This window comes from Cygnus olor, unplaced genomic scaffold (genome assembly GCF_009769625.2).
Source record: "Cygnus olor isolate bCygOlo1 unplaced genomic scaffold, bCygOlo1.pri.v2 scaffold_78_ctg1, whole genome shotgun sequence".
NCBI classification, from domain to species: Eukaryota; Metazoa; Chordata; class Aves; order Anseriformes; family Anatidae; genus Cygnus; species Cygnus olor.
This window is the reverse complement of record NW_024429178.1, coordinates 121,274-189,927: the sequence shown is the minus strand read 5'-3', so window position 1 is coordinate 189,927 and position 68,654 is coordinate 121,274. Positions and strand designations below refer to the sequence as shown.

At 52.3% G+C, this 68,654-nt stretch overlaps 7 protein-coding genes across 7 annotated transcripts; 4 read left to right on the top strand and 3 right to left on the bottom strand.

Moving 5' to 3' along the window:
- Window positions 1-2,145: 2,145 nt before the first annotated feature.
- On the top strand, window positions 2,146-3,110 carry LOC121063401 (olfactory receptor 14C36-like). The gene has a single exon (XM_040543823.1). The coding sequence runs from the start codon at window positions 2,146-2,148 to the stop codon at window positions 3,106-3,108; it is 963 nt and encodes a 320-aa protein (XP_040399757.1). The 3' UTR covers window positions 3,109-3,110.
- A 7,531-nt stretch (window positions 3,111-10,641) lies between these two features.
- Window positions 10,642-12,227, bottom strand: LOC121063393 (olfactory receptor 14C36-like). The gene is made up of 2 exons (XM_040543816.1): window positions 11,314-12,227; window positions 10,642-10,807 (listed from the first exon to the last, which is right to left on the bottom strand). Exons 1-2 carry the CDS (start codon window positions 12,225-12,227, stop codon window positions 10,642-10,644), a joined length of 1,080 nt encoding a protein of 359 aa, XP_040399750.1.
- Window positions 12,228-24,763: 12,536 nt separating this feature from the next.
- Window positions 24,764-28,157, top strand: LOC121063392 (olfactory receptor 14C36-like). Its single transcript, XM_040543815.1, has 2 exons — window positions 24,764-25,264; window positions 28,128-28,157. The coding sequence occupies exons 1-2, from the start codon at window positions 24,764-24,766 to the stop codon at window positions 28,155-28,157; spliced, it is 531 nt and encodes a 176-aa protein (XP_040399749.1).
- A 3,260-nt stretch (window positions 28,158-31,417) lies between these two features.
- On the top strand, window positions 31,418-32,380 carry LOC121063390 (olfactory receptor 14A16-like). Its single transcript, XM_040543814.1, has one exon. It carries the CDS (start codon window positions 31,418-31,420, stop codon window positions 32,378-32,380), a length of 963 nt encoding a protein of 320 aa, XP_040399748.1.
- Window positions 32,381-41,405: 9,025 nt separating this feature from the next.
- Window positions 41,406-42,346, bottom strand: LOC121063389 (olfactory receptor 14C36-like). The gene has a single exon (XM_040543812.1). The coding sequence runs from the start codon at window positions 42,344-42,346 to the stop codon at window positions 41,414-41,416; it is 933 nt and encodes a 310-aa protein (XP_040399746.1). The 3' UTR covers window positions 41,406-41,413.
- Window positions 42,347-50,860: 8,514 nt separating this feature from the next.
- On the top strand, window positions 50,861-51,796 carry LOC121063407 (olfactory receptor 14C36-like). Its single transcript, XM_040543829.1, has one exon. It carries the CDS (start codon window positions 50,861-50,863, stop codon window positions 51,794-51,796), a length of 936 nt encoding a protein of 311 aa, XP_040399763.1.
- A 5,003-nt stretch (window positions 51,797-56,799) lies between these two features.
- LOC121063388 (olfactory receptor 14C36-like) lies at window positions 56,800-57,732 on the bottom strand. Its single transcript, XM_040543811.1, has one exon. The coding sequence runs from the start codon at window positions 57,730-57,732 to the stop codon at window positions 56,800-56,802; it is 933 nt and encodes a 310-aa protein (XP_040399745.1).
- Between the last annotated feature and the right edge of the window lie 10,922 nt (window positions 57,733-68,654).

Here is a 68,654-nt window from a genome sequence, read left to right as displayed (position 1 = left end):
CACACGAAGGTTGAACTGTCTGTCTGCAGACATTAACACCTGACAGAATGCAGCGTCATTCCAGGGGAACCTTGAGAAACTGCAGGATTTGCAAAAAGGAACATCTTGACCTTTACGAGGAGAAGAGCCCAGTCCTGCACCACAGGAAGAGGAACCCCACCCATCAGGACAGACTGGGACCCTGCTGAGGGAGCAGTGCCCAGGAGGAGGAGGGCCTGGGCACCACGAGGGATGCCATACGAGCAGTGGTGCTGCTCACCAGGAACCAGGCCAGCCTCCTACAGAGCTGCCTTACAAGGAGCATGGCCACCAAGAAGATCTGAGTTATCAGACTCAGCTCAGATCTGGTGTGACACAACAGAGATAAGGATCTACGGCCAACAGGGGAAGAGGTACAGGTCTGGGAGTCCCTAGGACAGCCTGGTGTAGAGAGGATCAAGGGTTCTACCAAGGCTGAAAGTCCCAACAGGACCCAGGACTTTGTGTCTATGGCCATGGCTGTTGTCTCTGCCACTGAGGCCTAGGAGGAGACAGCTTATCGGTAAAGCACCAGGGCCTCATTGCCTCCTCGCCACCACCCATGAACCAGGCAGGGCTCGGACCATTCTCCTGCACTTGGCCATGCACATCCCCATCTCCTCCTGCCCCAGGAAGAGCCCTGAGCAGAGTGTGAAGGGAAAGGATCTCCCTTCCCAGGGGCTGGGGTCAAGGCCTGACCGTTGTGCTTGGTGAAACACACGCAGTTTTCCTACACATCAGGGTCACCTTCACACTGCCCTTGTCTCCTTGTCCTCAGTGCCTCCAATGCTCTGCTCTAACGAGCTCCAAGGGAGGCTGTGTCAGTGCTGGCCCTCAGGGGGACACTGCAGGAAACTCGCCTCTGACTTGGACTTCTGGAGAGATTTCCTCAATTGTCTCTCAGTGTCTGAGGTTCGTGGGCTCCTCCCCAAAGCCCCCCGAGGGGGGATTCCAATGCCTTGGGCTGGGCGTCTGGTGCTGAGCTGGGCCGGGCTCCTGGGACAGAGAGAGCTCCTGGCAAGAGGGCCGTGGTGCAGAGAGAGTGCTCTGCCCACGAGCAGCTCCTCTGCACAGCGCAGCAGGGCTGGGGGCTCTGACCGCAGGTGGCACGGGGAGAGGAGACAAGGAGAGAGGGCTTGGAGGCACTTGGCAGTGGGAGGATGCTGAGAGCTGCCTGCAGGAGAAATCTGCACAGCCCTTGACAAGGGAAGTCTCTGGCTGCAGGGCCATGCAGCTGCATGTCCTGGAAGGGTCTCCTGCTGGGTCTTGTTTCTGGGAGGGCAGTGGGCAATGCAGTAGGCTTTGAGAGTCCTGCTGGGATGCACTGCGAGGTGAGGAAGTCGGGAAGAAGCCCCTCAGAGTGTCATAACCCAGCTGCCCCCGGTCAGACAAGAGCGGGGTGGCCAAGCCTCCTGCAGACACTGCAGGGGATGCAGCTGGGATGCTGGCACACTGCAGCTTTAACATAACTCTCTCTGTGGGGCATTCTCCTGGTTTTCAGGCTGCTCTCCAGCAGGATGCAGCTCTCTCGTGCCATCCTTGTGTTATCCAGGTGCCCCAAGGAGGTGACGCCCCCGTGCTAAGGCCATGCCTGTGCTGCTGGATGGCTGTCTGTGGGCAGCTGGAGTGAGGCCTCTGCAGCCCTGGATAGGAGGGAGGAGCTGAGATCCTGCTGAGACTCCTGAAAACAAGGTGAGGATTCTGTCCTGTTGCACTGGGACAGGGGCTTCCCTGCTTTAAGCTGTTGCCACTTATTTGGAAAAACAAGAGTGTGATCATTGTCCTAAGCATAAGAATATTTGCCTTGCTCTACACTGTGGTTGGATGTGTTCTCTGGAAAACAACTGCAAAGTTTATGGATCTCATAAGTGGTCTGAACTTGAGTTCCCCCATCTTCTCAGCAGGAAGGACTCCTCTGGAGCCCACAGCAGCCCCTGCTCCCAGTGCCACTCTCAGGCAGCGCCAGCCGCAGCTCAAGCAGGAGAGCTGCAGAAAGGTTCTCCTGCAAAGAGAGAGGCTTGGGCTGAGGGTGCTCTAAGACTTGCAACAGGTTTTCCTCTGAGAAGTCTGTTCTAACCTTTTTCTGCCTTATCCTCTCCAACAGACAGCTGTGTCCAAAGTCAGGAAATGGCTAACAGCAGCTCCATCAGTGCGTTCCTCCTGCTGGCATTCGCAGACACGCGCGAGCTGCAGCTCCTGCACTTCACGCTCTTCCTGGGCATCTACCTGGCTGCCCTCCTGGGCAACGGCCTCATCCTCACCGCCGTAGCCTGCCACCACCGCCTCCACACCCCCATGTACTTCTTCCTCCTCAACCTCGCCCTCCTCGACCTGGGCTGCATCTCCACCACTCTCCCCAAAGCCATGGCCAATGCCCTCTGGGACACCAGGGCCATCTCCTATCAAGGGTGTGCTGCTCAGGTCTTTCTGTTTGTATTTTTGATGTCAGCAGAATATTCCCTTCTCACTGTCATGGCCTACGACCGCTACGTTGCCATCTGCAAGCCCCTGCACTACGGGAGCCTCGTGGGCAGCAGAGCTTGTGCCCAGATGGCAGCAGCTGCCTGGGGCAGTGGCTTTCTCAATGCTGTCCTGCACACGGCCACGACATTTTCCCTGCCCCTCTGCCAAGGCAATGCTGTGGACCAGTTCTTCTGTGAGATCCCCCAGATCCTCAAGCTCTCCTGCTCAGATGCCTATCTCAGGGAAGTTGGAGCACTTGTCTTTACTCTTTCCTTAGTATTTGGTTGTTTTATTTACATTGTGCTGTCCTATGTGCAGATCTTCAGGGCAGTGCTGAGGATGCCCTCTTCTCAGGGCCAGCACAAAGCCTTTTCCACGTGCCTCCCTCACCTGGCCGTGGTCTCCCTGTTTGTCAGCACTGCCATGGTTGCCTACCTGAAGCCCCCCTCCATCTCTTCACCATCCCTGGACCTGGTGGTGGCAGTTCTGTACTCGGTTTTGCCTCCAGCAGTGAACCCCCTCATCTACAGCATGAGGAACCTGGAGCTGAAGGATGCCCTGTGGAAATTGATGACTAGATGTGTTTCGGAAGCAGTAAATTTCCATTCTACCTCTGCAGATGACTAATAATGTCAATAACTACAAGAACAGCTAATATTATATATATAATTATTTTGGGGTGTTTTTGTGTATTTATGAGTGTTTTTATTACAGGACTTTCTTTGGTTTCATACAGCTAAAGTTTCCCATTGGAATGATATGATTCATCTCATTTCTTTTAGAATATGTACCTGTGGAGTATAGCTCAGAGACTCTGTACACGAGGAGCCCGTCTCTCTGTGAACATAAACAAAGTGAAGGAGCCTGCACTGCCTTCCTTGTGTGACGTCCTTCCTCTGAGAGCTGCTCTGGCTCTGCAGGGGCAGTGCCATGTGCAGGGCTGCAGAGGAAAAGAGTGCCATGCCAGCAGCACGGCCAGGGAGCACCAGCGCTTGGGGCATGCAGGGCTGCTCTCTTGCCACTGCCACCCTCTCGTGCTGAGCCCTGCTGGTGGGGTCAGGCCCGGCTGCTCCTGTAGCTTGGTGCCAGTGCTGCTGTGGGGCTGTGCTGGGACTGCAGGCAGGGACAGGCAGTGGGCACGGCAGCGGCACAGCTGGCCTGCGCTGCAGCACTTCCCTCCTAAGGGGGGATCTCCTCCAAGGTGGACTGACCAGAGCTCAAGTGCTCAGTCTGCTGTGAGCAGGCAGAGGAGAGCTCTGCAGCCCCAGGGCACGCAGCAGCTCCAGCAAAAGAGTCTGGCGAGTGATTTGACTGCAAGGGCCCTCCTGCCCTAGCATCTCCCAGAACTGGCACGGCACTGGCTCCTGTGTGTCAGAGAGGCTGGGAGCCCAGCAGCAGTGCCATGGGCTGGAAGGATCACAACCAGATCACTTCTACCTGGGCAGATTCTGGGCAAAAGGGGGTGTTTTGTAGGTGTGGTATTATGAGCTCCGTGGTGCCTCAGAAGCTCCAAGTCCAGTAGGAAGCTAATGGCTGTTAAGTGGCCTGTGAGGTGACTTTTTTCTGAAGCAGCTGACAGGTCATCCCTTGACTCCTGGTTGGGATCTGTGCCTTCAGGCTCACATCTGCTGATCTCCATGACAGGCCAGCAGATGCATCTGCTGTGCACACAGTTTGTGAGATCCTCTCTTCCTAAGTACTGGGTTGGCCCCATAGAGGAAGAGGTCTTGGATTGGGGTTGTCATGTCGATGTTTTCAGCTTCTGCCTGAACTCATCCTTCAGGGCTGCTTTTGTGGTGGTGCAGAGCTGCTGGGCACATTGTGAGTGATGCTTCTACAGCCTTTGTGTCCTTCTCCATGCAGGCTTAAGGAGCTGCTTCTTTCTCAGGAGCAGAGTAACCAAGAGAGGTGAGACAGATATTCTGAGTTCATGAAAGCCATCAGAAAGCTGCCTCTAAGAAGATGACTGATATGGGGAAGTCAGGAGAAGCCTGGTCAGGAGAGATGTGAGATTTGGGGGAGGGAAGAAGAGCTTGGCCAGCAGAAGCTAATGATTTTGGAGAGGTAAGAATGCTCAGGTAATGTCGATCCCACCATAACGCAGACTTAAAGCAGACATGTGAGGCCCTTACCCTGTTTTAACCTGTAACATTCATACCTAAATCTAAACGCCACTCCACACCCTGACAGGAATCCACTGCTCTAAGTTTTGACCACAATATCCCTTGAGCCAAAATTAGTCCATAACACCTTTTCCATTACCTTTACTCTGTTCCTCACCCTGATCCCTGCCCTTAACACTAGCATTTAAATGCTCTAATAAACTCTAGTATTCTTGCAGACCTAAACAAAACGCTAAGCCAAAGAGCTTGCCCATACCGTAACCACAGACCTGACACCCCAAGCACAACACCAAACCCTCTCACTCAATATTTGCTTAAGCTCTCACCCAGAAAGGTTTGCCGTAGTCCCTAATGCCATACATGAACAACTAACATCCAAACCCTGTCACCCGAAATCTGATCCCAATAAGATATGGGGAGGTCAGGAGCAGCCTGGACAAGAGAGATGTGAGATTTTGGGGTGGGAAGAAGAGCTTGGCCAGCACAAATTAATGATTTCGTAGAGGTAAGTGGATTCATGTAATGTTGATGCTGTGGTAACACTGACTTAAAACAGTCAGGTATGGCCCTTACCTTACTTGAACCAATAATTTTAATCCCTAAGCCTAAATGCTACTCCAACACTCTGACAGGAATCCATTTCTCTAATGCTTGAACTCAAAGTATCACCTAAAGGAAAACTCAGGCCATTCCCCTTTCCCTTACCTTTACTCTCTTGCTCACACTGATCCCTTCCCTTAATACTACTATAAAAATGCTCTGTTTAACCCTAGACTTCGTGGCAGACCAGAAAAACAACAACAACAACAACAACAACAACAAACATAACAGAGCTTACCTAACCACAGAACAGATACCCACAGAACACCAAACCTTCCCAGTAAAGTTTTGTCCACTCTCTAACCCAGAAAGGTGAGCCTTAGTTGCTTGGGAACCCTGCCACTATAACTTTGCTTAAACTCTAACCCAGAAATTGAAAACCAAGTCCCTAGGGGACTAGAGAGAGGTCAGCCCTGCCTCAGGATGTCCTGCCCCAGCAGGAGGAATGTGACTGGGGCAGTGACTGTGAGGTCACTTCTGTCTCTGCAGCTCATAGGGCAGCAGCAGGAACGTGTCACGGAAAGGGACTGTGAGGTCCCTTCTGTCTGTAGGTGGCACGTCACCCTTGGCTTCTCCCTGGGATCTGCACTTTGGGGCTGACATCTGCCGGTGGCCCTGCTAGGCCAGCAGAAGGCCCCTGCTTGGCATGCTGACTGTGGGATCCCCTCTGCCTCCATCCCCACGAGGACCCAGACAGAAAGAAGGCCCGCATAGGGCTTGTCCTGTCCCTTCTGCTTGAGTCCAGCACTGGACAGCACGAGGCACAAGGCTTGGCTGTGTCTAGCCAAGAAGCTGCAAGGCCAGCAGCAGGCCCAGGGCTTGGGAGATGCTGGTGAGGTGACTTGTGTCTGCTTGGCTGACAGGCCGCAAGGAGCCTGATGGGTTGGGATGCCTACTTCAGGAGTGGTTTCCACCCTGATGGAGCTTCCTTTGGTAGTAGGAAAGAGCAGGAGAGAAAAAACTGTCACAAAGTGCACGTTTGTGACAAGGTTGGCACTGGCCACGAGGAGGAAGAAATGTCCCTCAAAGGGTCGCGCAGTGGTGACAGAGGTCACTGAAAGAGAGCTTATGATCAGACCCAGGCTTTCTGTTCATCAAGGAACAGCTGATGAGGGTTGATGAGACATGGGTGAGATGATGGAAAGTCCTGGATGAGAGCAGGGTGGTGGACAGAGATGGGTGTCTGCAGACTTCAAGGAAATAGGGCAAAGAGTGGAACAGCATAGGAAAGCCTGCAGAGGAGAAGGCAGAGGGTGCTGGCAAGAAGGGAAGGCCCCAACAGCCCTGACCTTTTTGTCCCTTTGGCTAGAGCTTCTGAGGAGACGAGATATAGTCATTGCAACGGGGCCTCACTGCTTCCTTGATACCCTGTGCAGGGGTGGGGAGGTGTCATAATGAAGTTCTTCTCGTGGCATCACACTGCCCACCACATCCTACAGACCCCAAGAAGAGCCCTGAGCCACACGTGGGGGTGCAGGATCTCCCCTCCCAGTGGCTGGGGTCAGGCCTTGGCCCTTCTGCTTCACCAAAACCAACCAAGACTTTTCTCAGCACAGCGCTTTGCCTGTCTGCAATCATGGCCTCCAGTTATCTGCCCTAACAAGTCCCTGGGGAGGCTTTGTTAGTAACAGCCCTCAGTGGGGCCCATTAATACTCCAAGTCACTTCAACTTTTCCTTCTGACTTTACTTTCTCAAGCGGTTGCATCATTCTCCTCTCACTACCCAAGTTTCATTAACTCAGCACCAAAATACACCATGGAACTCATTAAAACAGAGAAAGTCCTAAACAGCCATATCTCTCCCACAGTTTTCTTCAAGTCTTCAAGACTTGTGCAGCTAATTGACGAGCTTTCACAGTGTAGTTAAGGAGGAAGATTTCAAAGAGCATCTAATAGAAATCTTTCCTCATTTTAAAGGCTGAATTTTGTTGCATTTCAGTTTGGAGCATCCTTTTCCTATAGATATTGGTCTTGGGTTCCTCCTTTGAAGCCCTGCCTATGTAGGAAGAGCAGGGTTTTTCCTATTTAAAACCAAACAACAGGAAATCATGCTGCAATTTTCAAAAAAATAAAAAATAAACAAAGTTCAAGTTCCTCATTTTGTTGCCTCCAGTGAAGTTTACCTTCCCAAAAGGATGACAGTACATGATCTATTTTACACTGATTAATAGGAAATTTAAAATAATTGTGTTAATATTAATCCATATCATACAAATTCAATGAGAAACGATGAGTTTCTTGCTAAGGAAACCATTAGACAGACGGCTGAGAGATGGGCGAGCTGGAACTCACTGAAACTCAAAGCAGCAACTGGGTTGGTGAGAGCGGTCTGAATGATCAAAGAGTAAGGGGAGGGCAAAGCAGGAGAACCATGGGAAGTGCATGGGTCCAGACAGGCAGCTGGAAAGGGGACATTCAGCTTGTTCTGTGTAATCAAGTCAGGTTTTGTGCCTGGAAGATGAGGGAGCACACCATGATAGACAAAGCGATGACAATGCAAGTACAGGTGAACACCAGTATTTCTTCTTCTGCCATGAATATAGATCATGGAAATTCACATTTCTTCATGATAGAAATTACACTTCACGTGAGACTTTTTACGGAAGGGATTGAATCATTTGAGCTGATGAGTGGTTGCTTTATTAGTTAAGTACTAAAAGAAATACTGGGTATTCAGGCAGAACTTTGCTGTCTAACCATAAGCATAACCAGGGAAACCTCCTGTGGCCCCGCTGTGTTTGAGGCAGTTCCCTGAACCGGCAGATGTCAGAAAAGTCCTGCAGGAGACCGGAGCCGTTTGGGAAAATCAGGTGGAGCCAGGTGGAGTTCTCAGGGCACCTCCACTGCCAGCAGTGGTCTTTGTCCCTGTAACTGCAGCCCAGCCCAGCACAGGAAACCCCTTCAAAGACAACACCCTAGTTCACTGGGTTCCTGGGATTGACTTAGATTTGAAACAGCCATTGGGAACCTGAGATACTTTCCCTTATTCCTGCTAGACACTTGAACATCCATTTACCTTCCTGGGCCACCTTTAGCAAATTCAGGCTGAGAAAAACTCAAGTATAGCACGCTTCAAATGGCTGAGCCAGAACCCATCAGCTTGCCCCACTTTGGAAATGGTCTCTGTCCAACTGAGGTTTTGAAAGTGAAAATGTGAAATGAGCCGTCAGGTCAATGCGCAGAGTAAGGGAAAGTCACACATATTGTGCTGGAGTGTCAGAAGGCAAAAAGCACTGCATTGTGCCTCAGAGTAATCAAGGAGACCTAATCCAGTTCATCTGTGAGATAAAGCAGAGTGAAGGACGTTGAGTTGTTGTCCTAACATGAAGAAGGATGTACAACCCTGGTGAAAGAGCTGTCTTTTTGTGCCATCACCAATGCCAATTACACAAGAACTGTATCAAATAAAGGTAACAAGCCCCACCCTGGCTCTGTCACCCCACAGGGCAGGGGAGGGGGAGCTGACAGCCAAGGGATGCAATTCGGTACAGGAGGTGGGGCCCAGCAGAGACAAGGAGCCAAGGCAGTAGCTGCGGGAGGCCAGGAGAAGCAGCCCAAGGGGTGGTGCTGCTTGTGAGGACACGTTTGTGCCAGCAGCCTGAGTGGGCAGCAGCTGTGCGCAGGCGAGGGGAGGCCAGGAAGCGCATGCCAAGAGCCCTCCTGCCAGCAGAGACAAGGCCGGGGCCGAGGGCAAGGGGAGGGGCAGGCCCAGGGCAGGGGGCTGCAAGGGCCATGCTGAGCTCCCTGCCCCTGCAGCAGCCGCACTGGCCCTCAGCAGACGTGCTGGCCGGAATGCACGGGGAGGTGCTGGCGTGCATCAGAGAGCAGCAAGGAGGGCGCTGGAGAGGGCCGGGGCGAGGCGTGTGGCAGAGCCCCATGCAGGGGCTGGCTGGGGGTCCCCTCTGCTGCAGCCACTGCATGCAGCGTGGCAGGAGGAGGGCAGGCAGGGCTTGTGGCCACGGGACATAGCCTGGCCCTGGACGCTCCGTGAGTGCCGTGCAGGTCCTGGCAGGCTGCAGTGAGGGGACGAATGCCCTGGCCCCCTTCCTGCTCTGCCCAGGCCAGCAAGGGCCCACAGCGGCCTCCTGTCCCCTGCCCCTGCAGCTCTGGGCTCCCTTCCCCAGCCCTGGCTCTGCAGCACCAAGCCCTGCTGGGAGCCCTCCCCTGCATGCTGCCACCGCTCCCTGACGCTGCTGGTGCCCTCTGCCGGGCACTGCCCAGCCCAGCGCAGCCCCTGCCCACCTCTCCCCACCTCCCGGACCTCTCCCCAGCCCAGCAGCCCAGGCTGGGCTGGCCCCAGGGCAGTGCCCACCGCAGGCTGCTGCAGGGCTCTGGGCACGGCCACCACAGCCCCAGCCCCTCGCAAGGCACCGCAGCTGCTTGGACAAAGGCGGCTCTGGGCGTCCCCAGCAGCCCCCGGGCTGGGGCCAGCCACGGCTCAGGAGATGGAGGGCCGTGAAGCTGCAGGAGCCCTGGTCTCCTGCCTGGGAGATCCCCAGCCCAGAGTGCCTGTGCCCCGCAGGGCCAGCCCCGCTCCCCAGGCCAGCACAAGAGGCCTGGCTCAGGCACAAAGCAGCCTGCCCCGTTCAGGTGTCTGCACAAAGAGCTTTCCCTTTCTCCTTTACCCATCTGTGCAGGCCCAGAAATGCTGCCCTGCTCTTCCCCAGGGCCACCCCTGCTCCCAGAGAGCCTTGCCCAGGGCGGTGTGTCCGTGCTGGCCAGGCTGGCCATTGCTGCTTCCCTCCCCGTGCTCCCCACAGAGCCCCGAGCTGGCAGTGCTGGTCTTCAGAGCCAGGGGTCTGTGTCGCCCTGGCACCCCCAGGGGATTCCCCAATGCCCGTGCTGCTCAGGGTGGGCAGCAGACCCAAGTCAGTGGGGCTCTCTGCTGCTGAGCCCCTTTCCATCTGCCCTGGCGTTTCAGTAGCAGAGGGCAGCGCTTGGCAGGGCCCTGGGGTGTCTCAGAGCTGAAAGGGCAGGCAAGTGGTGTCCTAGATCCAGCTCGTGAGCTTTCAAAGGAGCTGTCCTGAGCCACAGTTGACTCTTGGGTAACTTTGCCTGCTGGCTCCTCACAACCCCTGCGGGCATGGCAGAGCCCTCCTTAACCCTTCGACTCCTGATGTTCAGCTTTTCCTTGTAACGAAACGCTCTAACTTGTATCATCAACCATTACATGAGGAACTCACTGCCAACCCATGCTTGCACACTGTCCCTGGAGATCAACTGACATCTCCTGGCACAACCAGATTCCTCTCCAAGATGCCATTTGCCATCAGACCCAGTAGCAGTGGGACAGTCCCAAGCAGATAATTCAAGGGCCAGTTATTGTTTGTTGGGCCATAGGCAAGCAAGAAGGCAGCTCCCAGTGCAGCCCTTGGTCCTTCACTGACCACTCGGGGGTTCTGATCCATTGTGAGGCCCAGAAAAGCAAGAGGTCTGTTCAGGAAGCAGCTCCTTGGGTGTATTCCTGAAACCAGGTTTGCAAGAGGCGTGCAGAGATATTGAAGAGATGACGATGTAGAGATAACAGGACTGTCACCAACATACAGGAGATCTCAGGGCTTATCCAAATAGAAGAAGCACAATGTGGAAGCCAGAAGAGAGCAGCAGTGAAAAGGCCACGTCCTGCTGCTGGCCATGGCCATGGCTCCAGGGAAGCAGCAGCCCCGACCCGAAGGCAGCAGAGAGGCAGAGCCCAGCGGGCAGTGAGGGGCAGCCCCGAGGGCCACTAGGGCCGCTCCTCCCTGTGGCAGCTGGGCTCTGGGCCCTGAGCCCCTCCTGCGTGCTGGGGCTGCTCCCCCAGCTCCAGAAAAGATGGGAAGGGATGGAAGCTGAGACCAATGAATTTCTGCTCGACTCTTCTTTGTCTTTATCTAAACGGGAAGCCCACTTCCATAAGTACATGAGATACTTGGATCAAAAATAAAATAGAATGATAAACACATAGGATACTAAGTAGATCATTTCTGAATGAAAATCACAAGGTTCAGAAAAGAGTATAAAAGTAAAGTAAGACTGTTCTAACACTTGTTAAGAAAAAAGAAAAAAAAAATCAACAACAAATAAAGTGTCCTGTTAGGACTTTGCGCCCATTATTAATGATGAAGAAATGTATCTAAAGAGTTTCCTCAATGCATCCTTGAGCTTCTTATTTCTCATGCTGTAGATGAGGGGGTTCATGGCAGCAGGAACCACAGAGTACAGAACTGCCACAACCAGGTCCAGGGATGGGGAAGAGATGGAGGGGGGCTTCAGGTAGGCAAACATGCCAGTACTGACAAACAGGGAGACCACGGCCAGGTGAGGGAGGCACGTGGAAAAGGCTTTGTGCCGGCCCTGCTCAGAGGGCATCCTCAGCACTGCCCTGAAGATCTGCACATAGGACAGCACAACGAAAACAAAACAACCAAAGACTAAACAGGCACTAACTACAATAAGCCCAATCTCCCTGAGGAATGACTCTGAGCAGGAGAGCTTGAGGATCTGAGGAAGCTCACAGAAGAACTGATCAAGCTCATTACCTTGGCAGAGGGGCAGGGAAAATGTATTAGCTGTGTGCAGGAGAGCATTGAGAAAGCCACTGCCCCAGGCAGCTCCTGCCATCTGGGCACAAGCTCTGCTGCCCACGAGGCTCCCGTAGTGCAGGGGCTTGCAGATGGCAACGTAGCGGTCATAGGACATGACGGTGAGAAGTGAATACTCCGCTCCAACAAAGAAGACAAAAAAGAAGACCTGTGCAGCACATCCTTGATAGGAGATGGCCCTGGTGTCCCAGAGGGCATTGGCCATGGCTTTGGGGAGAGTGGTGGAGATGCAGCCCAGGTCGAGGAGGGCCAGGTTGAGGAGGAAGAAGTACATGGGGGTGTGGAGGCGGTGGTGGCAGGCTACGGCGGTGAGGATGAGGCCGTTGCCCAGGAGGGCAGCCAGGTAGATGCTCAGGAAGAGCGCGAAGTGCAGGAGCTGCAGCTCCCTCGTGTCTGCGAATGCCAGCAGGAGAAACTCACTCACAGAGCTGCTGTTGGGCATTTGCTGACATTGGGCACAGTTGTCTGTTGAAGAGGAGAAGGCAGAAAAAGGTTAGAACAGACTTCTCTGAGGAAAACCTATTGCAAGCCTTCGAGCACCCCCAGTCCAAACCTCTCTCCCTGCAGGAGAACTTTTCTGCAGCTCTCCTGCTTGAGTTGCGGCTGGTGCTGACTGAGAGTGGCACTGGGAGCAGGGGCTGCTGTGGGCTCCAGAGGAGTCCTTCCTGCTGTGCAGGAGGAGGGAGGCAGGAACATGGGGGAAACTCTGCTCCATTCTACTTGTCGTTTATTGCAAACAAGCCATCTGAACACAGAGCTGAGCTGTAGGGATTTTGTTTGCTTTATTTTATCCCAGTAGCCCCTGTAATGGTTAGGATAGGTATTGAATTGGTTGAATGCCCTCACATTTCCTGTACGCTCCTGCTGATATTTGATGGGAGTGTCCATTAGTGAAGACTGAGAAGAGCACTTCTGTCCACCAGTCCTGTTGTCAGCTGCCTTGTGTCGCCCCTCTCGGAGCTGCACTATCATCCCATTCAGGTGTTTCCCTGAGAAGAAACAGGAGAATTGTGCTGAGGGAGAAGGGCCACAGCAAGCCAGATGGAGCTTGGGAGCTTCTGTTCTTTCCATGGCTGCAGGAGCTGCGGGGCAGCTGGCAGAGAGCCCGGCATGGCCAGGCAGGGCAGGGTGTTCTGGGCTGTCCGGGGGCCCCTGGCTTAGGGCACTCCGAGGGGCTTCTGCCAGACTGCCTCACCTCGCAGTGCCATCGAGCAGGACTCTCAAAGCCTACTGCATTGCCCACTGCCCTCCCAGAAACAAGACCCAGCAGGAGACCATTCCAGGACGTGCAGCTGCATGGCCCTGCAGCCAGAGACTTCCCTTGTCAAGGGCTGCGCAGATTTCTCCTGCAGGCAGCTCTCAGCATCCTCCCACTGCCAAGTGCCTCCAAGCCCTCTCTCCTTCTCTCCTCTCCCCGTGCCAGCTGCGGTCAGAGCCCCCAGCCCTGCTGCGCTGTGCAGAGGAGCTGCTCCTGGCCAGAGCTGTCTCTCTGCACCACGGCCCTCTTGCCAGGAGCTCTCTCTGTCCCAGGAACCTGGCCCAGCTCAGCACCAGACGCCCAGACCAAGGCATTGCAATCCCCTCTCGGGGGGCTTTGGGGAGGAGCTCACGAACCTCAGGCACTGAGAGACAATTGAGGAAATCTCTCCAGAAGTCCAAGTCAGAGGCAAGTTTCCTGCAGTGTCCCCCTGAGGGCCAGCACTGACACAGCCTCCCTTGGAGCTCGTTAGAGCAGAGCATTGGAGGCAGTGAGGACAAGGAGACAAAGGCAGTGTGAAGGTGCCCCTGATGTGTAGGAAATCTGGATGTGTTTCACCAAGCACAAGGGCCAGGCCTTGACCCCAGGCCCTTGGAAGGGAGATCCTTTCCCTTCACACAGTGCTCAGGGCTCTTCCAGGGGCAGGAGGAGATGGGGATGTGCATGGGCAAGTGCAGGAGAATGGTCCGAGCCCTGCCTGGTTCATGGGTGGGGGCGAGGAGGCAATGAGGCCCTGGTGCTTGAACGATAAGCTGTCTCCTCCTAGGCCTCCGTGGCAGTCCTGGGTCCTGTTGGGACTTTCAGCCTTGCTACAGACCTTGCTTCTCTCCACACAAGCCTGTCCTAGGGACTCCCAGACCTGCACATGTTTTCCTGCTGGCTCTAGACCCTTGTCCATGTGGTATCTCACAGGATCTGAGCTGAGTCTGATAACTCAGATTTTCTTGGTGGCCATGCTCTTGTAAGGCAGCTCTGTAGGAAGCTGGCCTGGTTCCTGGTGAGCAGCACCACTGCTCGTATGACATCCCTCGTGGTGCTCAGGCCCTCCTCCTCCTGGGCAGCAGAGCTTGTGCCCAGATGGCAGCAGCTGCCTGGGGCAGTGGCTTTCTCAATGCTGTCCTGCACACGGCCACTACATTTTCCCTGCCCCTCTGCCAAGGCAATGCTGTGGACCAGTTCTTCTGTGAAATCCCCCACATCCTCTAGCTCTCCTGCTCAGACACCTACCTCAGGGAAGTTGGGGCACTTGTCTTTACTCTTTCCTTTGTATTTATTTGTTTTCTTTATATTGTGCTGTCCTATGTGCAGATCCTCAGAGCCATGCTGAGGATGCCCTCTTCTCAGGGCCGGCACAAAGCCTTTTCCACGTGCCTTCCTCACCTGGCCGTGGTCTCCCTGTTTGTCAGCACTGACTTGTTTGCCTACCTGAAGCCTCCCTCCATCCATTCCCCATCCCTGGACCTGGTGGTGGCAGTTCTGTACTCGGTGCTGCCTCCAGCAGTGAATCCCCTCATCTGCAGCATGAGGAACCAGGAGATCAAAGATGCAGTGAGGAAAATATTTCTATGCATGCTTCTTCATCATCAATAATGACTTCATTATTGTCATTATTATCCTGTCCTTTTTGTCATTATACTTATTATCAAAACGTAATATTAGAAATAATCCTAACAGGACTACCTGGTTATTTGGGAAACTGAGAGAATGATTTCCTTAAGTATATTTTTATTAATTCACAGTGCTGTGAATACAAAATGTGTAGTTAGCGTGGTGCAAAGTCGCTCCCCCCGATCCCAAGCCGCCCCAGGCGAATAGGGGCCGGTTGCCGGGCAACGGGGAGGCGGGCTTTCGAGAAGGCGAGGTCGCGGCCGCGGCCCCTGGTCGCCTCGGGCCGCCGGTCGCTCTGACGTCAGAGGCTCACGCTCGGCCGAGAACGGCGTCCGGGTCTACCCGGAAGCCGAAGGACGCATGCGCGCGCATGTGCAAAGGCATCCGTCTGTCGGTCGGTCAAGCGATTGCCGAGTGGGTCCGTCCACACGAAAAGCATCGAAACAGAAGTGGCTCCCAGCAGGGACACGGGCAGGCAGCAGGGACATAGGCAGGCGGTGAGAGGGAGCTGCTGCCAGAAATGCTGTGCGAGGGAGGGCTCAGGCACCTCCCTGCCAGCCCCTGCAGGGCAGGCGCCTTCCCTGGGACACCCCCTGCTCTCCTCTCCCACCAGCACAGCCTCTGCCCTCAAGCCCCCGCTGTCCCCAGCAGGAGCTGCCTCCTCTGCAGGCAGAGCTGCAGCCCAGGAGGGTCTGCTGAGTGTCCGTCTGTCCCTCCCTGGCCTTGCCTCCCCTGGCAGCAGCACGCTGCCATTCCTCCTGGCTTCTTCATACTGCCAGGTTTGTTTAACCAATTCATCCACTGCGGGTTCCTCATGGTCTTTCCAGTGGAGGTGCCTCCTGCTCTAGAGGCCTGCTCATATCCTCCCACTCTCCCTGCCACTCCTAGCTATCCTGCCTCAGGACACATCTCTGGATGACACTCTTCAGTGTTTGTTTAACCTTCGACAAAAGCTGAAGTGTATTCAGGAGACATAACGAGAAGAACATGCTGGTCTGAACATCGCAAGGATAGTCGAAGTTTTGGAAAGCTACCATAACACTCCCGGAGGAGAAGAAAGGGAGAGCGAACAAGGGGGGAAAAAACACCTTCCCCTGACCCTACCTCAGAAACTATTAACAATTACACCTTTCACACTTTCTCTTCAGGGAGCCAATCTACAGAGGGGTCAGGGGAAAATGTCCAACAAGAGTTTCTTTCTTTGAAGTTATCTCCTTGAAGCTATAACTTCTGGGAATCTAAAGGCTTTTGACTTGCGTATTGTGAAAACAGCATTTCTTCTATGGACAGCACATTCTCACAATTTCCACTTAGTGAAAGTAACACTAATGCCACCAGTATCTATCCAGATCTGTTTCTACTTACCACAAGACATCATTTGAGTTCACATTAAGGCACCTTTTAACACAGTCTGTTGTTCCATCTTAACAAATACTTAAGAACATCCTTCAAAGTCAGGCTTACCTGTAAGCACTTGAGCTTCTGAGGTTTTTTTGTTTTTAATTATTATTATTTTATTTTATTTTTAAGGGCTGGAAAGGGAGCTTAGAATCCACGTAGGTAGTTTCACTGAAAACAGACAAGGTGAAGGAAGTACTCAAACTCCTCAACATTAAACAACTGTAGAACCCAGGAACACTTACCTGCCAGCTTCTGAGCTTGAGTCACTTCCCAACTACTTCACAGTGAGGTCGTACCACCAGGGTTTTACTGCACTAAGACACCACCAACATAGCTAGCTCCTAGAGTCACTAAAACTATTTCACAGAGATGGTAGAAAACATGAAGAAAAAGCAGCCTGCTGGGGAACACTGAGTCCATTTCACCACAGTAGAAACACACCCTAGAGAACACAAGCCTCCAACTCCCCTGGGAAGGCAACTCCCCACAGCTCCTCATGCTTCCTATAGAGCAAAGGTCAAATGATCCACACCTGGCAGATTTCACTTAACAAGGGTGGAGCCAAGAGACCTTGTGGAAGAGGCTCATCTACCTGGCTTCAGTCTTTGAAGGTCAGTCACTCCTTATCGCTAATAGAAATAGCCTGAGATGGGGCTCAGTGGTTAGAGTTGACCTAATGAATTACCTACAAAAGGTGCACAAGGGTCACATTTCTGTTAGTCATTCTGTGAGGAAAATTAGTACAGAGCCTCTTAAAATCAATCAATCAATCATCCATTCAATCAACCAATCAATCAATTTATAAATAAATAGGAGAAATAAAAGGAAAAAGAAAATGACCTTAAAGGCAAAATTGCTATCATAGATTTTCTTCTGTCTAGTCACGGCAGATAAAGAATATAGCAATCAGAATTACTTTTCTTGACATTAATGGTATTTAAATTTGCTTTTCTGAGATCTCTTCTTTCTGTAGGACTTTTCAAAATCTAGCCCCGTGACCTCTGACTACACTATTTACTTTGGCTGCCTATAAACTCTCACGTATAAATGCCAGGATCCGGATCCTCACTCACTATTCACGTCAAGGGCTGGGCTGAAGGTTTGGGCTTTAATTTGGTTTCATGCCTACATTGCTGTTTCCTGGCAGGTCATGGGAAGAAGTTTGGCTGGCTTGGGGGAGCTTATGTACACGTGGCTTTTAGGCTGCAGCCAAAGTGTTCCTCTAGATGTGGAAGTTTGAAGAGGGTTGCAGTCTCCAAGCTCAGATACAACCACATTTTAGTCTGGCGCAACTGATCTTTGTGTTTCTTGCCCTAGCTGTTCCTTCACCTCCTCTTCAGAGACAAGGACACGCGTCTCTTTCGTGCTTCTTCGTTAGGAAACAAAGCGGGAGAGATTAAAGCCTCTTTCTTCAAGTCAGTAAGATACTGGGCTCCAAAGATGGTGAAGGGCCTAGAGGGGAAGATGTATGAGAAGCGGCTGAGGTCACTTGGCCTGTTCAGCCTGGAGAAGAGGAGGCTGAGGGGAGACCTCATCGCAGGCTACAGCTTCCTCAAGAGGGGGAGTGGAGGGGCAGGCGCCGATCTATTCTCTTTAGTCACCAGTGATAGGACCCACGGGAATGGTGTCAAGCTGAGGCAGGGGAAGTTTAGGCTACACATCAGGAAGAGGTTCTTCACTGAGGGGGTGGTCGCCCACTGGAACAGGCTCCCCAGGGAAGGAGTCACTGCACCAAGCCTGTCGGAGTTTAAGAAGAGTTTGGACTGTGCTCTCAGTCACATGGTCTGATTTTTGGCTAGACCTATGTGGTGCCAGGAGCTGGCCTTGATGATCCTTATGCATCCCTTCCAACTCGGGATATTCTATGATTATTTTTTTTGTGACTTATTCCCATTGTAACAGCACAGATGCAGCTAACTGCTTCTGGAAGACAACTGAAACAGCTTCTTCAGTGCATGCTTGAGCTCCTGGTTCTTTATGCTGTAGATGAGTGGGTTCACTGCTGGAGGTACCACCGAGTACAGAACTGACACCACCAGCTCCAGGTGTGCTGAGTAGATGAAGGGGGGCTTCAGGTGGGCAAATGTGGCAGTGCTGATAGACAGGGAGACCACAGCCAGGTGGGGGAGGCACGTGGAAAAGGCTTTGTGCGGGCCCTGCTCAGAGGGCATCCTCAGCACGACCCTGAGGATCTGAATATAGGACAGCACAATGAAAACAAAGCAAACAACACCTAAACAGAAGCTAAATGCAATGAACCCAACTTCCCTGAAGTAGTCTGAGTCTGAGCAGGAGAGCTTGAGGATCTGGGGGATCTCACAGAAGAACTGGTCCACAGCATTGCCTTGGCAGAGGGGCAGGGAAAATGTCGTGGCCGTGTGCAGCACAGCATTGAGAAAGCCACTGCCCCAGGCAGCTGCTGCCATCTGGGCACAAGCTCTGCTGCCCACAATGGCAGCGTAGCGGTCGTAGGACATGACTGTGAGAACATAAAATTCTGCTCCAACGAAGCAGACAAACAGAAAGACCTGTACAGCACACCCTTGATAGGAGATGGCCCTGATGTCCCAGAGGGCATTGGCCATGGCTTTGGGGAGAGTGGTGGAGATGCAGCCCAGGTCGAGGAGGGCGAGGTTGAGGAGGAAGAAGTACATGGGGGTGTGGAGGCGGTGGTGGCAGGCTACGGCGGTGAGGATGAGGCCGTTGCCCAGGAGGGCAGCCAGGTAGATGCCCAGGAAGAGCGCGAAGTGCACGAGCTGCAGCTCCCGCGTGTCTGCGAATGGCAGCAGGAGGAACTCGCTCACAGAGCTGCTGTTGGGCATTTCCTGGCTTTGGTCATGGACACTGCCAAATGACAAAAAAAAAAAAAAAAAGAGAGCAATATGAGTAAAGTCTGTGAGCAAAATTCAATTAATTCCCAAGTAAAGCAATACATTCCCTTTTTCCAAGAGGACCTCTGTCTATTTCCCTGTCTGGAGCCCTGCTCTGTGCTGGCTGAGTGTCCTGTACACAGCAGATGCCTCTGCCCAGCAGCTCCCAATGGGCCACCTCTGCTCCAGAGCAGTGGTACACAGAGGTGCCAACAGAGCCATGTGCTTGGAGGAGGGTTCAAGGGAAGGGGATCCTTCTGTTGAGTGAGGGGTGTTTGGCTGTGTGACTCTGTGTGCGTCTTCCCTGTTCAATACCCAGGAGACAAAATCAGCTCACAGACCACCGGCGTCTGGCCAGAGAGAGCAGGGAGCATCTCCTCCTGCCTCACCCTCCGTGCACAGCACTCCCTGTCAGAATCAGGCACCAGCAGCTGCCACGCTGGGCAAGGGACAGAAGCAGGCATGGGCAGGCAGGGCGGACCCAACGCGGTGCCGAGGCTGCGGTGTCGGTGAGGTAGAGCCTGTCCTCACACCCCTGTACCATCTGCCCGGCACAGCCAGCAGAGGGAAAAGAGCTCTGGAGTGCAAGAAGCCTTTGGAATGTGCTCCTTGTCGTATGGTAGGAATTTTGGGGTAAGACCTCTGTGGAGCCAGGAGCTGGACTCGCTGATCCTTGTGGGTCCCTTCCAACTCGGGATATTCTATGATTCTGTGATTCTGTGCCTGCTTCCGTGGAGGAAGGTGGAGGGGGCCTGCAGCAAATGTGTCTACTTCCACTGAGATGTAGGGTTCAGACACCTCATATTCTCACCCCCCCCCCAGATTATAAATGCCATGACAGAAGCTGTGAGAGGAAGAGGAGACCAGGGGCTGCTGCAAGGAAGGCGCCTGCACTGCAGGGGATGGCAGGGAGGGAGCAGCTCCCTCTCACCGCCTGCCCATGTCCCTGCTGCCTGCAGCTGTCCCTGCCAGCAGCTCTTTCTCTGTCCCCACGTCTCCTCCCGTCCATGCTCACAGACCCCATCCCACCCGCTGTGTGCCCAGCTCTGCCCTGCAGACACCTCCCGGGGATGGGGACAGCTCTGGGGACATCTCCCTGTCTGCAGGTCCTAAAGACCAGCTCAGAAAAGCCCTGGTGCAGTCTGTAAGCAGGGAGAAGGGAAGGGATATTCTCAGGTTCCTCACTAACCTCTTTATGTCTCTGTTCAATGCAATAGGAAGCTCCATCACCTGTGCAATCCCTACAACTCAGTTAACACAGAGCCTGCCCCAGAATCAGAGCAGGAAAAGGCAGGCAGAGACTGCAGAAAGTGCCTTCTCCTTGCAGGCAGCCCCTGCCCTCCCCTTCCTCTGACCAAGGCTGCCCTGCAGCACCTTCTCCTCTGCACTTCACAAGCCACGAGAGACATCCTGGCAGCTCCTGGCCAGGCAGAGATGTCCCGGACCCAGGAGCCCCTTCCAGGAACCTCCCCTGCACTGTCCTGCAGCCAGAGACTTACCCTGTGCAGGGCTGTGAAGGTTTCTCGTGCACTGAGCTCTCGTCTGCCCGCACCCTCCAGGCTGCCTGGAATCCCTTTCTGCCTGGGTGCGTGCGGTCAGAGCCCCCAGCCCTGCTGCGCTGTGCAGAGGAGCTGCTCCTGGCCAGAGCTGTCTCTCTGCACCACGGCCCTCTTGCCAGGAGCTCTCTCTGTCCCAGGAGCCCGGCCCAGCTCAGCACCGGACGCCCAGACCAAGGCATTGCAATCCCCCCTCGGGGGGCTTTGGGGAGGAGCCCACGATCCTCAGGCACTGAGAGACAATTGAAGACATCTCTCCAGAAGTCCAAGTCAGAGGCAAGTTTCCTGCAGTGTCCCCCTGAGGGCCAGCACTGACCCAGCCTCCCTTGGAGCTCGTTAGAGCAGAGCATTGGAGCAGTGAGGACAGGGAGACAAAGGCAGTGTGAAGGTGGCACTGATGTGTAGGAAACCTGGATGTGTTTCACCAAGCACAAGGGCCAGGCCTTGACCACTGGCCCCTGGGAAGGGAGATCCTTTCCCTTCTGTCCCGGTTTCAGGTAGGACAGAGTTAATTTTCCTCCTAGTAGCTGGCAGGGTGCTATGTTTTGGATTAGGATGAGAAGAGCGCTGATAACATGCTGATGTTTTAATTGTTGTAGAGCAGTGCTTACACCAAGCCAAGGACTTTTCAGCTTCTCGCTCTGTCCTGCTAGCGAGCAGGCTAGGGATGCAGCAGGAGCTGGGAGGGGACAGACCCAGGACAGCTGACCCAACCTGGCCAAAGGGGTATTCCATACCATCTGACGTCATGCTGAACAATATATAGGGGTGGCTAGCCGGGGTGGAGGGGGGTCCGGCTGCTCGGGGATAGGCTGGGCATCGGTCAATGCGTGGTGAGCAATTGCATTGTGCATCACTTATTTCGTACACATTATTACTATTAATACTATTATTATTATTATTATTATTATTATTATTATTATTATTATTATTATTATTATTCTTTTCCCTGTCTTAATAAACTGTCTTTATCTCAACTCACAGACTTCACTTTACCATTTCTCTCCCCCATCCCGGAGAGGGAGGGGGGAGAGTGAGCGAACGGCTGTGTGGTGTTTGGCTGCCAGCCGGGCTAAACCACAACACCTTCGCACAGTGCTCAGGGCTCTTCCTGGGGCAGTAGGAGATGGGGATGTGCATGGCCAAGTGCAGGAGAATGGTCCGAGCCCTGCCTGGTTCATGGGTGGGGGCGAGGAGGCCATGAGGCCCTGGTGCTTGAACGATAAGCTGTCTCCTCCTAGGCCTCAGTGGCAGAGACAACAGCCAGAGCCACGGACACAAAGACCTGGATCCTGTTGGGACTTTCAGTTTTGTCAGAGGCCTCTGTCCTCTCCACACCAGGCTGTCCTTGGGACTCCCATACCCGAACCTCTCCCTGCTGGCTGCAGACCCCTCTCCATGTTGTGTCACACTGGATCTGAGCTGAGTCTGATAACTCAGATCTTCTTGGTGGCCATGCTCCTCGTAAGGCAGCTCTGTAGGAGGCTGGCCTGGTTCCTGGTGAGCAGCACCACTGCTCGTATGGCATCCCTCGTGGTGCCCAGGCCCTCCTCCTCCTGGGCACTGCTCACTCAGCAGGGTCCCAGTCTGCCCTGTTGTGTGGGGTTCCTCTTCCTCTGGTGCAGGACTGGGCTCTTCTCCTTGAAAATGCCAAGAGGTTCCTTTAGGCCAAATCCTGCAGTTTCTCAAGGTTCCCCTAGACAGATGCTCCATCCTGCCAGCTGTTAATGTCCGCAGGCAGATGGCTGCCCTAAACCAAAGCAAGCTCAAGGGACCTGCACAGGAGATCCCAGTTCAGGCTGGCCAGGTTCAGGGGGACCCCTGCTTGGAAGGTTGGGCGTCGGTCAGTGGGTGATGAGCAATTGCATTCTGCATCACTTGCTTTATACATATAACAATAATAAAAATAAAAATTATTATTATTTATTATTAGTATTGTTACTGTTATTACTCTCTCTTCAATTTCTGTCCATTTAAATTATCTTAATTTCAACCCATTATATTTTGGGGGTGGGTGTCAACTACCATCTGTGTGGTGCTGAGGTGCCTGACGGGTTAAAGCACAACATGTTTGACAACCACAGTCCAACAGCACAAATCACGCTTGTAAAAATCAATCTCTGACATCTACAAAGAGGAGCAGTCGGCGATGATGTCAGCCTGCTTCAGACACCACAGCCCAGCAGAGACCCTGCTGCCTTCAGGAGCTGTCAGCCCTGAGGCCTTGGGGACACCTCGAGGGAGCCCAGTGGCACAGAGCAACCGATGCCATGGTCGGGTGCTGTGCTGCTGAGCTGGGCCGGGCTCCTGGGCCCAAGGGGAGCTCGTGGCAAGAGGGCCGTGGTGCAGAGAGACAGCTCTGGCCAGGAGCAGCTCCTCTGCACAGCGCAGCAGGGCTGGGGGCTCTGACCGCAGCTGGCACGGGGAGAGGAGAGAAGGAGAGAGGGCTTGGAGGCAGTGAGGAGCGCACCAACAGAGGGCAGCGTGTGGCAGGACAGATCTGCAGGCTCTTGGCACCGTGAGTCTCTGGCAGCAGGGCCGTGCAGGTGGGGTTGCCAGAGGGGTCTTCTACAGCTGGCACATCAGATGGCCGATAGCATCTGTCAGGATGGGTCTCTCTGATTCTCCAACGAGGAGTAGAAGGTGCTTTAGAGAATGGCATTTATGGTTGGATGTTTCAAGAGAAAGACCAAGGCAGGGGCTACCTGAAAGGCAAGCCTTTTTCTGTAGGCTGTGCTTTCTGATTCCTGCAGTGGAGGGGAGGCAGGTTTCAGGGTAATGGATTGTCAGGATTGTACAGGAGACTGAGACTCCTAGAGCATTGCAGTGAGGGACCAATATGCCATCAATGAACTTCATAAAGTCCCTTCCCACACCTCAGCCCACAAACTGCACCAACACCATCATTGTGGTCCTCTCAGGCTTTATCCAAGCTGATATTTAGGAGGTACAAAAGCCCTGATACCCCCGCCTTTGGGAGGTGTCTGCAGGCTTGAGGTGAGCACAGATCATTTGCAATGAGCAGGAGCTGCCTCCTCTGCAGGCAGAGCTGCAGCACAGGAGGGTCTGCTGAGTGTCCGTCTGTCCATCCCTGGCCTTGCCTCCCCTGGCAGCAGCACGCTGCCATTCCTCCTGGCTTCTGCACCTGGCCGTGCTGCTGCTGGTCTTGTTCCCAGACTGCCTGGGGATGGGGATTTCTCCTGCCCATGGAGTGAGCCGTCGGGGTGCTTGGGGGAAGGGGAGAACAGGGACATGGTGAGGGGTCTGGAGATGGGCACTTGGAGCCTTGATTCCTCTCCTCTCCAAAGTGGCCTTGTTCTTTTCAGTCAAAGATGTGAGTAGAATTTTCCTGCAGTTCTCACAGGACAGCTGGGACCAGACTTGATGGACAGACTGGCTGTCCTCCTTGAAGGACAATCTGCACTAAAGTGATGATGATCCTGATTTCTCTGATGATGAGCCACAAGGATTCACTTCTTCAATTCCAGCAGAAATACCAGGATTTGTGGCTTGGAATATGTTCTGAGGAGTGGTGGGGCAGCTAGAACATAAATTAAATAAATATATAAATAAATTAATTAATCAATAAGTCACCACAGCTCTGCTCTACAGTTTGGTGAACTAGGAGCAAAACTGGGGAAAAACTCGTTTGATATCAGGAGGGAAGTGAATCTGACATTCTCCAATGTTCCTCTTCACCTCTTGCTGTAGGACAGGACTGACTCCTGCATTACCCATAGCAGAGCCGGCTGTTCTGACAGACACCCCCAGGCAGAATGAATCAGGATGCATGAAAGGAATCTGCCAAATATCAGCCAGAAAGTGGACACTTTATTTGGTGATTTTAAAGGAGAAATGGGATTAGTATTCCTCTGATAAATGTCTTCTCATTTATTACTGTCATGCTCTTTTTTGTTCAGGACCACGTCCCAAAAAAGCAGATGTCCAACAGAAGCTCCATCACTGAGTTCCTCCTGCTGGCATTCGCAGACACGCGGGAGCTGCAGTTCCTGCACTTCGGGCTCTTCCTGGGCATCTACCTGGCTGCCCTCCTGGCAACGGCCTCATCCTCACCGCCGTAGCCTGCCACCACCGCCTCCACACCCCCATGTACTTCTTCCTCCTCAACCTGGCCCTCCTCGACCTGGGCTGCATCTCCACCACTCTGCCCAAAGCCATGGCCAATGCCCTCTGGGACACCAGGGCCATCTCCTATCAAGGATGTGCTGTACAGGTCTTTATATTTGTCTTCTTGATTGTGTCAGAATTTTATGTTCTCACCATCATGTCCTACGACCGCTACGTTGCCATCTGCAAGCCCCTGCACTACGGGAGCCTCGTGGGCAGCAGAGCTTGTGCCCAGATGGCAGCAGCTGCCTGGGGCAGTGGCTTTCTCAATGCTGTCCTGCACACGGCCACTACGTTTTCCCTGCCCCTCTGCCAAGGCAATGCTGTGGACCAGTTCTTCTGTGAGATCCCCCACATCCTCAAGCTCTCCTGCTCAGATGCCTACCTCAGGGAAGTTGGGGCACTTGTGTTTAGTGTTACTTTAGGATGTGGTTGTTTTGTTTTCATTGTGCTGTCCTACGTGCAGATCTTCAGGGCAGTGCTGACGATGCCCTCTTCTCAGGGCCGGCACAAAGCCTTTTCCACGTGCCTCCCTCACCTGGCCGTGGTCTCTATGACTGTTAGCACTGGCTTGTTTGCCTACCTGAAGCCCCCCTCCATCTTCTCTCCATCCCTGGATCTTGTTGTGGCAGTTTCCTACTCGGTGGTGCCTCCAGCAGTGAACCCCCTCATCTACAGCATGAGGAACCAGGAGATCAAAGATGCAGTGAGGAAAATATTTCTATACATGCTTCTTCATCATCAATAATGACTTCATTATTGTGATTATCATCATATCATTTTTGTCATTATAACTATTACCAAAACGTAATATTAGAAATAATCCTAACAGGACTACCTGGTTATTTGGGAAACTGAGAGAATGATTTCCTTAAGTATACTTTTATTAATATTTTAACAACATTTTATATTGATAGAAATAATGTTATTCTTGTCCTCCTGCATAACAAGTTTTAAAATTATTTTTAACCAGTGATAGAATCATGGAATCACAGAATGGCCTGGGCTGGAAAGCACCTCAAAGATCATCTAGTTCCAACCCCCCTACCATAGGCAGTGACACCTCCCAGTAGATCATGGTTGCTCAGGACTTCATCTAACTTGCTCTTGAAGACCTGCACGGATGGGGCATCCAATACCTCTGTGACATTGAAAACCTGTTCCAGTGCCTCACTATCCTGAGTGAAAAATTTCCTTCTAACCTCTAATCTGAATCTCCTTTCTTTTAATTTAAAACCACTTCCCCTTGTCCAGTCATTATCTACCTGAGTAAAGAGTCCTTCTCCATTCACTTTATAAGACCACTTTAAGTATTGAATATCTGCAATGACATCACCCCGAAGCCTTCTCTTCTGGTAGGCTGAACAGCCCCAGCTCTCTCAGCCTTTCTTCATAGGAGAGGTGCTCCAGCCCCTTGATCATCTTCGTGGCCCTCCTCTGGACCCACTCTAACAGCCCACATCCTTCTTGTGCTGGGGGCTCCAGACCTGGACGCAGGACTCCAAGTGGGGCCTCACGAGGGCAGAGCAGAGGGGGACAATCACCTGCCTCCACCTAATGCCCACTCCTCTCTTGATGCAGCCCAGGATGCACTTGGACTTCTGGGCTACAAGCACACTGCTGGCTCATGTCGAGCGTTTCATCCAGCAGAACCCCCAAGTCCTTCTCTGCAGGGCTGCTCTCAATGCGTTCTTCTCCCAGCCTATCCCCATGTCTGGGATTTCCCCGGCCCACGTGCAGCACCTTGCACTTGGACTTGCTGAACATCATTAGGTTAACATAGGCCCAGTTCTCAAACCTGTCCAGGTCCCCTTGGATGGCATCCCTTCCTTCTATAGCATCAACTCCACCTCTCAGCTTGGTGTCATCTGCACTCAATGCCTCTGTCTATGTTGTTGATGAAGATATTAAACAGTACTGATCCACGGACAGACCCCTGAGGTAAAGCACTTGTCATGACCCTCCACTTGGATATAGATCCATTGATCGCCGCTCTGTGGTTTTGACCTTATCCACTGAACAGTGCAGCCATCAAATGCGTATCTCTCCAATTTGGAGACCAGGATGTCATGTGGGACCGTGTCAAAGGTCTTACAGGAGTCCAAGTAGATGACATCGGTCGGACTTTCCTTGTCGTCTGATGTGGTCACTCCATTGTAGAAAGCCATCAGATTGGTCAGGCACCATTTACCCTTCGGTGAAGCCATGCTGGCTGTCTTGGATCACCTCTTTCTCTTCCATGTACCTGACAATGATTCCAGGAGGATCTTTTGCATGATCTTGCCAGGCACTGAGGCGAGGGTCACTGTTCTGGAGTTCCCTGGGTCCTCCTTTCTACCCTTCATCAAAAGGGGAGTGATGTTTCCCTTTTTCCAGTCACCAGGGACTTCACCCGACTGCCAGGACTCTTCAAATAGGATGGAGAGAGGCTTGGCAACTACATCAGCCAGTTCCCTCAGGACCCTGGGATGCAAGTCATCAGGCCCCATAGATTGTACGTGTTTAGTTTCATCAGGTGTTCCCAAACCTGCTCTTCACTTACAGCCGGTGGGACTTTGCCCCCCAGCCTCCATCTGTGGGTTCAGGGAAATGAAAGACTTGGGAAGCCTGACTGGCACTGAAGACTGAGGAGAAGACGTTGTTGAGTCCCTCAGCCTCCTCCATGGCTGTCATTACCAGTTCACCCTTCTCATCCATCAGAGGGGGAACACTCTGCTTGGTCTTTCTTTTCTGAGCAATGTATCTGTAGAATCTCCTGTTAATTCCTGTTATTCTTTGCATCCCTTGCCAAGCTCAGTTCCATCTGTGCCTTGGATGTCCTTATCCCATCCCTGCACATCTGAAACAAAACCATGCGTGAGGGCCTGGGAGAAGGAACCCTGGACCATAGAAGCCATTCTGGAAACAAAACTTGTAGGTAGGAAGCTCAGTTTTGTGGAGGTGCAGAGCTGATGGGCACATTGTGGAGGATGATCCTAAAGACCTTTGTGCCCTTTTCCCTCCTGACAACAACGCCACTTCCTTCTCAGGAATAGAGAAGCCAACAGAGGTGAGACAGATACTCTGGGATGAAGAATGTCATCCGAAAGCTGATCCCAATAAGCTATGGGGAGGTCAGGAGCAGCCTGGACAAGAGAGATGTGAGATTTTGGGGTGGGAAGAAGAGCTTGGCCAGCAGAAATTAATGATTTCACAGAGGTAAGAGGGTTCATGTAATGTAGATGCTGTGGTAACACTGACTTAAAACAGTCACATATGGCCCTTACCTTACTTGAACCAGGAATTTTAATCCCTAAACCTAAATGCTACTCCAACACTCTGAAAGGAATCCATTTTCTTTCTTGTTCACCCTGATCCCTTCTCTTAACACCAGCATTAAAATGCTCTATTTAACCCTAGACTTCTTGGGAGACCTAAAAAACCCTAAACCATAGAGCTTGTCCATACCTTAACCACAGACCTGACACCACAAGCACAACACCAAAGACTCTCACTAAAACTTTGCTTAATCTCTAACCCAGAAAGTGAAAAACAGGTACCAAGGGGGCTAGAGAGAGGTCAGCTCTGCCTCAGGATGTCCTGCCCCAGCAGGAGGAATGTGACTGCGGCAGTGACTGTGAGGTCACTTCTGTCTCTGCAGCTCATAGGGCAGCAGCAGGAACGTGTCACGGAAAGGGACTGTGAGGTCCCTTCTGTCTGTAGGTGGCACGTCGCCCTTGGCTTTTCCCTGGGATCGGCACTTTGGGGCTGACATGTGCCAGTGGCCCTGCTAGGCCAGCAGAAGGCCCCTGCTTGGCATGCTGACTGTGGGATCCCCTCTGCCTCCATCCCCACGAGGACCCAGACAGAAAGAAGGCCCGCATAGGGCTTGTCCTGTCCCTTCTGCTTGAGTCCAGCACTGGACAGCACGAGGCACAAGGCTTGGCTGTGTCTAGCCAAGAAGCTGCAAGGCCAGCAGCAGGCCCAGGGCTTGGGAGATGCTGGTGAGGCGACTTCTGTCTGCTTGGCTGACAGGCCACAAGGAGCCTGATGGGTTGGGATGCCTGCTTCAGGAGTGGTTTCCACACTGTTGGAGCTTTCTTTGGTAGTAGAGAAGAGCAGGAGAGAAAGTGCCACTAAGTGCACCTTGGAATGTTGGCACTGGCCATGAGGAGGAAGAAATGTCCAGGGGAACAACTGGTCTTGCTGTTAGAGCCTGAGGCAAAGAAGACATTAAGTGCCTCAGCCTTTACCTCATCTCTTGTCACCAGGTTTCCCCCCACATCCGGTAAAAGATGATGATTCTCCTTAATCCTCCTTTATTAAAGTATTTACATGAACAGTTTTTTGTTGTTGTTGTTGTTGTTTTTTATAGTAATAGACGGATTGAGCTCCACCTTGCTTCTGGCCCTTCTAATTTTGACCTGCACAGCCCCATAACATTCAGGACACAGCTGCAGGCAAACTGATAGCATGCATGAGAAGGAAGCACAGAAGAGGTGGAACGTGGCAGCCTTCCATCCCCTGCCCCTCTGTGACTCTGTGCTGCAATTCCATTTAGCTGGTTACTCCTGTATCATCCAAACTTCCCTGCAGCTCCTGATGCTGCTGTCTTGTCAGAGATAGCACAATCACAGGAAGGTTGAACGGTCTGTCTGCAGACGTGAACAGCTGACAGAATGGAGCATCAGCGTGGGGGAACCTTGAGAAACTGCAGGATTTTGCCTACACAAACCTCTTGACCTTTACAAGGAGAAGAGCCCAGTCCTGCACCAGTGGAAGAGGAACCCCACCCATCAGGGCACACTGGGACCCTGCTGAGTGAGCAGTGCCCAGGAGAAGGAGGGCCTGGGCACCACGAGGGATGCCATACGAGCAGTGGTGCTGCTCACCAGGAACCAGGCCAGCTTCCTACAGAGCTGCCTTACGAGGACCATGGCCATCAAAAAGATCTGACTTAACATACTCAGCTCAGATTCAGTGAGATACCAGCCACACAGTGGTCTACATGAACAGGTAACAAGGTACAGGTCTGGGATTCCCTAGGACAGTCTGGTGTGGAGAGGAGCAAGGGCTGTGGCAAGGCTGAGAGTCCCAACAGGACCGAGGTCTTTGTGTCCGTGGCCACGGCTGTTGTCTCTGCCACTGAGGCCTAGGAGGAGACAGCTTATCGGTAAAGCACCAGGGCCTCGTTGCCTCCTCGCCACCACCCATGAACCAGGCAGGGCTCGGACCATTCTCCTGCACTTGCCCATGCACATCCCCATCTCCTCCTGCCCCAGGAAGAGCCCTGAGCAGAGTGTGAAGGGAAAGGATCTCCCTTCCCAGGGGCTGGGGTCAAGACTTTACCCTTGTGCTTGGTCAAACACATCCAGTTTTCTACACATCAGGGTCACCTTCACATTGCCTTTGTCCAATTGTCCTCAGTGCCTCCAATGCTCTGCTCTAACGAGCTCCAAGGGAGGCTGTGTCAGTGCTGGCCCTCAGGGGGACACTGTAGGAAACTTGCCTCTGACTTGGACTCCTTGAGAGATGTCTTCAATTGTCTCTCAGTGCCTGAGGTTCGTGGGCTCCTCCCCAAAGCCCCCCGAGGGGGGATTGCAATGCCTTGGGCTGGGCGTCTGGTGCTGAGCTGGGCCGGGCTCCTGGGACAGAGAGAGCTCCTGGCAAGAGGGCCGTGGTGCAGAGACACAGCTCTGGCCAGGAGCAGCTCCTCAGCACAGCGCAGCAGGGCTGGGGGCTCTGACCACAGGTGGCACGGGGAGAGGAGAGAAGGAGAGAGGGCTTGGAGGCACTTGGCAGTGGGAGGATGCTGAGAGCTGCCTGCAGGAGAAATCTGCACAGCCCTTGACAAGGGAAGTCTCTGGCTGCAGGGCCATGCAGCTGCACGTCCTGGAAGGGTCTCCCGCTGGATCTTGTTCCTGGGAGGCCAGTGGGCAACGCAGTAGGCTTTGGGAGTCCTACTGGATGGCACTGCAAGGTGAGGAAGTCTGGCAGAAGCCCCTCGGAGTGCCCTAAGCCAGGTACCCCTGGTCAGACAAGAGTGGGGTGGCCAAGCCTCCTGCAGACACTGCAGGGTGCAGCTGGGATGCTGGCACACCGCAGCTTTAAGATATCCAGCCCTGTCTGTGGGGCATCCTCCTGGTCTGCAGGCTTCTCTGCAGCAGGATGCAGCTCTCTCGTGGCATCCTTGTGTTATCCAGGTGCCCTAAGGAGGAGACACCTCTGCTCTAAGGCCGTCTGTGCTGCTGGATGGCTGTCTGTGGGCAGCCGGAGTGAGGCCTCTGCTCCCCGGTTTAGGTGGGAAGAGCTGAGATCCTGCTCATGCAAGACAGGGTGAGGATTCTGTCCTGTTGCACTTGGACTGGGGCTTCTCTGCTCTCAGCTCTCTCCAGTTTCTTCTCAGGGAAACACCTGAGCAGGACGGTCCTGCAGCTCACAGAGGGGTGACACAAGGCAGCTGAGAACAGGAGTGTTCAGCAGTGGCATCCGCAGCTCTGTTCTGCATTGGGATGCTTTGTTTGAAACAGCACTGCGAATTTCATTGACCTGATCAATGGACTGAACTTGAGTTCCCCCATGTTGCTGCCTCCCTCCTGCTGCACAGCAGGAAGGACTCCTCTGGAGCCCACAGCAGCCCCTGCTCCCAGTGCCACTCTCAGCCAGCACCAGCTGCAGCTCAAGCAGGAAAGCTGCAGAAAGGTTCTCCTGAACAGAGACAGGCTTGTGATAGGGATGTTCTAAGGCTTGCAGTAGGTTTTCCTGAGATAAGTCTGTTCTAACTTCTTCTACCTTTTCCTCTTCAACAGACAACTGTGTCCCAAGTCAGAAAATGTCCAACAGCAGCTCTGTGAGCGAGTTCCTCCTGCTGGCATTCGCAGACACGCGGGAGCTGCAGCTCGTGCACTTCGCGCTCTTCCTGGGCATCTACCTGGCTGCCCTCCTGGGCAACGGCCTCATCCTCACCGCCGTAGCCTGCCACCACCACCTCCACACACCCATGTACTTCTTCCTCCTCAACCTCGCCCTCCTCGACCTGGGCTGCATCTCCACCACTCTCCCCAAAGCCATGGCCAATGCCCTCTGGGACACCAGGGCCATCTCCTATCAAGAGTGTGCTGCTCAGGTCTTTTTCTTTCTGTTCTTTATATCAGCAGAATATTCCCTTCTTACTGTCATGTCCTATGACCGCTACGTTGCCATCTGCAAGCCCCTGCACTACGGGAGCCTCGTGGGCAGCAGAGCTTGTGCCCAGATGGCAGGAGCTGCCTGGGGCAGTGGCTTTCTCAATGCTGTCCTGCACACGGCCACTACGTTTTCCCTGCCCCTCTGCCAAGGCAATGCTGTGGACCAGTTCTTCTGTGAGATCCCCCAGATCCTCAAGCTCTCCTGCTCAGACACCTACCTCAGGGAAGTTGGGGCACTTGTGTTTAGTGTTTCTTTATTATTTGGTTGTTTTGTTTTTATTGTGCTGTCCTATGTGCAGATCTTCAGGGCTGTGCTGAGGATCCCCTCTGAGCAGGGCCAGCACAAAGCCTTTTCCACGTGCCTCCCTCACCTGGCCGTGGTCTCCCTATTTGTCAGCACTGCCATGGTTGCCTACCTGAAGCCCCCCTCCATCTCTTCCCCATCCCTGGACCTGGTGGTGGCAGTTCTGTACTCGGTTTTGCCTCCAGCAGTGAACCCCCTCATCTACAGCATGAGGAACCTGGAGCTGAAGGATGCCCTGTGGAAATTGATGACTAGATGTGTTTTGGAAGCAGTAAATTTCCATTCTACCTCTGCAGATGACTAATAATGTCAATAACTACAAGAACAGCTAATATTATATATATAATTATTTTGGGGTGTGTTTGTGTATTTATGAGTGTTTTTATTACAGGACTTTCTTTGGTTTCATACGGCTAAAGTTTCCCATTGGAATGATATGATTCATCTCATTTCTTTTAGAATATGTACCTGTCAAGTATAGCTCAGAGATCCTGTATATGAGGAGCCAGGCCCTCTGTGAATTTAAATAAAAGAAAGGAGGCTGCACTGCCTTCCTTGTGTGACGTCCTTCCTCTGAGAGCTGCTCTGGCTCTGCAGGGGCAGTGCCATGTGCAGGGCTGCAGAGGAAAAGAGTCCCATGCCAGCAGCACGGCCAGGGAGCACCAGCGCTTGGGGCATGCAGGGCTACTCTCTTGCCACTGCCACCCTCTCGTGCTGAGCCCTGCTGGTGGGGTCAGGCCCGGCTGCTCCTGTAGCTTGGTGCCAGTGCTGCCGTGGGGCTGTGCTGGGACTGCAGGCAGGGACAGGCAGTGGGCACGGCAGTGGCACAGCTGGCCTGCGCTGCAGCACTTCCCTCCTAAGGGGGGATCTCCTTCAAGGTGGACTGACCAGAGCTCAAGTGCTCAATCTGCTGTGAGCAGGCAGAGGAGAGCTCTGCAGCCCCAGGGCACGCAGCAGCCCCAGCAAAGGAGTCTGGCGAGTGATTTGACTGCAAGGGCCCTCCTGCCCTAGCACCTCCCAGAACTGGCACGGCACTGGCTCCTGTGTGTCAGAGAGGCTCGGAGCCCAGGAGGTGTGCCATGGTCTAGAAGGATCACAACCAGATCACTTCTACCTGGGCAGATTCTGGGCAAAACGGGGTGTTTTGTAGGTGTGGTATTATGAGCTCCGTGGTGCCTCAGAAGCTCCAAGTCCAGTAGGAAGCTAATGGCTGTTAAGTGGCCTGTGAGGTGACTTTTTTCTGAAGCAGCTGACAGGTCATCCTTTGACTCCTGGTTGGGATCTGTGCCTTTAGGCTCACATCTGCTGGTCTGCATGACGGGCCACCAGATGCATCTGCTTTGTACACAGTTTGTGATATCCTCGCTTCCTAAGTACTGGGTTGGCCCCATAGAGGAAGAGGTCTTGGATTGGGATTGTCAGGCCAAAGTTTTTGGCTTTTGCCTGAACTCATCCTTCAGGGCTGCTTTTGTGGTGGTGCAGAGCTGCTGGGCACATTGTGCAGGGTGCTCCTACAGCCTTTGTGTGCTTCTCTGTGCTGGCTTGGGAGCTGCTTCTTTCTCAGGTGCAGAGTAGCCAACAGAGGTGAGACAGATACTCTGAGCTCATGAAAGCCATCAGAAAGCTGCCTCTAAGAAGATGACTGGTATGGGGAGGTCAGGAGAAGGGTGGCCAGGAGAGATGTGAGATTTGGGGGAGGGAAGAGGAGCTTGGCCAGCAGAAGCTAATGATTTTGGAGGGGTAAGAATGCTCAGGTAATGTCGATCCCACCATAACGCAGACTTAAAGCAGTCATGTGAGGCCCTTACCCTATTTTAACCTGTAACATTCATACCTAAATCTAAATGCCACTCCACACCCTGACAGGAATCCACTGCTCTAAGTTTTGACCACAATATCCCTTGAAGCCAAAATAAGTCCATACCACCTTTCCCTTACTTTTACTCTCTTGCTCACCGTGATCCCTGCCTTTAACACAAGCATTAAAATGCTCTATTTAACCCAAGTCTTCTTGCAGACCTAAACAAAACGCTAAACCAAAGAGCTTGCCCATACCCTAACCACAGACGTGACACCCCAAGCACAACACCAAACCCTCCCACTCAATATTTGCTTAAGCTCTCACCCAGAAAGGTTTGCCGTAGTCCCTAATGCCATACATGAACAACTAACATCTAAACCCTGTCATCTGAAAGCTGATCCCAATAAGATATGGGGAGGTCAGGAGCAGCCTGGACAAGAGAGATGTGAGATTTTGAGGTGGGAAGAAGAGCTTGGCCAGCAGAAATTTATGATTTCATTGAGGTAAGAGGATTCATGTAATGTTGATGCTGTGGTAACACTGACTTAAAACAGTCACATATGGCCCTTACCTTACTTGAACCAGGAATTTTAATCCCTAAACCTAAATGCTACTCCAGCACTCTGACAGGAATCCATTTCTCTAATGCTTGAACTCAAAGTATCACTTAAAGGAAAACTCAGGCCATACCCTTTTCCCTTACCTTTAATACTAGTATTAAAATGCTCTGCTTAACCCTAGACTTCGTGGCAGACTAGAAAAAACAACAACAACAACAACAACAACAACAACAACAAAAACATAAATAACAGAGCTTACCTAACCACAGAACAGATACCCACAGAACACCAAACCTTCCCAGTAAAGTTTTGTTCACTCTCTAACCCAGAAAGTTGAGCCCTAGTTGCTTGGGAACCCTGCCACTGTAACTTTGCTTAAACTCTAAGCCAGAAATTGAAAACCAAGTCCCTAGGGGACTAGAGAGAGGTCAGCTCTGCCTCAGGATGTCCTGCCCCAGCAGGAGGAATGTGGCTGTGGCAGTGACTGTGAGGTCCCTTCTGTCTGTAGGTGGCACGTCACCCTTGGCTTCTCCCTGGGATCAGCACTTTGGGGCTGACATCTGCCAGTGGCCCTGCTAGGCCAGCAGAAGGCCCCTGCTTGGCATGCTGACTGTGGGTTCCCCTCTGCCTCCATCCCCAGGAGGACCCAGACAGAAAGAAGGCGCGCATAGGGCTTGTCCTGTCCCTTCTGCTTGAGTCCAGGACTGCACAGCACGAGGCACAAGGCTTGGCTGTGTCTAGCCAAGAAGCTGCAAGGCCAGCAGCAGGCCCAGGGCTTGGGAGATGCTGGTGAGGTGACTTGTGTCTGCTTGGCTGACAGGCCGCAAGGAGCCTGATGTGTTGGGATGCCTACTTCAGGAGTGGTTTCCACCCTGATGGAGCTTTCTTTGGTGGTAGGAAAGAGCAGGAGAGAAAAAACTGCCACAAAGTGCACCTTGGAAGGTTGGCACTGGCCATGAGGAGGAAGAAATGTCCCTCAAAGGGTCGTGCCATTGTGACAGAGGTCACCGAAAGAGAGTCTATGATCACACCATGGCTTTGTTTCAAGGAACAGCTGATGAGGGTTAATGAGACACTGGTGAAATGATGGAAATGCCGGGATGAGAGCAAGGTGGTAAACAGAGATGGGTGTCTGCAGACTCCAAGGAAATAGGGCAAAGTGTGGAACAGCATAGGAAAGCCTGCAGAGGAGAAGGCAGAGGGTGCTGGCAAGAAGGGAAGGCCCCAACAGCCCTGACGTTTTTGTCCCTTTGGCTAGAGCTTCTGAGGAGACGAGATATAGTCATTGCAATGGGGCCTCACTGCTTCCTTGATACCCTGTGCAGGGGTGGGGAGGTGTCATAATGAAGTTCTTCTTGTGGCATCACACTGCCCACCACATCCTACAGACCCCAAGAAGAGCCCTGAGCCAGATGTGGGGGTGCAGGATCTCCCCTCCCAGTGGCTGGGGTCAGGCCTTGGCCCTTCTGCTTCACCAAAACCAACCAAGACTTTTCTCAGCACAGCGCTTTGCCTGTCTGCAATCATGGCCTCCAATTATCTGCCCTAACAAGTCCCTGGGGAGGCTTTCTTAGTAACAGCCCTCAGTGGGGCCCATTAATACTCCAAGTCACTTCAACTTTTCCTTCTGACTTTACTTTCTCAAGCACTTGCATCATTCTCCTGTACGTACCCAAGTTTCACTGACAGCACTAAAATACACCACGGAACTCATTAAAACAGAGAAAGTCCTAAGCAGCCATATCTCTCCCACAGTTTTCTTCAAGTCTTGCGCAGCTAATTGGAGAGCTTACATGGTGTAGTTAAGGAGGAAGATTTCAAAGAGCATCTAATAGAAATCTTTCCTCCTTTTAAAGGCTGAATTTTGTTGCATTTCAGTTTGGAGCATCATTTTCCTATAGATATTGGTCAAGGGTTACTGCTTTGAAGCCCTGTATAGGTAGGAAGAGCAGGGTTTTTCCTATTTAAAAACATACAACAGGAAATAATGCTGCAATTTTCAAAAAAAAAAGGAAAAAAAAACACGTTGAAGTTCCTGATTGTTTTGCCTCCAGTGATATTTACCTTCCCATAAGGATGACTGTACATGATATATTTTACACTGATTAATAAGAAATTTTAAATAGTAGTGTTAATATTAGCCCATATCATACTAATTCAATGAGAAACGATGAGTTTCTTGCTAAGGAAACCATTAGACAGACTGCTGAGAGATGGGCGAGCTGGAACTCACTGAAACTCAAAGCAGCAACTGGGTTGGTGAGAGCGGTCTGAATGATCAAAGAGTAAGGGGAGGGCAAAGCAGGAGAACCATGGGAAGTGCATGGGTCCAGACAGGCAGCTGGAAAGGGGACATTCAGCTTGTTCTGTGTAATCAAGTCAGGTTTTGAGCCTGGAAGATGAGGGAGCACACCATGATAGACAAAGCGATGACAATGCAAGTACAGGTGAACACCAGTATTTCTTCTCCTGCCGTGAATATAGATCATGGAAATTCACATTTCTTCATGATAGAAATTACAGTTCACGTGAGAGATTTAATGGAAGAGATTGAATTATTTGATCTGATGAGTAGGTGCTTTATTAGTTAAGTACTAAAAGAAATACTGGGTATTGAGGCAGTGCTTTGCTGTCTGACCATAAGCATAACCAGGGAAAACCTCCTGTGGCCCCGCTATGTTTGAGGCACTTCCCTGGACCGGCAGATGTCAGAAAAGACCTGCAGGAGACCGGAGCCCTTTGGGAAAATCAGGTGGAGCCAGGTGGAGTTCCCAGGGCACCTCCACTGCCAGCAGTGGTCTTTGTCCCTGTAACTGCAGCCCAGCCCAGCACAGGAAACCCCTTCAAAGACAATACCCTAGTTCAGTGGGTTCCTGGGATTGACCTAGATTTGAAACGGCCATTGGGAACCTGAGATACTTTCCCTTATTCCTGCTAGACACTTGAACATGCATTTACCTTCCTGGGTCATCTTTAGCAAACTCAGGCTGAAAAACTCAAGTATAGCACGCTTCAAATGGCTGAGCCAGAACCCATCAGCTTGCCCCACTTTGGAAATGGTCCCGGTCCAACTGGGTTTTTGAAAGTGAAAAATGTGAAATGACCCATCAGGTCAATGCGCAGAGTAAGGGAAAGTCACACATATTGTGCTGTAGGGACAGCACTGCATTGTGCCTCAGAGTAATCAAGGAGACCTAATCCAGTTTATCCAGGAATTGAAGCAGAGTGAAGAACGTAGAGTTTTGGCCTAATATGAAGTTGGGTGTAAATCACTGTTGGAATAAATGTCTTTTTCTGGTATCACCAATGCAAATACACAAAACTATATCAAATAAAGGTAACATGTCCCACCCTGGCTCTGTCACCCCACAGGGCAGGGTAGAGGGAGCTGACAGCCAAGGAATGCAATTTGGTGCAGGAGGTGGGGCCCAGCAGAGACAAGGAGCCAAGGCAGTAGCTGCGGGAGGCCAGGAGAAGCAGCCCAAGGGGTGGTGCTGCTCATGAGGACACGTTTGTGCCAGCAGCCTGAGTGGGCAGCAGCTGTGTGCAGGCGAGGGGAGGCCAGGAAGCACATGCCAAGAGCGCTCCTGCCAGCAGAGACAAGGCCGGGGCCGAGGGCAAGGGGAGGGGCAGGCCCAGAGCAGGGGGCTGCAAGGGCCATGCTGAGCTCCCTGCCCCTGCAGCAGCCGCACTGGCCCTCAGCAGATGTGCTGGCCGGAACGCACGGGGAGGTGCTGGCGTGCATCAGAGAGCAGCAAGGAGGGCGCTGGAGAGGGCCGGGGCAAGGCGGGTGGCAGAGCCCCATGCAGGGGCTGCCTGGGGGTCCCCTCTGCTGCTGCAGCCAGTGCACGCGGCATGGCAGGAGGAGGGCTCCATGTGCGCCACGGGGCAGAGCCTGGCCCTGGGCTCTTCCTGACGTCCCTGCAGCTCCTGGCAGGCTGCGGTGAGGTGCCCCTCAGCCTTCCCTCCTGTGCTGCCAGGGCACACGGCTGCCTCCTGCCCAGCTCACTGCCCACCAAGAACGTCCGTTGTGGCTGCTTCCCAAGCTGGGCCTTGCCCAGGGTCAGTCCCCTGCAGGGGCAGAAACTGGCCCTTGTCCTGGTGGCTTTTCATGGCCTTCCTCTCAATACATGCTCTTCTCATGCTTGATCTCTTTTACTGAATTCAGAGGCCTAGGAGAACTTTTTGGTACAGACTACCGCAGAAAAATCTTCGAGTCCCTCAGCCACATCTCTGCTTTTCCTCCACATTGCAGCTGGGCTCTTAAATCCCACAACCTCTGCTGTACCTGAAGAGAAATCATGAGAAACAAGAGTCACAGAAAATGACTACCTGCTGGTTCCTTTATTTCGTTAAATACAAAGAGCTTATCAGCACTTGTACATGAGCTCTTTGGGTTAAAAAACAAAACAAAACAACAACAACAACAAAAGGTAGAACAAGTGAGATTAAGAAAAAATATTTTAATTGGAAGAATATTGCAAAGAATGAAAGTCAATTTTGAAATACATGAGCAAAGGTGTTTCTGCCTTGCCCGCGTATTTGTGAGGAAGATGTGCAGGTACCTCACTGATGGGGAAATGCTGTATATTAGAATAACATCCTCAGTGCCTCCTTTAGCTCCTTGTTCCTCGTGCTGTAGAAGAGGGTTTCACTGCTGGAGGCAACACTGAGTACAGAGCTGAAACCGCCAGGTCCAGGCGTGGGGAAGAGATGGAGGGGGGCTTCAGGTAGGTGAACATGGCAGTGCTGACAAACAGGCCTCCAACTAGACTCTGCTCCACTAAGCACAACCCTCTGAACTCTGCCATCCAGCCAGCTCACAATCCACCTCACTGACCACTCATCCATCCCACACTTCCTGAGCTGGCCTGTGAGGATGTTATGGGAGACAGTGCTGAAAGCCTTGCTGAAGTCAAGGTACACAACAGCCACTGCTCTCCCTCACCCACTCAGCTAGTCACTCCATCATAGAAGGCTATCAAGTTGGTGGAGCACGGTTTCCCTTGGTGAACCCCTGCTGACTACTCCTGATCACCTTCTTCTCCTCCACATGCTGGAGATGACCTCCAGGATGAGCTGTTCCATCGCCTTTCCAGGGATGGAAATGAGGCTGACCGGGCTGTAGTTGCCTGGGGCCTCCTTCTTGCCCTTTTTGAAGAGCGGCATGACATGAGCTTTCTTCCAGTCTTCAGGCACCTCTCCTGTTCTCCATGACCTTTCAAAGATGATGGAGAGTGGGCCAGCAGCAACATCCGCCAGCTCCCTCAGCACTCATGGATGTATGCCATCGGGGTCCATGGACTTGTGGGTGTCAGGTTTGCCTAAGAGATCTCTGAGCTGATCCTCTTCAACCAAGGGAAAGTCCTCGTTTCTCCAGAGTTCCTCCCTTGTCTCTAAGGTTAGAGATTCTGGAGGGCTGGTCTTAGCAGTGAAGGCTGAAGCAAAGGAGGCATTCAGTAATTCTGCCTTCCTTTTGTCCTTTGTCACCAGGGCACCCACCTCATTAAGCAGTGGGTCCACATTTTCCTTTGTCTTCCTTCTGCACCTGATGTGTTTGAAACAGCCCTTTTTGTTGTCCTTGACACCCCTTGCAAGATTTAACTCCAAATGGGCCTTGGACTGCCCTGTCGCTTCCCTGCATCCTCGGACAATGTCCCTATATTCTTCCCAAGTGGTTTGTCCCCTTGTCCACATTATGTATGCTTCCTTCTTCCATTTCAGTCAATCCAGGATCCCCTTGATCATCCAAGCAGGTCTCCTGCCCCCTTTGCCTGACTTTTTGCTCACAGGAATACACAGCTCTTGAGCTTAGAGGAGTTGGAGGTCAGCGCGCTATTGCTGCCGGTGCACCGTCGTGGCAGCCATCGGCACTTGCTCTGCTTCGGCTCTCAGCAACCCCACAACAGAAGGGTCCTGTGCGAGACCAGGCAAGGTAGACAACTATTTGACGTTCTCTCTATTCAAGGCAGTTACGCCAACAGCCCTCTGGTACCCTTTTGCTTAGTTGTTTACCCTTGGAAAAAGCCAGAAACACAGTCTGGAGGCATGTCGTTAGGGTTACCCAATGACGTTCACGTTACTCAAGAGCTATCATGATTGGCCCCAAAGAAAGAAGGGGAAGGTGCCCTGCCTTGTGCCCTCCACCAAGTGGATTCATGAGTGTCGTACCAGTAGCACCTCAAATAGTATTTATTGGTGCAGATTTAGGGAAAGCATCACAAGCCCATATTTGCTTTCCTAGTGGTAACTTAGAAGTTTCTTGCAACATGTAGTTGTTTTACAGGTAGGGATTTGTAGCAATTTGTAATAAAGACGTTCATGAAAACAGAGCAACGAGGTGTCCGTGTCCTTGTGTACTATGGAATCCTACCAACCTCCTGCTGCGATCCATGGGGGGTCTGACCCACCTAGGACCTGAGCATCGTTACTGTGATGCCCTTGGAGTGGTCCTCAGAGCTACAGGAGCAACCTCGGACCTGGGGCCTGGTGACAGCCCTCTGCTGCAGAGAACAGACCCAACCACAGGGGCTGGACCATTCAGATGCCCCAGTGCCATGAAACTGGCTTTTTTCCTGCTCAGGTCTGCTGCTCCCTCACACACATCCAGGCCTGTGGCTCATCTCCCTGTGGAGGAGGAGGAGGCAAAGCGCTGCTGGTGCGCGAGTAAGGGAGAAATACTCCACCTGTGGGAGGGCAGGGCTGGCGGGGAGGTGGCACAGGACAGGCACTGGCCTCTTTCTCCTATTCCCCACCCAGGGAGCCTTGAGACCCCAGGTCAGTGTCCGTACTGCCCACAGGTGCCTGCAGCCCTGTATCCTCAGGATCCATCTTCTCTCCTTCTGTACGTAACATTTTTACTTTGTTTCTCACAGTTTGGGGCCAGCATTGGTGGACCTGGTACCTGGCACTGCAAGGCTGTGTCTCACACCATGATTTTTGGTGAGTTTTTCCCATTGCAGCAGCAGAGCAGCAGCTAATTGCTTCTGGAAGACAACAGAAACAGCTTCTTCAGTGCATGCTTGAGCTCCTGGTTCCTCATGCTGTAGATAAGGGGGTTCAGTGCTGGAGGCACCACTGAGTACAGAACTGCCACCACAAAGTCCAGGTATAGGGATGAGATGGAGGGGGGCTTCAGGCAGGCAACCATGGCAGTGCTGACAAACAGGGAGACCACGGCCAGGTGCGGGAGGCACGTGGAAAAGGCTTTGTGCAGGCCCTGCTCAGAGGGGATCTTCAGCACGGCCCTGAAGATCTGCACATAGGACAGCACAATGAAAAGAAAGCAGCCAGCACCTAAACAAAAGCTAAATGCAATAAACCCAACCTCCCTGAGGTAGGCATCTGAGCAGGAGAGCTTGAGGATGTGGGGGATTTCACAGAAGAACTGGTCCACGGCATTGCCTTGGCAGAGGGGCAGGGAAAATGTAGTGGCCGTGTGCAGGACAGCATTGAGAAAGCCACTGCCCCAGGCAGCTGCTGCCATCTGGGCACAAGCTCTGCTGCCCACGAGGCTCCCGTAGTGCAGGGGCTTGCAGATGGCAACGTAGCGGTCGTAGGCCATGACAGTGAGAAGAGAATACTCTGCTCCAACAAAGAAGACAGAAAAGAAGACCTGTGCAGCACATCCTTCATAGGAGATGACCCTGGTGTCCCAGAGGGCATTGGCCATGGCTTTGGGCAGAGTGGTGGAGATGCAGCCCAGGTCGAGGAGGGCAAGGTTGAGGAGGAAGAAGTACATGGGGGTGTGGAGGCGGTGGTGGCAGGCTACGGCGGTGAGGATGAGGCCGTTGCCCAGGAGGGCAGCCAGGTAGATGCCCAGGAAGAGCCCGAAGTGCAGGAGCTGCAGCTCGCGCGTGTCTGCGAATGGCAGCAGGAGGAACTCGCTCACAGAGCTGCTGTTGGACATTTCCTGGCTTTGGTCATGGACACTGCCAAATGACAAAAAAAAAAAAAAAAAAAAAAAGAGAGCATTATGTGTAAAGTCTGTGAGCAAAATTCAATTAATTCCCAAGTAAAGCAATACATTCCCTTTTTCCAAGAGGACCTCTGTCTATTTCCCTGTCTGGAGCCCTGCTCTGTGCTGGCTGAGTGTCCTGTACACAGCAGATGCCTCTGCCCAGCAGCTCCCAATGGGCCACCTCTGCTCCAGAGCAGTGGTACACAGAGGTGCCAACAGAGCCATGTGCTTGGAGGAGGGTTCCAGGGAAGGGGATCCTTCTGTTGAGTGAGGGGTGTTTGGCTGTGTGACTCTGTGTGCGTCTTCCCTGTTCAATACCCAGGAGACAAAACCAGCTCACAGACCACCGGCGTCTGGCCGGAGAGAGCAGGGAGCATCTCCTCCTGCCTCACCCTCCGTGCAAAGGACTCCCTCTCAGAATCAGGCACCAGCAGCTGCCACGCTGGGCAAGGGAGAGAAGCAGGCATGGGCAGGCAGGGCGGACCCAACGCGGTGCCGAGGCTGCGGTGTCGGTGAGGTAGAGCCTGTCCTCACACCCCTGTGCCATCTGCCCGGCACAGCCAGCAGAGGGAAAAGAGCTCTGGAGTGCAAGAAGCCTTTGGAATGTGCTCCTTGTCCTAGGGTAGGAATTTGGGGGTAAGACCCCTGTGGAGCCAGGAGCTGGACTCGCTGATCCTTGTGGGTCCCTTCCAACTCGGGATATTCTATGATTCTGTGATTCTGTGCCTGCTTCCGTGGAGGAAGGTGGAGGGGGCCTGCAGCAAATGTGTCTACTTCCACTGAGATTTAGGGTTCAGACACCCCATATTCTCACCTCCCCCAGATTATAAATGCCATGACAGAAGCTGTGAGGGGAAGAGGAGACCGGGGCTGCTGCAAGGAAGGCGCCTGCATTGCAGGGGATGGCAGGGAAGGAGCAGCTCCCTCTCACCGCCTGCCCATGTCCCTGCTGCCTGCAGCTGTCCCTGCCAGCAGCTCTTTCTCTGTCACCACGTCTCCTCCCGTCCATGCTCACAGACCCCCATCCCACCCGCTGTGTGCCCAGCTCTGCCCTGCAGACACCTCCCGGGGATGGGGACAGCTCTGGGGACATCTCCCTGTCTGCAGGTCCTAAAGACCAGCTCAGAAAAGCCCTGGTGCAGTCTGTAAGCAGGGAGAAGGGAAGGGATATTCTCAGGTTCCTCACTAACCTCTTTATGTCTCTGTTCAATGCAATAGGAAGCTCCATCACCTGTGCAATCCCTACAACTCAGTTAACACAGAGCCTGCCCCAGAATCAGAGCAGGAAAAGGCAGGCAGAGACTGCAGAAAGTGCCTTGTCTTTGCAGGCAGCCCCTGCCCTCCCCTTCCTCTGACCAAGGCTGCCCTGCAGCACCTTCTCCTCCACACCGCAAAAGCCACGAGAGACATCCTGGCAGCTCCTGGCCAGACAGAGATGTCCCGGACCCAGGAGCCCCTTCCAGGAACCTCCCCTGCACTGTCCTGCAGCCAGAGACTTACCGTGTGCAGGGCTGTGAAGGTTTCTCCTGCACTGAGCTCTCGTCTGCCCGCACCCTCCAGGCTGCCTGGAATCCCTTTCTGCCTGGGTGCGTGCGGCCAGAGCCCCCAGCCCTGCTGCGCTGTGCAGAGGAGCTGCTCCTGGCCAGAGCTGTCTCTCTGCACCACGGCCCTCTTGCCAGGAGCTCTCTCTGTCCCAGGAGCCCGGCCCAGCTCAGCACCAGACGCCCAGACCAAGGCATTGCAATCCCCCCTCGGGGGGCTTTGGGGAGGAGCCCACGATCCTCAGGCACTGAGAGAAAATTGAAGACATCTCTCCAGAAGTCCAAGTCAGAGGCAAGTTTCCTGCAGTGTCCCCCTGAGGGCCAGCACTGACACAGCCTCCCTTGGAGCTCGTTAGAGCAGAGCATTGGAGGCAGTGAGGACAAGGAGACAAAGGCAGTGTGAAGGTGACCCTGATGTCACTTTTCCAATCTGGATGTGTTTCACCAAGCACAAGGACCAGACCTTGTCCCCTGGCACCAAGGAAGGGAGATCTGTTCCTGTCACACACTGCTCAGGGCTCTTCCTGGGGCAGGAGGAGATGGGGATGTGCATGGCCAAGTGTAGGAGAATGGTCCGAGCCCTGCCTGGTTCATGGGTGGTGGTGAGGAGGCAATGAGGCCCTGGTGCTTTACCGATAAGCTGTCTCCTCCTAGGCCTCAGTGGCAGAGACAACAGCCAGAGCCATGGACACAAAGACCTGGGTCCTGTTGGGACTTTCAGCCTTGTCAGAGGCCTCTGTCCTCTCCACACCAGGCTGTTCAAAGGACTCCCAAACCTGCACCTCTTTCCCTGCTGGCTGCAAGCCCTTTTCTGTGTGATCTCACACCGGATCTGAGCTGAGTCTGATAACTCAGATCTTCTTGGTGGCCATGCTCCTCATAAGGCAGCTCTGTAGGAAGCTGGCCTGGTTCCTGGTGAGCAGCACCACTGCTCGTATGGCATCCCTCGTGGTGCCCAGGCCCTCCTTCTCCCTCAGCAGGGTCCCAGTCTGCCCTGATGGGTGGGGTTCCTCTTCCTCTGGTGCAGGACTGGGCTCTTCTCCTCGTAAATGTCAAGATGTTCCTTTAGGCCAAATCCTGTAGTTTCTCAAGGTTCCCCTGGACAGAAGCTCCATTCTGTCAGCTGTTAATGTCTGCACGCAGATGGCTCACCCTGATTGTGATCATCCAGGGAACTACAGGCCTGTCAGTGTGACCTCTGTGCCAGGGAAACTCATGGAGCAGATTATCTTGAGTACCATCACGCAACACTTCCAGGACAACCAGGTGATCAGGCCCAGTCAGCATGAGTTTACCAAAGCAGGCCCTGCTTGACAAGTCAGATCTCAATCTATGACAAGGTGATGTGCTCAGTGGACAAGGGAAAGGCTGTTGGCTACCTAGGCTTCAATAAGGTTTTTGAAACCACTTCCCACAGCATTCTCCTGGAGAAACTCGAGGCCTGGATGGACGTACGCTTCATTGGGTTGAAAAGTGGCTGAGTCTCCAAGTCCAAAGCGCTGTGGTGAATGGAGCCAAAGGCAACTGGAGGCCAGTCACTAGTGGTGTCCCCCAGGGCCCAGTACTGGGGCCAGTTCTCTTCAATATCTTGACAGTGGCTGGACAAGGGGATAGAGTGCACCCTCTGTAAGTTTGCAGGTGACACCAAGTTCAGAAAGAGGGTTGATCTGCTCGAGGGTAGGAGGGCTCTGCAGAGGGATCTGGATAGGCTGCACCCATGGGCTGAGGCCAACTGCATGAAGTTCAACAAGGCCAAGTGCTGGGTCCTGCTCTTGGGGAACAACAACCCCACCCATACAGGGAGAAGAGAAGCTGGACAACTGCCTGGTGATAAGGGCCCTGGGGATAGTGGTAGATAGTTAGCCGAGGATGAGCCAGCAGTGTGCTCAGGTAGCCAAGAAGGCCAACAGAATCCTGGCTTGTACCAGAAATACGGTCAGCAGGATGAGGGATATGATTGTCCCTCTGTAACTCAGACCTGGTGAGGCCAAACAACAAGTTCAGCTCTGGGGCCCCCTGTGTAAGGACACAGATCTATTAGAATGAGTCCAGAGGAGGGCCACGAGGATGACCAAGGGGCTGGAGCACCTCTCCTCTGAAGACAGGCTGAGGGAGTTGGGGTTGTTCAGCCTGGAGAAGAGAAGGCTCCGGGGAGACCTTACAGTGGCCTTCCAGTACCTAAAGGTGGCTGTAGGAAAGCTGGGGAGGGACTCTTCATCAAAGAGAGTAGCGATAGGACTAGGGGTAATGGTTTAAACTGAGAGAGGGTAGATTCAGATTAGACATTAGAAAGAAGTCCTTTCCTCAGAGGGTGGTGAGGAACAGGCTGCCCAGAGAAGTTGTGGATGCCCCATCTCTGGAGGTGTTCAAGGCCAGGTTGGATGGGGCTTTGAGCAACCTGGTCTAGTGGAAGGTGTCCCTGCCCAGGGCAGGGGAGTTGGAATTCTGTGATCTTTAAGGTCCTTTCATACCCAAACTGTTCTGTAATTCTGTAAATATGAAACACAGCACCATACCAGCTACTAGGAAGAGAAATTAAAACCATTGCAGCCAAAACTAGGACAGTATTCACTGCTTATTCCATACCATGTCTGTCATGCTCAGGTCCAGCACTTCCCAATTAATCACCACCACCTGTCTTTTCTGTCTTTTGATATGCACACAAAAAGGTCATCTCCTTAGTCTATTTGTGTCTATAATAATAATAATAAAAATATATTCTATTATTATGTTGTTGTTATTATTCTTATTATTATTTCCTTTGTCTTATGAATCTGCTTTTATATCAACCCATAAACTTTTATTTTTTATTTTTTTTCCTCCCAGTTCTCTCCTCCATTGCATTGCATGAATAGCTTTGTAGTGCTGAGCTGCCTGCCGGGTCAAACCACAGCACGTCTTGTTGGTGCCTAGCGTGGAGCACAAAGGTTGAGATGACAGATCTGACCGGAGCGTTTTAAAAGTAAGTTGTTCTAAGCATTAGATCAATTTAACAGTTGCTGATCACAATGTCGATCTTTTTGATCTGGGGTCTGTTGTGCTTGTTTTCAGAATTGTGTTGTATAGCACATTGCTAACTGTCTGTCTTCCATGTCATGCTGTTCATCATTTCTGGGGGCAGGTTTAAGGTTAGTCTTTTGCTGTATTGGATAACACTGACTTCTGATAGGATAAAATTATTGTCCCCTCAATACCTCAGGAATCACCTCTTCATTTCTTAAAAATTATTTAGAATTACGCTCTTTTATACTCTTTGCCTTTTCTCCTCGGGGAGGAAATGTATGCAGGGCGGGTGGTGATGGTGGGTGGAACTGGGATGGACAGTGGGGAATGCTTTTCACTACTTCTTCCCTCTCCCTTTCTCCTGCACCTCCCCCTTCTCCTCCAGGACAGGCATATAGCCTGTCCAAAGCCACTCCAAACATTGCAACAAGCATTGCAGGCACTCCAGCTCCTGAGGTGCACCCAAAGTTAAACCGACCCGTGACAGGCCCTCGAGCCACTCCAAAATCTTCAATAGGCCCTGCAGCCACTCCAACTGCTCTGAAAGGCCCTGCAGCCAGAACAACTCCTGTGATGGGCCCTGCAGCCACTCCAGCCCCTGTGATAGACCCCATGTCTGGGGCAGAGAACCAGCCTGTGCCACTATCGCTTGCCTCTTTATGCAAGAGAAAACAATGGGTGTGAAAGTCAGTTTTTCTTTAGAAGGGAAAGAAACTCCTACACAGACAAGAAAGGAGGGAGAAGAAGATAAGGCAGGTTTCTCCAAAGTTGGGCCATCATGGAAGCAGTAGGACAAAGAAGAAGAGATCAGCATCTGAGAAGCATCAGAAACCAACTGGTCCCTATCCCAGTGTTAGCTAGGAGATATGGGAAAAGATTTCAGCCATCATCTTGGTGAGCACATTGTCACCTGGCTGCTCCAGTGCTGGGAGAACAGGGCCAATAGCCTGGAATTAGAGGGCAGGGAAGCCAAGCAGCAGGATTTTGATTGACAAAGCCATTGGAAAAGGACACAAGGAACTTAATCCTGTCATGCTTGAATGAAAGGTATTCCTTCAGGAAAGATCTTGTATGTCAACCAGGAAAATGGACCAAGATGGAGAGGGGTATCCGGTACCTGAGGGAATTAGCCATGTTGGAGGTGATTGATAGTAACCTAGACAACAAACAGCTATCCAAAGATCCGGATGAAGTCAAGTGCACACGACCCATGTGGCAGACGTTTGTACAGAGTGCACCGTCTTCATATGCCAACTCACTGGCAGTAATGACCTGGAAAGACCAAGAGGAACCCACATGGATGAATCAGCTAGCCAACTCTGGCATTACAAAGAAAGTCTCTCTTCTTCCCTATGAGCCTGTGTCTCGTCTACGGAGAAACTTCCTCATGAGTTCCAACAACTACAAGAGGATACATCTTCCTCCCCACCTGCACGAACCAATAGTTGAGCTATCAGGTGTAAGTACCCATCTGCCCAAGAAAGTTGATATAGTGCGTGCATGCTACGTGGTTAAAACCCTGTGGTTTTAACTGTGTGACCATGAAGAGGCCATGAGAAAATGGGATGCAAAAATCTACCTCCATCCTAGAGGCAGGGATACATGAAGTGCAAGTGGCCAGGTTCAGGGGGACCCCTGCTTGGGGAAAGGCTGGGCATCGGTCAGTCTGTGATGAGCAATTGCATTCTGCATCACTTGCATTATACATGTAAGAATAATAATAATAAAATGTGTTATTCTTTATTATTAGTGTTACTGTTATTCTTCTATCTTTATTTTCTCTCTTTTTAAACTGTCTATATTTCAACAAATAAGCTTTTGAGTGGTGGGTGTGAGCTAACAGATCTGTATTGCTTCGGTGCCTGACAGGTTAAAGCACAACATGTTTGACAACAACAGTCCAACAGCACAAATCACACTTGTAAAAGTCATCTCTCCTGTGTTCAGAGAAGGGCACTCGGTGATGACTTCAGTCTGCTTCAGACACCACAGCCCAGCAGAGACCCTGCTGCCTTTGGGAGCTGTCAGCCCTGAGGCCCCTGGGGACACCTCGAGGGAGCCCAATGGCACAGAGCAAGCGATGCCATGGTCGGGTGCTGTGCTGCTGAGCTGGGCCGGGCTCCTGGGACAGAGAGAGCTCCTGGCAAGAGGGCCGTGGTGCAGAGAGACAACTCTGCCCAGGAGCAGCTCCTCTGCACAGCGCAGCAGGGCTGGGGGCTCTGACCGCAGGTGGCACGGGGAGAGGAGAGAAGGAGAGAGGACTTGGAGGCAGTGAGGAGCGCAGCAACAGAGGGCAGCGTGTGGCAGGACAGATCTGCAGGCTCTTGGCACCGTGAGTCTCTGGTAGCAAGGCCATGCAGGTGGGGTTGCCAGAGGGGTCTACAGCTGGCACATCCGATGGCTGATAGCATCTGTCGGGATGGGTCTCTCTGTTTCTCCAGCGAGGAGTAGAAGATGCTTTAGAGAATGGCATTTATGGTTGGATGTTTCAAGAGAAAGACCAAGGCAGGGGCTACCTGAAATGCAAGCCTTTTTCTGTAGGCTGTGCTTTCTGATTCCTGCAGTGGAGGGGAGGCAGGTTTCAGGGTAATGGATTGTCAGGATTGTACAGGAGACTGAGACTCCTGGAGCATTGCAGTGAGGGACCAATGTGTCATCAATGAACTTCATAAAGTCCCTTCCCAAACCTCAGCCCACGGACTGCACCAACACCATAATTGTGGTCCTCTCAGGTTTTATCCTAGCTGATCTTTAGCAGCTACCAACCCTGCAATGCCCAGTACCCTGCCTTTGGGAGGTCTCTGCAGGCTTGAGGTGAGCACAGATCTTTTGCAATGAGCAGGAGCTGCCTCCTCTGCAGGCAGAGCTGCAGCACAGGAGGGTCTGCTGAGTGTCCGTCTGTCCCTCCCTGGCCTTGCCTCCCCTGGCAGCAGCACGCTGCCATTCCTCCTGGCTTCTGCACCTGGCCGTGCTGCTGCTGGTCTTGTTCCCAGGCTGCCTGGGGATGGGGATTTCACCTGCCCATGGAGTGAGCCGTCGAGGTGCTTGGGGGAAGGGGAGTATGGGGACAGGGTGAGGGGTCTGGAGATGGGCACTTGGAGCCTGGATTCCTCTACTCCCAGCAGTGTCCAGGTTTTTTAGGCACAGGAACAAACACCACAGGGAAGTGTTCACAGCACTGAGGCTGCCACCATTTAAGAAATATTTGGGCAACACCCTCAAGCATGTGGACCAATTTTTGGGTGCTTATATACACATTCAGGGGTGGGATTTGATGATCCTTGTGGAACCCTTCCAAGTCAGGATATTCTATGATTCTATGACTCTATGAACCTCTGAGTGCAATTGTCGTGCATCTCAGGTGGATGCCAGTACAGGGCAGCTGTGACCAGCTGTGATGGACAGACTGGCTGGCCTCTCTAAAGAACACTCTGCATTAAAGGGACGGTCCCTTTGCCTCTGACGATCCACAGGTTTTCTCCTGGAGTGCAGCAGAAATGCCCAGGATTTCTGCCTTAGAAAATGTCCTCAGCATTGGGGTGGGCAGCTAGACAAAAAAATACAAAAATAAATCCCCACAGCCATGCTCTGCAAATGGGTGAATTGTGAGCAACAATATGGAAAAGCTCTTTATTAGCAGGTGACTTGAATCTGAAATGAGCCAATGTTCCTCTTAACCTCTTGCTGTTGGGCAGGACTGCCTCATGTGTTGCTCACAGCAGAATCCCCTATTCACTGGGATATCCTCAGGCAGCGTTAGTAAGACCTCCTGAAAGGCACCTGCCAACTGTAATCCTGAAAGAGGACAGTCATTACATTGGATTAATTGAGACACAGAAAAAGATTTTCTCATAAAAGTTTTGGGCTTTATTAATGTTTTTTTCCCCCTGGGACAGAAACCCATGCCAAGAACCACCAAATGCCCAACAGCAGCTCCATCACTGAGTTCCTCCTGCTGGCATTCGCAGACACGCGCGAGCTGCAGCTCCTGCACTTCGCGCTCTTCCTGGGCATCTACCTGGCTGCCCTCCTGGGCAACGGCCTCATCCTCACTGCCGTAGCCTGCCACCACCGCCTCCACACCCCCATGTACTTCTTCCTCCTCAACCTCGCCCTCCTCGACCTGGGCTGCATCTCCACCACTCTCCCCAAAGCCATGGCCAATGCCCTCTGGGACACCAGGGCCATCTCCTATCAAGGGTGTGCCGCACAGGTCTTTCTCTTTGCCTTCTTGGTAGGAGCAGAGTATTCCCTTCTCACCATCATGGCCTACGACCGCTACGTTGCCATCTGCAAACCCCTGCACTATGGGAGCCTCGTGGGCAGCAGAGCTTGTGCCCAGATGGCAGCAGCTGCCTGGGGCAGTGGCTTTCTCAATGCTGTCCTGCACACGGCCACGACATTTTCCCTGCCCCTCTGCCAAGGCAATGCTGTGGACCAGTTCTTCTGTGAAATCCCCCACATCCTCAAGCTCTCTTGCTCAGACACCTACCTCAGGGAAGTTGGGGCACTTGCCATTACTCTTTCTTTAGTATTTGTTTGTTTTATTTACATTGTGCTGTCCTACGTGCAGATTTTCAGGGCGGTGCTGAGGATGCCCTGTGAGCAGGGCCGGCACAAAGCCTTTTCCACGTGCCTCCCTCACATGGCTGTGGTCTCCCTTTTTGTCAGCACTGCCATGGTTGCCTACCTGAAGCCCCCCTCCATCTCCTCCCCATCCCTGGACCTGGTATTTGCATTTTTGTACTCAGTGGTGCCTCCAGCAGTGAACCCCCTCATCTACAGCATGAGGAACCAGGAACTGAGAAATGCGCTAAGGAAATTACTTTCATACATATTTCTGAAGCATCAATAATATGCTCACCATCCTAACAGTACTAAGAGAATTCCTCACAAAATGTTTTCTGAACTTGTTAAGTCTTATTTTTTAAAATGTGTGATAATATTATTTTAATTTAAGGAAATTTCTTCTCATCCTTCTACCTGTTAATTTTTATTTTTACCCAGTCATCTCCTGTACTTTAAGAACCAAACTTCGTGTGTAGATAAAGACAATAAAGAAGCCATGAGATATTCTAAGCTCTCAGATCCCATCTCATTCTCTGAACAGAGAAGGGACTCAGGGCCAAAAGCCCAGCTGTCACATTTAGGAACAGCCCTGGTGGCCCTTGGGGCTGCGCATCACTGCTCAGTGGGGCAATGTGGAGCTTCACGGACCGGAATCTGGAGCTGCTCTGTGCCTGGGCCAGGCCTCTTGTGCTGGTGCGGGGAGCGGGGCTGGCCCTTGGGGACACAGGCACTCTGGGCTGGGGATCTCCCAGGCAGGAGACCAGGGCTCCTGCAGCTTCACGGCCCTCCATCTCCTGAGCCGTGGCTGGCCCCAGCCCGGGGGCTGCTGGGGACGCCCAGAGCCGCCTTTGTCCCAGCAGCTGCGGTGCCTTGCGAGGGGCTGGGGCTGTGGTGACAATGTCCAGAGCCCTGCAGCAGTCTGCGGTGGGCACTGCCCTGGGGCCAGCCCAGGCTGGGCTGCTGGGCTGGGGAGAGGTCCGGGAGGTGGGGAGAGGTGGGCAGGGGCTGGGCTGGGCTGGGCAGTGCCCGGCAGAGGGCACCAGCAGCGTCAGGGAGCAGTGGCAGCATGCAGGGGAGGGCTCCCAGCAGGGCTTGGTGCTGCAGAACCAGGGCTGGGGAAGGGAGCCCAGAGCTGCAGGGGCAGGGGACAGGAGGCCGCTCTGGGCCCTTGCTGGCCCAGGCAGAGCAGGAAGGGGGCCCAGGGCATTCGTCCCCTCACCGCAGCCTGCCAGGTCCAGCACAAAACTCACGGAGCGTCCAGGGCAAGGCTCTGCTCCATGGTGCACAGGGAGAGGGCAAAGCCTCTCTGAAGAAGAGGCTGAAACTGAAAAAGATCCCTCCGCTGCCCCGTGGTGTGACAGAGCCAGGGTGGGACAGGTTACCTTTATTTGATGTAGTTCTTGTGTAATTTGCATTGGTGATGGCACAAAAAGACAGTTCCTTCACTAGGGATGTACATCCTTCTTCATGTTAGGACGCAACTCAACGTCCTTCACTCTGCTTTATCTCACAGATGAACTGGATTAGGTCTCCTTCATCATTCTGAGGCACAGTGCAATACTTTTTCCCTTCTGCTACTCCAGCACAATATGTGTGACTTTCCCTTACTCTGTGCATTGACCTGATGGATCATTTCACATTTTTCACTTTCATATCCCTAGTAGGAAGGGGACGATTCCCCAAAGTGGGGCAAGCTGATGGGTTCTGGCTCAGCCATTTGAAGCATGCTATACTTGAGTCTTTCAGCCTGAATTTGCTAAAGATGACCCAGGAAGGTAAACAGATGTTCAAGTGTCTCGTAGGAATAAGGGAAAGTATCTCAGGTTCCCAATGGCCACTTCAAATCTAAGTCAATCCCATGAATGCACTGAAGAAGGGGTTTGTCTTTGAAGGGGTTTCCTGGGCTGGGCTGGGCTGCAGTTACAGGGACAAAGACCACTGCTGGCAGTGGAGGTGCCCTGGGAACTCCACCTGGCTCCACCTGACTTTCCCAAAGGGCTCCGGTCTCCTGCAGGTCTTCTCTGACATCTGCTGGTCCAGGGAAGTGCCTCAAACACAGCGGGGCCACAGGAGGTTTTCCCTGGTTATGCTTACGGTCAGACAGCAAAGTTCTGCCTGAATACACAGTAATTTTTTAGTACTTAACTAATAAAGTATCTACTCATCAGCTCAAATGATTCAATCCCTTCTGTTAAATGTCTCACGTGAGTGATAATTTCTATCATGAAGAAATGTGAATTTCCTTCATCTGTATTAATCGCAGGAGAAGAAATACTGGTGTTCACCTGTACTTGCATTGTCATCACTTTGTCTATCATTGTGTGTTCCCTCATATTCCAGGAAGAAAATCTGACTTGATTACACAGAACATGCTGAATGTCCCCTTTCCAGCTGCCTGTCTGGACCCATGCACTTCCCATGGTTCTCCTGCTTTGCCCTCCCCTTACTCTTTGATCATTCAGACCGCTCTCACCAACCCAGTTGCTGCTTTGAGTTTCAGGGAGTTCCAGCTCGCCCATCTCTCAGCAGTCTGTCTAATGGTTTCCTTAGCTAGAAACTCATCATTTATCATTGAATTAGTATGATATGTGTTAATATTAACACGATTATTTTTGATTTCCTATTAATCAGTGTAAAATAGAGCATGTACAGTCATCCTTTTGGGAAGGTAAAGTTCACTGGAGGCTAAAAAATGAGGAACTTGAAATTTGTTTGTTTATTTTCTGTTTTTTTTTTTGAAAATTGCAGCATGATTTCCTGCTGTTTGTTTTTACATAGCAAAAACCTTGCTCTTCCTACATAAGCAGGGCTTCAAAGGAGTAACCCTAGACCAATATCTATAGGAAAATGATGCTCCAAACTGAAATGGAACAAAATTCAGCCTTTAAAATGAGGAGAGATTTTTATTATGTGCTCTTTGAAATCTTCCCCTTTAACTACACCATGAAAGCTCTCCAATTAGCTGAACAAGTCTAGAAGACGTGAAGAAGATTATGGGAGAGATATGTCTGCTTGGGACAATCTGCATTTTAATGAGTTCCGTGGTGTATTTTGGTGCTCAGTCTATGAAGCTCAGGTACTGAAAGGAGAATGATGTAGCTGCTTGAGAAGGTAAAGTCAGAAGGAAAAGTTGAAGTGACTTGGAGTATTAATGGGCCCCACTGAGGGCTGTTACTAACAACGCCTCCCCAGGGACTTGTTAGGGCAGATAATTGGAGGCCATGATTGCAGACAGGCAAAGCGCTGTGCTGAGAAAAGTCTTGGTTGGTTTTGGTGAAGCAGAAGGGCCAAGGCCTGACCCCAGCCACTGGGAGGGGAGATCCTGCACCCCCACATCTGGCTCAGGGCTCTTCTTGGGGTCTGTATGATGTGGTGGGCAGTGTGATGCCACGAGAAGAACTTCATTATGACACCTCCCCAACCCTGCACAGGGTATCAAGGAAGCAGTGAGGCCCCATTGCAATGACTATATCTCGTCTCCTCAGAAGCTCTAGTCAAAGGGACAAAAACGTCAGGGCTGTTGGGGCCTTCCCTTCTTGCCAGCACCGTCTGCCTTCTCCTCTGCAGGCTTTCCTATGCTGTCCCACTCTTTGCCCTATTTCCTTGAAGTTTGCAGACACCCATCTCTGTCCACCACCTTGCTCTCATCCCAGCATTTCCACCATTTCACCCATGTCTCATCAACCCTCATCAGCTGTTCCTTGAAACACAAAGCATGGTGTGATCATAGACTCTCTTTCGGTGACCTGTGTCACTACAGCATGACCCTTTGAGGGACATTTCTTCCTCCTCATGGCCAGTGCCAACCTTCCAAGGTGTACTTTGTGGCAGTTTCTCTCCTGCTCTTTCCTACTAGCAAAGAAAGCTCCATCAGGGTGGAAACCACTCCTGAAGTAGGCATCCCAACGCATCAGGCTCCTTGCGGCCGGTCAGCCAAGCACACAGAAGTCACCTCACCAGCATCTCCCAAGCCCTGGGCCTGCTGCTGGCCTAGCAGGGCCACTGGCAGATGTCAGCCCCAAAGTGCCGATCCCAGGGAGAAGCCAAGGGTGACGTGCCACCTACAGACAGAAGGGACCTCACAGTCCCTTTCCGTGACACGTTCCTGCTGCTGCCCTATCAGCTGCAGAGACAGAATTGACCTCACAGTCACTGCCCCAGTCACATTCCTCCTGCTGGGGCAGGAGATCCTAAGGCAGAGCTGACCTCTCTAGTCTCTTTGGGACTAGGGCTCACTTTTCTGGGTTAGAAATTTATCAAATGTGTTGGTCTGCTTAGGGTGTCAGGTCTTTGGTTAGGTTATTGGCAAGTTTTGTGGAATAGTTTTTTGTTCTACGTCTGCCTAGAAGTCTAAGTTTAATAGAGGATTTTAATGCTAGTGTTGAAGACAGGGATTAGAGTGAGCACAAGAGTAAAGGCAAGGGAATGGGCTATGGGCTGAGTTTTGCTTCATGGAATACTTTGAGCTCAAGCATTAGACTAGTGGATTCCTGTCAGGGTGCTGGAGTAGCATTTAGGTTTAGGGATTTAGGTTACTCTTATTGTTACTCTTATTGTTATTGTAGGAATTTAGGTTACTCTTATTAGCCAATAAAAATGGGTAACAGCCTTACATCATTATTTCAATTCAGTGTTAAAGCAGCATCAACATTACCTGAAGCCTCTTACCTCTACAAAATCATTGTAAAGGTTCGCTCATCCTTCCCCCTCCCTCTCTAGGATGGGGGGAGAGAATTAGAAAGAAATGAAAACTTGTAGGTTTAGATAAATAGAAAGGGTTTATTACGACAGCAAAGAAATGAAAATAATAATAATAATAATAATGCTACAAACAAGTGATGCACAATGCAATTGATCACCACCCGTTGACCGATGCCCAGCTTATCCCCGAGCAGCCGGTCCCCCCCCCTACCCCGGCTAGCTCCCCCCATATTAATTGTTCAGCATGATGCCAGATGGTATGGAATACCCCTGTGGCCAGCTTGGGTCAGCTGTCCTGGGTCTGTCACCTCTCAGCTCCTGCTGCACCCGCAGCCTGCCCGCTGGCAGGACAGAGCGAGAAGCTGAAAAGTCCTTGGCTTGGTGTAAGCACTGCTCTGCAACAATTAAAACATCAGCATGTTATCAGCGCTCTTCTCATCCTAATCCAAAACACAGCACCCTGCCAGCTACTAGGAGGAAAATTAACTCTGTCCTAACTGAAACCAGGACAAATGCGACACCTAAGGGTCACAAGTTGCCTGAGATTAACTTGACTTAAACTAGAAAAGAGAGATAGACAGTTTCTTACTAAGTAAATACTACAACAAGAATCAGTTTCTTCAGTGTGGCTTTCAGCTCCTGGTTCCTCATGCTGTAGATGAGGGGGTTCACTGTTGGAGGCACCACTGAGTACAGAACTGCCACCATCAAGTCCAAGGATGGGGAGGAGATGGAAGGGGGCTTCAGGTTGGCAAATATGGCAGTGCTGACAAACAGGGAGACCACGGCCAGGTGAGGGAGGCACGTGGAAAAGGCTTTGTGCCGGCCCTGCTCAGAGGGCATCCTCAGCACGGCCCTGAAGATCTGCACATAGGACAGCACAATGAAAACAAAGCAACCAAATGCTAAACATGCACTAACCACCAGAAGTCTAACTTCCTTTAGGTAGTCTGAACTTGAGCAGGAGAGCTTGAGTATCTGGGGGATCTCACAGAAGAACTGGTCCACAGCATTGCCTTGGCAGAGGGGCAGGGAAAATGTAGTGGCCGTGTGCAGGACAGCATTGAGAAAGCCACTGCCCCAGGCAGCTGCTGCCATCTGGGCACAAGCTCTGCTGCCCACGAGGCTCCCGTAGTGCAGGGGCTTGCAGATGGCAACGTAGCGGTCATAGGCCATGACGGTGAGAAGGAAGTACTCTGCTCCAACGAAGAAGAATAAAAGGAAGACCTGTGCAGCACACCCTTGATAGGAGATGGCCCTGGTGTCCCAGAGGGCATTGGCCATGGCTTTGGGGAGAGTGGTGGAGATGGATCCCAGGTCGAGGAGGGCGAGGTTGAGGAGGAAGAAGTACATGGGGGTGTGGAGGCGGTGGTCGCAGGCTATGGCGATGAGGATGAGGCCGTTGCCCAGGAGGGCAGCCAGGTAGATGCCCAGGAAGAGCGCGAAGTGCAGGAGCTGCAGCTCCCGCGTGTCTGCGAATGCCAGCAGGAGGAACTCACTCACAGAGCTGCTGTTGGCCATTTTCTGACTCTGGACTCAGTTGTCTTTTGGAGAAGAAATGGCAGAAGAAGTTAGAACAGATTACTCTGAGGAAAACATATTGGAAGCCTTCGAGCACCCCCAGCCCAAGCCTTTCTGTTTGCAGGAGAACCTTTCTGCAGCTCTCCTGCTTGAGCTGCGGCTGGTGCTGGCTGAGAATGGCACTGGGAGCAGGGGCTGCTGTGAGCTCCAGAGGAGTCCTTCCTGCTGTGAACAGGCTGGAAGCAGGACCACAGGGGAAACTCAAGTTCAGTCCACTGATCAGGTCTATGAAATTCGCAGTGCTGTTTCAAAAAATGCATCCCAATGCAGAACAGAGCTGCAGATGCCACTGCTGAACACTCCTGTTCTCAGCTGCCCTGTGTCAGCCCTCTGTGAACTGAAGGACCGTCCCACTCAGGCCTTTTTCCTGAGAAGAAACTGGAGAGAGCTGAGAGCAGAGAAGCCCCAGTCCAAGTGCAGCTGGGCAGAATCCTCACCTTGTCTCTTGGTGTCTGAGCAGGATCTTAGGTCTTCCCTCCTAGCCAGGGCTGCAGAGGCCTCACTCCAGCTGCCCACAGACAGCCATCCAGCAGCACGGACATGGCCTTAGCATGGAGGTGTCTCCTCCTCGGGGCACCTGGATAACACAAGGATGCCACGAGAGAGCTGCGTCCTGCTGAAGAGAAGCCTGCAGACCAGGAGGATGCCCCACAGACAGAGCTGGATATTCACAAACTGGGGTGTCCCAATATCCCGTCTGCATCTCCTGCAGTTTCTGGTGGAGGCTTGGCCACTTGGCTCTTGGCTGACCAGGGGCCCCTGGCTTAGGGCACTCCGAGGGGCTTCTGCCAGACTGCCTCACCTCGCAGTGCCATCCACCAGGACTCTCAAAGCCTACTGCATTGCCCACTGCCCTCCCAGAAACAACACCCAGCAGGAGACCCTTCCAGGACGTGCAGCTGCATGGCCCTGCAGCCAGAGACTTCCCTTGTCAAGGGCTGTGCAGATTTCTCCTGCAGGCAGCTCTCAGCATCCTCCCACTACCAAGTGCCTCCAAGCCCTCTCTCCTTCTCTCCTGTCCCCATGCCAGCTGCGGTCGGAGCCCCCAGCCCTGCTGCGCTGTGCAGAGGAGCTGCTCCTGGCCAGAGCTGTCTCTCTGCACCACGGCCCTCTTGCCAGGAGCTCTCTCTGTCCCAGGAGCCCGGCCCAGCTCAGCACCAGACGCCCAGACCAAGGCATTGGAATCCTCCCTCGGGGGGCTTTGGTGAGGAGCCCACGAACCTCAGGCACTGAGAGACAATTGAAGACATCTCTCCAGAAGTCCAAGTGAGAGGCAAGTTTCCTGCAGTGTCCCCCTGAGGGCCAGCACTGACACAGCCTCCCTTGGAGCTCGTTAGAGCAGAGCATTGGAGCAGTGAGGACAGGGAGACAAAGGCAGTGTGAAGGTGACCCTGATGTGTAGGAAATCTGGATGTGTTTCATCAAGCACAAGGGCCAGGCCTTGACCCCAGGCCCTTGGAAGGGAGATCCTTTCCCTTCACACAGTGCTCAGGGCTCTTCCTGGGGCAGGAGGAGATGGGGACGTGCATGGCCAAGTGCAAGAGAATGGTCCGAGCCCTGCCTGGTTCATGGGTGGGGGCGAGGAGGCAATGAGGCCCTGGTGCTTTACCGATAAACTGTCTCCTCCTAGGCCTCAGTGGCAGAGACAACAGCCAGAGCCATGGACACAAAGACCTGGATCCTGTTGGGACTTTCAGCTTTGTCAGAGGCCTCTGTCCTCTCCACACCAGGCTGTCCTTGGGACTCCCATACCCGAACCTCTCCCTGCTGGCTGCAGACCCCTCTCCATGTTGTGTCACACTGGATCTGAGCTGAGTCTGATAACTCAGATCTTCTTGGTGGCCATGCTCCTCGTAAGGCAGCTCTGTAGGAAGCTGGCCTGGTTCCTGGTGAGCAGCACCACTGCTCGTGTGGCATCCCTCGTGGTGCCCAGGCCCTCCTCCTCCTGGGCACTGCTCACTCAGCAGGGTCCCAGTCTGCCCTGATGGGTGGGGTTCCTCTTCCACTTTTGCAGGACTGGGCTCTTCTCCTTGTAAATGTGAAGAGGTTTCTGTAGGCCAAATCCTGTAGTTTCTGAAGGTTCCCCTGGACAGAAGCTCCATTCTGTCAGCTGTTAATGTCTGTACGCAGATTGCTCACCCTGATTGTGATCATCCGGGGAACTACAGGCCTGTCAGTGTGACCTCTGTGCCAGGGAAACTCATGGAGCAGATTATCTTGAGTACCATCACGTAACACTTCCAGGACAAGCAGGTGATCAGGCCCAGTCAGCATGAGTTTACCAAAGCAGGCCCTGCTTGACAAGTCAGATCTCAATCTGTGACAAGGTGATGTGTTCAGTGGACAAGGGAAAGGCTGTGGATGTTGGCTACCTAGGCTTCAATAAGGTTTTTGAAACCACTTCCCACAGCATTCTCCCGGAGAAACTCAAGGCCTGGATGGACGTACGCTTCATTGGGTTGAAAAGTGGCTGAGTCTCCAAGTCCAAAGCGCTGTGGTGAATGGAGCCAAAGGCAACTGGAGGCCAGTCACTAGTGGTGTCCCCCAGGGTCCAGTACTGGGGCTAGTTCTCTTCAATATCTTTAACAGTGATCTGGACAAGGGGATCGAGTGCACCCTCTGTAAGTTTGCAGGTGACACCAAGTTCAGAAAGAGGGTTGATCTGCTCGAGGGTAGGAGGGCTCTGCAGAGGGATCTGGATAGGCTGCACCCATGGGCTGAGGCCAATTTTCTGAAGTTCAACAAGGCCAAGTGCTGGGTCCTGCACTTGGGGAACAACAACCCCACCCGTACAGGGAGAAGAGAAGCTGGACAGCTGCCTGGTGATAAGGGCCCTGGGGATAGTGGTAGATAGTTAGCCGAGGATGAGCCAGCAGTGTGCTCAGGTAGCCAAGAAGGCCAACAGCATCCTGGCTTGTACCAGAAATACGGTCAGTAGGATGAGGGATATGATTGTCCCTCTGTAACTCAGACCTGGTGAGGCCAAACCCCAAGTTCAGCTCTGGGGCCCCCTGTGTAAGGACACAGATCTATTAGAATGAGTCCAGAGGAGGGCCACGAGGATGACCAAGGGGCTGGAGCACCTCTCCTCTGAAGACAGGCTGAGGGAGTTGGGGTTGTTCAGCCTGGAGAAGAGAAGGCTCCGGGGAGACCTTACAGTGGCCTTCCAGTACCTAAAGGGGGCTGTAGGAAAGCTGGGGAGGGACTCTTCATCAGAGTAGCGATAGGACTAGGGGTAATGGTTTAAACTGAGAGAGGGTAGATTCAGATTAGACATTAGAAAGAAGTCCTTTCCTCAGAGGGTGGTGAGGAACAGGCTGCCCAGAGAAGTTGTGGATGCCCCATCCCTGGAGGTGTTCAAGGCTAGGTTGGATGGGGCTTTGAGCAACCTGGTCTAGTGGAAGGTGTCCCTGCCCAGGGCAGGGGAGTTGGAATTCTGTGATCTTTAAGGTCCTTTCATACCCAAACTGTTCTGTAATTCTGTAAATATGAAACACGGCACCATGCCAGCTACTAGGAAGAGAAATTAACTGTATTGCAGCTAAAACTAGGACAGTATTCACTGCTTATTCCATACCATGTCTGTCATGCTCAGGTCCAACACTTTCCAATTAATCACCACCACCTGTCTTTTCTGTCTTTTGATATTCTCACAAAAAGGTCATCTCCTTAGTCTATTTGTGTCTATAATAATAATAATAAAAATATATTCTATTATTATGTTGTTGTTATTATTCTTATTATTATTTCCTTTGTCTTATGAATCTGCTTTTATATCAACCCATAAACTTTTATTTTTTACTTTTTTTCCTCCCAGTTCTCTCCTCCATTGCATTGCATGAATGGCTTTGTAGTGCTGAGCTGCCTGCCGGGTCAAACCACAGCACGTCTTCTTGGTGCCTAGCGTGGAGCACAAAGGTTGAGATGACAGATCTGACCACAGCGTTTTAAAAGTGAGTTGTTCTAAGCATTAGATCAGTTTAACAGTTGCTGATCACAATGTCGATCTTTTTGATCTGGGGTCTGTTGTGCTTGTTTTCGGAATTGTGTTGTATAGCACATTGCTAACTGTCTGTCTTCCATGTCATGCTGTTCATCAATTCTGGGGACAGGTTTAAGGTTAATCTTTTGCTGTATTGGATAACACTGACTTCTGATAGGATAAAATTATTGTCCCCTCAATACCTCAGGAATCACCTCTTCATTTCTTAAAAATTATTTAGAATTACGCTCTTTTATACTCTTTGCCTTTTCTCCTCGGGGAGGAAATGTATGCAGGGCGGGTGGTGATGGTGGGTGGAACTGGGATGGACAGTGGGGAATGCTTTTCACTACTTCTTCCCTCTCCCTTTCTCCTGCACCTCCCCCTTCTCCTCCAGGACAGGCATATAGCCTGTCCAAAGCCACTCCAAACATTGCAACAAGCATTGCAGGCACTCCAGCTCCTGAGGTGCACCCAAAGTTAAACCGACCCGTGACAGGCCCTCGAGCCACTCCAAAATCTTCAATAGGCCCTGCAGCCACTCCAACTGCTCTGAAAGGCCCTGCAGCCAGAACAACTCCTGTGATGGGCCCTGCAGCAACTCCAGCCCCTGTGATAGACCCCATGTCTGGGGCAGAGAACCAGCCTGTGCCACTATCGCTTGCCTCTTTATGCAAGAGAAAACAATGGGTGTGAAAGTCAGTTTTTCTTTAGAAGGGAAAGAAACTCCTACACAGACAAGAAAGGAGGGAGAAGAAGATAAGGCAGGTTTCTCCAAAGTTGGGCCATCATGGAAGCAGTAGGACAAAGAAGAAGAGATCAGCATCTGAGAAGCATCAGAAACCAACTGGTCCCTATCCCAGTGTTAGCTAGGAGATATGGGAAAAGATTTCAGCCATCATCTTGGTGAGCACATTGTCACCTGGCTGCCCCAGTGCTGGGAGAACAGGGCCAATAGCCTGGAATTAGAGGGCAGGGAAGCCAAGCAGCAGGATTTTGATTGACAAAGCCATTGGAAAAGGACACAAGGAACTTAATCCTGTCATGCCTGAATGAAAGGTATTCCTTCAGGAAAGATCTTGTATGTCAACCAGGAAAATGGACCAAGATGGAGAGGGGTATCCGGTACCTGAGGGAATTAGCCATGTTGGAGGTGATTGATAGTAACCTAGACAACAAACAGCTATCCAAAGATCCGGATGAAGTCAAGTGCACACGACCCATGTGGCAGACGTTTGTACAGAGTGCACCGTCTTCATATGCCAACTCACTGGCAGTAATGACCTGGAAAGACCAAGAGGAACCCACATGGATCAATCGGCTAGCCAACTCTGGCATTACAAAGAAAGTCTCTCTTCTTCCCTATGAGCCTGTGTCTCGTCTACGGAGAAACTTCCTCATGAGTTCCAACAACTACAAGAGGATACATCTTCCTCCCCACCTGCACGAACCAATAGTTGAGCTATCAGGTGTAAGTACCCATCTGCCCAAGAAAGTTGATATAGTGCGTGCATGCTACGTGGTTAAAACCCTGTGGTTTTAACTGTGTGACCATGAAGAGGCCATGAGAAAATGGGATGCAAAAATCTACCTCCATCCTAGAGGCAGGGATCCATGAAGTGCAAGTGGCCAGGTTCAGGGGGACCCCTGCTTGGGGAAAGGCTAGGCATCGGTCAGTCTGTGATGAGCAATTGCATTCTGCATCACTTGCGTTATACATGTAAGAATAATAATAATAAAATGTGTTATTCTTTATTATTAGTGTTACTGTTATTCTTCTATCTTTATTTTCTGTCTTTTGAAACTGTCTATATTTCAACAAATAAGCTTTTGAGTGGTGGGTGTGAGCTAACAGCTCTGTATTGCTTCGGTGCCTGACAGGTTAAAGCACAACATGTTTGACAACAACAGCCCAACAGCACAAATCACACTTGTAAAAGTCATCTCTCCTGTGTTCAGAGAAGGGCACTCGGTAATGACTTCAGTCTGCTTCAGACACCACAGCCCAGCAGAGACCCTGCTGCCTTCGGGAGCTGTCAGCCCTGAGGCCCCTGGGGACACCTCGAGGGAGCCCAATGGCACAGAGCAAGCGATGCCATGGTCGGGTGCTGTGCTGCTGAGCTGGGCCGGGCTCCTGGGACAGAGAGAGCTCCTGGCAGGAGGGCCATGGTGCAGAGAGACAGCTCTGCCCAGGAGCAGCTCCTCTGCACAGCGCAGCAGGGCTGGGGGCTCTGACCGCAGCTGGCACGGGGACAGGAGAGAAGGAGAGAGGGCTTGGAGGCAGTGAGGAGCGCAGCAACAGAGGGCAGTGTGTGGCAGGACAGATCTGCAGGCTCTTGGCACCGTGAGGCTCTGGCAGCAGAGCCATGCAGGTGGGGTTGCCACAGGGGTCTTCTACAACTGGCGCATCTGATGCCTGATAGCATCTGTCGGGATGCGTCTCTCTGTTTCTCCAGCAAGGAGTAGAAGATGCTTTAGAGAATGGCATTTATAAGGGGGCATTCCAGGAGGAAGACTGAGGCTTGGTTTATCTGAAGGGAAAGGCTTTTTTGGATTCTGTGCTTTCAGATTCCTGCTGTGAAGGGGAATCTGAGTGAGTCTGAGCACATAGACTCTGGGATGGGTCTGTGAGCATGTACAGGGAGGAGACGTGGGGACACAGATGCGGCTCCCAGCAGGGACACGGGCAGGCAGCAGGGACATGGGCAGGCGGTGAGAGGGAGCTGCTGCCAGAAATGCTGTGCGAGGGAGGGCTCAGGCACCTCCCTGCCAGCCCCTGCAGGGCAGGCGCCTTCCCAGGGACACCCCCTGCTCTCCTCTCCCACCAGCACAGCCTCTGCCCTCAAGCCCCTGCTGTCCCCAGCAGGAGCTGCCTCCTCTGCAGGCAGAGCTGCAGCACAGGAGGGTCTGCTGAGTGTCCGTCTGTCCCTCCCTGGCCTTGCCTCCCCTGGCAGCAGCACGCTGCCATTCCTCCTGGCTTCTGCACCTGGCCGTGCTGCTGCTGGTCTTGTTCCCAGGCTGCCTGGGGATGGGGGTTTCACCTGCCCATGGAGTGAGCCGTCGGGGTGCTTGGGGGAAGGAGAGTACCGGGACAGGGTGAGGGGTCTGGAGATGGACACTTGGAGCCTGGCTTCTTCTGTCCTCAGCAGTCTTCAAGTTCTTCTCAGGAGAACCTCCTTAGTGCAATTGTCCTGCAGTCAAAGAGATGCCAGCAGAGAGCAGCTGAATCCAATGCACGAAAGGGATCTGCCAACTGTCTGCGTGCAATTGGGCAGGTGCTTTGAGGGGCTTAAATGAGAAATGGGAATGGTTTTCTCAGATCACTCTGCCATATTATTACTGTATTTCTGTTCCTTTGGCAGGACCCAATGCCCAGAAGCAGAAAATGCCCAACAGCAGCTCTGTGAGCGAGTTCCTCCTGCTGCCATTCGCAGACACGCGCGAGCTGCAGCTCCTGCACTTCGGGCTCTTCATGGGCATCTACCTGGCTGCCCTCCTGGGCAACGGCCTCATCCTCACCGCCGTAGCCTGCCACCACCGCCTCCACACACCCATGTACTTCTTCCTCCTCAACCTCGCCCTCCTCGACCTGGGCTGCATCTCCACCACTCTGCCCAAAGCCATGGCCAATGCCCTCTGGGACACCAGGGCCATCTCCTATCAAGGGTGTGCCGCACAGGTCTTCTTTTTTGTTTTCTTCATTGGAGCGGAGTTTTGTTTTCTCACCATCCTGTCCTACGACCGCTACGCTGCGATCTGCAAGCCCCTGCACTACGGGATCCTCGTGTGCAGCAGAGCTTGTGCCCAGATGGCAGCAGCTGCCTGGGGCAGTGGCTTTGTCAATGCTGTCCTGCACACGGCCACGACATTTTCCCTGCCCCTCTGCCAAGGCAATGCTGTGGACCAGTTCTTCTGTGAGATCCCCCACATCCTCAAGCTCTCCTGCTCAGATGCCTACCTCAGGGAGGTTGGGTTTATTGCATTTAGCTTTTGTTTAGGTGCTGGCTGCTTTGTTTTCATTGTGGTGTCCTATTTGCAGATCTTAAGGGCGGTGCTGAAGATCCCCTCTTCTCAGGGCCTGCACAAAGCCTTTTCCACGTGCCTCCCTCACCTGGCCGTGGTCTCCCTGTTTGTCAGCATTATCGTGTTTGCCTGCCTGAAGCCCTCCTCCATCTTCTCCCTATACCTGGACTTTGTGGTGGCAGTTCTGTACTCGGTGGTGCCTCCAGCAGTGAACCCGCTCATCTACAGCATGAGGAAGCAGGAGCTCAAGCATGCACTGAAGAAGCTGTTTCTGTTGTCTTCTAGAAGCAATTAGCTGCTGCTCTGCTGCTGCAATGGGAAAAACTCACCAAAAATCACGGTGTGAGACACAGCCTTGCAGTGCCACGTACCAGGTCCACCAATGCTGGCCCCAAACTGTGAGAAACAAAGTAAAAATGTTAGGTACAGAAGGAGAGAAGATGGATCCTGAGGATACAGGGCTGCAGGCACCTGTGGGCAGTACGGACACTGACCTGCCGTCTCAAGGCTCCCTGGGTGGGGAATAGGAGAAAGAGGCCAGTGCCTGTCCTGTGCCACCTCCCCGCCATCCCTGCCCTCCCACAGGTGGAGTATTTCTCCCTTACTCGCGCACCAGCAGCGCTTTGCCTCCTCCTCCTCCACAGGGAGATGAGCCACAGGCCTGGCTGTGTGTGAGGGAGCAGCAGACCTGAGCAGAAAAAAAGCCAGTTTCATGGCACTGGGGCATCTGAAAGGGTCCAGCCCCTGTGGTTGGGTCTGTTCTCTGCAGCAAAGGCCTGTCACCAAGCCCCGGGGCTGTGGTTGCTCCTGTAGCTCTGAGGACCACTCCAAGGGCATCACAGTAATGATGCTCAGGACCTAGGAGGGTCAGCCCGCCCATGGATCGCAGCAGGAGGTTGGTAGGATTCCATAGTACACAAGGACACGGACACCTCGTTGCTCTGTTTTCATGAACGTCTTTATTACAAATTGCTACAAATCCCCACCTGTAAAGCAACTACATGTTGCAAGAAACTTCTAAGTTACCACTAGGAAAGCAAATATGGGCTTGTGATGCTTTCCCTAAATCTGCACCAATGAATACTATGTGAGGTGCTACTGGTACGACACTCATGAATCCACTTGGTGGAGGGCACAAGGCGGGGCACCTTCCCCTTCTTTCTTTGGGGCCAGTCATGATAGCTCTTGAGTAATGTGAACATCATTGGGTAACGCTAATTACATGCCTCCAGACTGTGTTTCTGGCTTTTTCCAAGGGTAAACAACTAAGCAAAAGGGTACCAGAGGGCTGTTGGCGTAACTGCCTTGAATAGAGAGAACGTCAAATAGTTGTCTACCTTGCCTGGTCTCGCACAGGACCCTTCTGTCGTGGGGTTGCTGAGAGCCGAAGCAGAGCAGGTGCCGATGGCTGCCACAACGGTGCACCCGCAGCAATAGCGCACTGACCTCCAAGTCCTCCAAGCTCAAGAGCTGTGTATTCCTGTGAGCAAAAAGTCAGGCAAAGGGGGCAGGAGACCTGCTTGGATGATCAAGGAGATCCTGGAGTGACTGAAATGGAAGAAGGAAGCATACATAATGTGGAAAAGGGGACAAGCCACTTGGGAAGAATATAGGGACATTGTCCGAGGATGCAGGGAAGCGACAGGGCAGTCCAAGGCCCATTTGGAGTTAAATCTTGCAAGGCGTGTCAAGGACAACAAAAAGGGCTGTTTCAAACACATCAGGTGCAGAAGGAAGACAAAGGAAAATGTGGGCCCACTGCTTAATGAGGTGGGTGCCCTGGTGACAAAGGACAAAAGGAAGGCAGAATTACTGAATGCCTCCTTTGCTTCAGCCTTCACTGCTAAGACCAGCCCTCCGGAATCTCTAACCTTAGAGACAAGGGAGGAACTCTGGAGAAACGAGGACTTTCCCTTGGTTGAAGAGGATCAGCTCAGAGATCTCTTAGGCAAACCTGACACCCACAAGTCCATGGACCCCGATGGGATACATCCATGAGCGCTGAGGGAGCTGGCGGATGTTGCTGCTGGCCCACTCTCCATCATCTTTGAAAGGTCATGGAGAACAGGAGAGGTGCCTGAAGACTGGAAGAAAGCTCATGTCATGCCGCTCTTCAAAAAGGGCAAGAAGGAGGCCCCAGGCAACTACAGCCCGGTCAGCCTCACCTCCATCCCTGGAAAGGCGATGGAACAGCTCATCCTGGAGGTCATCTCCAGCATGTGGAGGAGAAGAAGGTGATCAGGAGTAGTCAGCAGGGGTTCACCAAGGGAAACCGTGCTCCACCAACTTGATAGCCTTCTATGATGGAGTGACTAGCTGAGTGGGTGAGGGAGAGCAGTGGCTGTTGTGTACCTTGACTTCAGCAAGGCTTTCAGCACTTTCTCCCATAACATGCTCACAGGCCAGCTCAGGAAGTGTGGGATGGATGAGTGGTCAGTGAGGTGGATTGTGAGCTGGCTGGATGGCAGAGCTCAGAGGGTTGTGCTTAGTGGAGCAGAGTCTAGTTGGAGGCCTGTTTGTCAGCACTGCCATGTTCACCTACCTGAAGCCCCCCTCCATCTCTTCCCCATGCCTGGACCTGGCGGTTTCAGCTCTGTACTCAGTGTTGCCTCCAGCAGTGAAACCCTCTTCTACAGCACGAGGAACAAGGAGCTAAAGGAGGCACTGAGGATGTTATTCTAATATACAGCATTTCCCCATCAGTGAGGTACCTGCACATCTTCCTCACAAATACGCGGGCAAGGCAGAAACACCTTTGCTCATGTATTTCAAAATTGACTTTCATTCTTTGCAATATTCTTCCAATTAAAATATTTTTTCTTAATCTCACTTGTTCTACCTTTTGTTGTTGTTGTTG

What these genes read in the sequence shown, in the direction of transcription:
- LOC121063393 (XM_040543816.1), bottom strand. Translation starts at nt 12,227, where the DNA reads ATGCCCAACAGCAGCTCTGTGAGTGAGTTTCTCCTGCTGGCATTCGCA. An exon ending in TTGAGGAAACTCTTTAGATA is followed by an intron (nt 10,808 to 11,313) that starts CATTTCTTCATC and finishes CCTTTTCACTGC; the next exon opens with TGCTCTCTTCTGGCTTCCAC.
- LOC121063389 (XM_040543812.1), bottom strand. Translation starts at nt 42,346, where the DNA reads ATGTCCAACAGCAGCTCTGTGAGCGAGTTCCTCCTGCTGCCATTCGCA.
- LOC121063390 (XM_040543814.1), top strand. Translation starts at nt 31,418, where the DNA reads ATGTCCAACAGCAGCTCTGTGAGCGAGTTCCTCCTGCTGGCATTCGCA.
- LOC121063388 (XM_040543811.1), bottom strand. Translation starts at nt 57,732, where the DNA reads ATGGCCAACAGCAGCTCTGTGAGTGAGTTCCTCCTGCTGGCATTCGCA.
- LOC121063407 (XM_040543829.1), top strand. Translation starts at nt 50,861, where the DNA reads ATGCCCAACAGCAGCTCCATCACTGAGTTCCTCCTGCTGGCATTCGCA.
- LOC121063401 (XM_040543823.1), top strand. Translation starts at nt 2,146, where the DNA reads ATGGCTAACAGCAGCTCCATCAGTGCGTTCCTCCTGCTGGCATTCGCA.
- LOC121063392 (XM_040543815.1), top strand. Translation starts at nt 24,764, where the DNA reads ATGTCCTACGACCGCTACGTTGCCATCTGCAAGCCCCTGCACTACGGG. An exon ending in ACTCGGTGGTGCCTCCAGCA is followed by an intron (nt 25,265 to 28,127) that starts GTGAACCCCCTC and finishes TCTCTAACCCAG; the next exon opens with AAAGTGAAAAACAGGTACCA.